The sequence below is a fragment of the Calliopsis andreniformis genome, chromosome 9 (assembly GCF_051401765.1).
Source record: "Calliopsis andreniformis isolate RMS-2024a chromosome 9, iyCalAndr_principal, whole genome shotgun sequence".
Taxonomy (NCBI): Eukaryota; Metazoa; Arthropoda; class Insecta; order Hymenoptera; family Andrenidae; genus Calliopsis; species Calliopsis andreniformis.
The window spans coordinates 13,081,314-13,137,473 of NC_135070.1; the positions used below are offsets into that span (position 1 = coordinate 13,081,314).

Genomic DNA, 56,160 nt, shown 5'->3' on the forward strand with positions numbered 1-56,160 from the left:
CCCTTCCGCATTGGTTTACATCGATTTACTTACGTACTTCTTCTACGAACAATTAGCAGTAAGTGTACAAACCCTAGTAGTACTTTCATGAGTCATTTTAACTGCTTACAAGGAGAAGGGAGAAAAAAGTGGGTGGCAGTCTTACAGGGGTAGTTCGTAGCATATTTCGAGGATGAAGAGCGCAACTTCTACCTCTCAAATGAATAAAACTGCAATGATGTGGAACAATCAGAGTGATTTATTCTATTCGTATAAGCTATTGAAATATAATTCATCGAGAAATATCGCAAAATCCTATAAAACGTCTCATACCCCCGAGGTTATTAAAGAAATATTCAATCAATTTTAAATATTGGCTGGATAGAAGATTACTGTAAAACACCATTATAAGCTGCAAAAGGAAGAGAATGTAATTATCAAAATCAAATTCATTAGCATTTTAAAATGTACATTTAAATCTGTAAATTCTTGTTCTATAGACCTACACATAGTCAAAATATAACGAAATATAAAGAAATTTGCAATCTCATAATTCTGTGCTTTATATTTCTTAGTAATTAGTTTCTTTATATTTTATTATTTAACAATTATAAATGTTAGTGATTTGCACGAGTCACTGCGTGCGATTGTTAATAACAATACATGTAGCAGTAATTGTCGCTGCGATGATTATTTTATGGAAAATATCAATTTTTCGCAAATTATTCTTCGTTCGATCAATTTTGAAATTTTCTACCACCCGAAGAACTTTTCTGATTGGTTCCCCATCTTCTCTGAGAGAGTATAAATACCCTTGCAGGAGCATGAATGTTTCATTCGTCGCGACTCCTTCAGGTGATGTGGATCTTCCTCGGGGTCTACTGAAGGAACTCCTACCTCTTTTTAAATTTTTGTTAATACTATCAAGCAGGATATGAAAATTTCTACGTTTTTATATTTGAAATATTTGCGGTAATATTTAGTTTGAATTCTTAGCACTCGAGGCGCTGTAATCTTCTTTTAGACTGGGTTGATAACCTAGGGCATGACAAGGATGGTAAGGTAGCTCGCGAGCCTCCGAATGTGACAGAAAAATACGTTAGGTGGTAGGTCTATATTCATCATCGATGATTTTAATTGTGGGATCTAATTCTTGAAAGTGGAAGTATGGGAATAAAATTAAACTTAATTTTTAATGCATTTAAACCTTTATATTATATAAAGATATTCTAAATTATACGAGGTTCAAATGTACGTATGATGCATGTTGTGTGCGTGTCGTGTGTATCCAGTGACATCTATGAAACTTCCTATGTAGATAAGAGCTAAGCAGCGTGACAAAAATGTATCGATAATGACGTAATCTTCCATGCTTTGAGCTGACTACTATACGGCAATGAGTGTTAGAATATTAAACAAATTCCCGCGATGTCTATGCTCTAGCATTTCTCAAAGTCGATCCGTAAGTTAAAAGTATTTGAAACGCAGCACATTTAATGTGTCAGACACAAAATAATATTACAACTTTCATTTTTTAAGTGATTACTGTAACATTGCCTTAACCTAGCATCTGCTGTAGTGTTAATAACATGAAATATTTTTAAAATAAATGGATTAAACTGAGAGCTTTTAACGTAATGATTATAATTTTCGAGTTAATTATTTTCGTTAGCAGTATTTAATATTTTTTTATATTTAATGTATTCCAGGTCAGATACTATAGCAAAGAGAAAGAAGATGAAGATGAAATACCTGTGAATCTACTACGAGATATTTATAGCGCAAATAATCAGCCTGATAATGGTGTTATATATGATAATAAACCTTTCAAATTCACATGCGAAGCAGATAAAACATATTCTTGGTGCTTGTGTGGTCACAGTAAAAGGCAACCATTCTGCGATGGCACTCACAAAAACATCTTTTTAAAGATTAAAATAAGACCTATACTATTTAAGGTGAAGGAAACTAAATCTTATTGGCTGTGCAATTGCAAACAAACATCTAACAGACCTTTTTGCGATGGAACGCATTTAAGGGAAGATATACAAGAGAAAAAGTATTGATAGTACATGTAAATAGCCTTGTATTTTTATTGTTTACAAAGAAAAGATGCAAATGGATAGTACATAAAAAACTTATGTTGTTTAAATACTGCCTTATAAAACTTGTCCAAAAAATTTATTATTAAAGTTTCTTAATTAATTTGCATAACCATAATGCTATGCTGTTATTACATTTAAATTTCTTTTTTAAACTCCTTATTTTTCCTTTCCAATAGAGGCACTAATTACATTTAACTTAAACAGTATAATTACCTCGTAACATTATGAATCAAAAAACCGTTTATAACCATTTATCAATTGTGATACATGCAATACGTTTGGGAGTTAAACTGCATTAGGGCATTAACAAAATAATGGCTTATTTATCTGTGTTACAACGGTTCAAAACTGTAATATAACCTCCTCAATATTGACAAATGAAATTTTTTATATAGATATTAGCTGCAATCTTTTTAAAAATTTGATCATTTTACGAACACCAAACTGGAATAGCCATCTACTGGTGACATCTTTGAACTAATGCTCCGATTTAAAATAAACAAAAACAAAAAAAATTTGTTAATTATACTTGAAGAATACATAACATTGCTTAATTGCTTTGACACATGTACTTCGAAAAAAATGCAATTTGAACAATTATGATCAAATTTTTCGAATGTGAAATTCTCAGGATTCTCTTTTTCTGCATAAAGGGTTCATAAATAATGCATACAATTTTTTTGTATTAGGACTTAAATGTTTAATAATGTTTATTAATATTATAAATATTTTATTACAATAAAAGTAACATTATTGATATTTTATTATTAATGTTATATTATTATCAAACTCCTAATACATTTAGTATTTTAAATTAGTAATGATGAGCAACAAAAGATTTTTTATTATTCGGAAGAAATTGTTCCAGTCCAATAAATTTATAATAATTGGATCGTTCTTGTTAATCAAATTTACAAAAACGCATCGACATTCGTTCATGTTAACGTGAGAATAAACCTCAAGTAATCTATTATACATAGGTGGCGACTTCACACGACAAACGTTTAAATTTTAAACGTGGTAAATGATAAATTGCATACATACAATAGTTATCGCAATAAACAGAATGTTAAAATACTTATAAGAACTAGTTGAATAATCCTGTAAAATAGTGGTTAGTTTATTCTAGCTAGTGATCGTTTTCATCATGAAGCCCACGTAAGTTTTTATTATTATATTTTCGACGAGAAGAGCACGTTTTCATTTCCATTTTTCAATTATACTATGTAAATGGATTTATATTAATGATCAGTCATTTTTAATATATGATTTATAACAAGTACGTACGTCATTGAGTAATCCTTACATTATGTTTTTTAGAAATATAAAACCACCTGTTGCAACGCGAAAGTACATAAACCGTGCAAAATATGATACAGAGTCATCTAAGGAACCTGTTAAAGTTTTTTGCCGTTTAAGACCAATGAACCATCCTAATGATGTATCTTGTATAAAGATTATTTCTAACACAAGCTTAATTATTACACCCCCAGAGTCAGTACTGAATATTCGTAATGCAAACAGAGCTATACAAACATCTTTTAGTCATATTTTTGGGCCAAACGCTTCTCAGAAAGAAGTGTTTGATATTGTTGCTCTACCATTGGTTGAAAATCTAATTAATGGTAAAAATAGTTTACTCTTTACATACGGAGTAAGCGGAAGTGGTAAAACTTATACCATGTCTGGTAATCTGCATGATGCAGGCATCATGCCACGCAGTTTGGATGTTATTTTTAATAGTATAGCAAATTGTCAAGCAAAGAAATTTATCTTTAAACCAGATAAACTAAATGGATTTGATATACAAAATGAAGCTGACGCAATGGTAGATAGACAAAATGATTTTCAAAGACTATTCATTTCTCAACATGGAAAAACCCCTAGACTGTATGTTTCTTCTTTTCACATATTATTATACTAATATCTTCTACAAAACTAACATCTTTTTTATTTTTAAAAGATGTAAATTAAACGATGAGGGTGATAGCAGTGAGAATACTTTACCACGAAGTGAATCACAGACTTTAATTATTGATGAGGATAATGCATATGCAGTATTTGTAACATATGTTGAAATCTACAATAATAGTATATATGATTTATTAGAAGATACTGACGGAAAAATAAAGTGAGTTTGTTTACTCAAACTATAATTAATATTTAAAACAATTCATAAAAAATTTGTGAAATTCAGGACTTTACAGAGTAAGATTATTCGTGAAGATGGAAATAGAAATATGTATATACATGGGTGTACTGAAGTAGAGGTGAAAAGTTCTGCAGAAGCATTTGAAGTATTTCAAAGAGGCCAACGTAAAAGGCATATTGCATACACTGCTCTTAATGCTGAATCTAGTAGATCTCACAGTGTTTTTACCATAAGGCTTGTACAGGTAACACACATTACTGATATTTTTGTAAGCTATAATTATTAAATTAATTTCCTTTCAGGCACCACTGGATAAAGATGGTGAACAAGTGATTCAAGATAAACGAGTTATATGTGTTAGTCAATTGTCTTTAGTAGATTTAGCTGGAAGTGAACGTACAAATCGCTCTAAAAACACTGGTCAAAGACTCAGAGAAGCAGGTAAATAATATAAATATTACACATTTCACTAGATACACAGCTTATATTTTTTTGAAACAGGAAATATAAATAACTCGTTAATGACATTACGAACGTGCCTGGAAATATTACGTGAAAATCAAACTCAGGATTCAAATAAGATAGTCCCTTATAGAGATTCAAAATTGACACTCCTTTTCAAAAATTATTTTGATGGTGAAGGAACTGTAAGAATGATTGTTTGTGTTAATCCTAGTGTTGACGATTACGATGAAACTATTGTAAGTATTTCTTTTTTACTTAAAACCATATTAATTGTATAGTAATATATCCTGTGTCATGCAGCAAGTGATGAAATTTGCCGAAGTCAGTCAAGAAGTACAAATTACAAATTCCGCAACTCCAAAACTAGATTTGGGATATACACCTGGTAGAAGACAAGCAAATAAAGTATGAAATAAATCTCTCAATGCAGCTATCAGATATGCTTATAGTTTATTCTTATTTTTTTCTTTTTCTATAGATATTTAAAGAAGCGAAAAACAGATTAGAAAGCGCCGGTAATCCAGCTGCGGCTGATTTAGAAGTCGACTTAGGTTTGGTTTACAGGTATAATTGTACTTTATACTGTTATAAAAATAACTAACAATTTTGTTTTATTATAAGCTAATTTTTCTTTTAGTCTCGGCGGTCCATTTCCAGAAATGGAAATAAGTAATCCACATAATGACGAAATAATTACTACATTGATGCGTTTCCTGGAAATGCGTATACAAAAGCGAAATGTGTTACAAGAGGATTTGAAGCTAAAACGTAATTTTCATTTAATTATGGATAAAATAATTTTCGGAAAATTAATCATTTTATCATTTTAGAAACCAACTTCAGGAATATGCTAGTAAAATTAGAAAGGGAAAACGTATCGTTAAAAATTGAAAATTCAGCGTTAAAGTCGTCTGCTGATCAACAAAAGAAAAAAGTATGTTCTTAAATCTTTAACTATATCGTAAGCATATCAACTGTTACTATAAAATTGTTACAGCTTTCTACTTTGGAGGCTCACATTTGTAAAACGGAAGCACAAATTGATACTTTACTATACAGATTAAACAGCGCAAATGAAATAATCAGACACATGAAACAAGAAGTAATTTTTTTTTATGTTATGAATTACATCCACCTCTTTTATTTATTAAAAATTAATTACTTTTTCTAGTTAAAAAACAAAGATATGTTATTAAATCAACGAGAAATAGACAAGCAAAGGGTTAAAGAAAAATATACTACTAAAATTCAAGCAGAGACTGACAAAATAAGCAAAGAATTAGAAAGTAAATTACGTCGACAGCGTGAAATTCTCCAGGTATGTATCTCCATTCACGTATGTTTTATACAATAATTAACTTCAGTAAATATTTAATTATAGAGCCAAATGAAAGAAAAGGAAGACAAACTGAAGTTAATGAAACAAATATTAAATCAAGAGGGTGATGTTAAAGAGAAACAAGTCTCTGAAGAAAGAATTCCAATAATAGATAATACTGAAATTCCTACAACACCTAAAGCTACTACTGCTACTGCTGGTTCTACTACTAGTTCTACTACTATTACATCCATGATTCCAGAAACTGTATCCTCTCCTCTATCTACTCCAAAACCTACTGCAGTCAAGTTTACTGATACTGATGACGTTCGATTGAGCAGAAGAGTAAATATTTCTAATATTATTTTATGAAATTAACTTATAATCTGAAATAACGAGTTTTCTTATTCTTAAAAATGTTTAGGAAAAAATTCCAGTAGTAAATTTGCGATATAGACGATCGCAGAGTGCAGACAGGTGGATCGACCACCGACCTCCTGGCTTGGTTCCAGTTGGAACTATTCTCCAACCATTAATACGAAAGAAACGAAGTGTTACACAACTAGTAGATCCAAAGGATATAATCGATAAGGCATCAAAATATTGCCTCGTTTCTCAGGAACAAGATACTGATGGTGAACTTGAAACTAAATTATATAAAGTTAGTATTAGTGACATTGGTAAATATAATTCATGTGTTAAAAAATGTAAGTTGCAAACAATTCTCGTGTTTTAGGGCGATATATTACCAACCAGTGGAGGAGGTGCACAAGTTGTATTTAATGACATGGAACATTTAAAGCAAGTGTCGCCTGTTTCAAGAAGGAAACGTAGTGGTTACGTAAGTCCTGAAAATAAAGATTTCACAACTGAGAAAGACTGTGGTACAGAAGAAAATAATTCAAAAAAACCTCGTGTCTAATACTATTAAACAAATCGTTTTCGTAAACATTGAGTACGAAACTCCACAAAGACTTTTCATGAATAGATTTAAATACATATTATATGTAATGACCAAAGTTACGAAGAGATGACTCTCTTCGTTTTTTTATATGCAATAACAAAAGTACAAATTTCTTATAAGCATATAATTAATATGTAGCATATATTTTTATTTAATTTGATAAAGATATATATATTTCTCTCTGTTATCGAGTTATTTTAGTGATAAGAAATAACTATTTTTGATTTGAATTATATTGTCACATTGTTAAAACTTACTAATAAATAAATTTCCTTATACGTTATTGTAAAATAAAGTCAAACATATTTCTTTTCCTAATATCTTTTTTTTATTTATAATTTCATATTGTGTTAAGTGTCCATTTATATCCCGTGGCTTATACAACACAGACTCCGTGAATAATACAAACATTAGGACAACAGAAGCCTGAATATGTACTGCCAACAGCAAAGTAGTAGTCAATATGTACATCGTTTCTACACAGTGCGAATTATGAAAATCTAAATGGAAAAATTATCGTAATCTCTTTTCTATATTCGAATTGCAAAACTATATCGCAAATTTATAAATTCTACATTTGACAATTATGTAAAGGCATTTCATATAAATTTTGAACATTTTCAGTACTTAAAAGTCTGTTGATACAATAATAAAAAAAATATATACATATATATTCAAAAGATTCGCTACTGCATAGCGGTCAATCGTAGTCGACAAAACAAGTTATATTTTTATCTTATAGAAACTACAACATTACAGAAATTGAGCGTAATCTCGCAACTGATAAAGATATTGTATGTAGTACAGTATCGTCTGCAATATTTAATTACATTTCCTCTTCTTATCCTCCCCAAGTGTTGGCAACGTATAAAATCATACAAAGTATTGAGACTAGATGAATACCTTAATTAGTAAAGTAATTAGTCGTTATATTATGATCAGTTTTTAACAAATTATAAAAAATTGATTATTAGATTATTTAAAGATAGAGTGTTATGCAACGATGCATTCTCCCCTTTTCTTTTCATACAGTACAAACAATACACACGATCTTAGAATATTATTCATTAGAAACTATTTGTTGCAAGATAAGTTATCGTTGAATAAAAAAGTGAAGTTATATTATAAATTTTCCTGCATCGAAATTGTTAAGCAAATTCTTGTGCAGTTGAAGTTGCGCCAAAATTTTGACGTATTAAGAATCAAACGCTATTAACGATTGATTTTTATTATGTTTATACTTTGTTAGAAAAACTAACGCACCATTAGCTATTGTTGCTTCATAAAATCCTGATATTTCAGAAGAAATCAAGTTAGCATTCCATTCTTAACGCGTCAAACAAGTTTTTCTTTTCTTAAATTCTATAATCCAAACATGAGTTAACTTTGAGCATTTTCATAAAAGAAAGGAGACATGAATCGTGCATAATACATACGACTCGCTTTGTTCCCTATAAATATATTTGACGAACTAAGCAAATCGATGGTCTAAACACCGACTTGCGGTAACTGAAAACGACCAAGATGACATTTACAGACTTTAACATTTAATCATACTTCTTAAAGTTTGAAGCTCTTATTATTATTATTATTATTATTATTATTATTATTAATATTAGTAATATATATATATATATATATGTGTGTGTATATATATATTTATTTTATATATTAATATATACACACATATATATAGTACTTTTAGCTTGTATAATATATTACTTCTCTCCTTTCTTTAGACCTACTAAAACGAAAGTTCTTATCATAAAAGCGATTTATGTTCTAACTCGAATATTTTAAACATTCCAGATAATTTCACAGACGCTAGACCAGACCCATTGATTCTTTTTTATGAATCCGGAGAAACTCTTTATGATAAGTGTAGGCTGCCTTTACGAAACACTTAAATCGCCCATTTTTCGAGATTATTATATGTAACATCAACATTTAATTTTAATATTTCCCAGTAAACTAACATTACGTATAATTTACTGTCATACGACAGTAATCACTGTAGCTTTTATAGCACATTATGTGTACCAACAACAACATACAATACAGTGCAATATATCAATTACATCGTTGTCCATTGATATTACGTATATTTTTGACAACGAAGTAACAAACATACCGACATAATTTATATATTCAGATACACGAAGTATTTTCTTAAATATGATATTGAATATCATTTTGCGAAACGAATATGACACAAGATAAATTTTTATATTTTATAGGGCTCATATATCTCTGTGTGTACACATAATGTACGCAAAATAAAATCTCGCGTTTTGAAAAATCAATGAAAAATAAAGAACACAACAAAATCACGATGTTCTGTGATCGTGATTATAAGAGAATTGTAAGTAAATACTGAGAAAATATGTCACTGGTTATAAAAATGAATAAACATTCCCTTGAAAAAATGATTAAAAGTTCTCTGTAATAAGATGTTGATTTATGATTTTCAAGCATTTGTTACACTTCTAACTCCACTGTAAATGTCACAAGGAATACTGAAATAAGTAACTGATGTCACTGACGTACAGAGATTAAACTCTTTGTGGTCAAACATTAAAGCGCAATGAACGAACATTCAATGCACCAAATCATTTTTTCCCACGAATTCGGAAAATGGTAAAAGCGACAGTATCATCATGACTCTCGAACGAGCGGTTCAAATTTACAAGCTTAGCAACAACGAACAACAAACCTATTCTATAGCTTTGCTCATAAACTCTATAAATCGCTTGCCGTATTGTTCTGGATCACAGGTTGATATACCATCGACATTAGCACCGTACTTCACAGTTTTAGCTGCCTTAGCCGCTTGCTTGCGCACGCCGTAATGAGTTAGCACATCGATTATAGCTAAAAAATAAATTTCCTTCGTAGGTGCACCTAAAATAGAATATTTCGATATTAATTTGAACAACGAAATAATTAGATATGCAAGAAATTACCTTCTTTACTAGGAATTGCATAAATATCTAATTCAGGAATTATTGCATCTTCATATTGTAGACTTGTATCCCGCATCAAAGCGGCATGTGGAGACTCAGGAGGCGTTGCTATACCGGCCGTATGACTCCATACATTATTCCAACGATTACGGCTAAAAACAAGAATGAATATTATGTACTTTGAACATAAAATTGTACAGAATTTTGAGATACATACTAGTGGTTTGCATCTAGTCCACTTCCAGATTCGCTATCCTCCTCTTCTTCATGACATTCCTCTTCTTCTTCCCTCTCAGCACGTTCCCTATTCTCTTGTTCAGCCCTTGCACAGTCGTGAATACCAAGTAGTAAGGAATAATCCATTAGATGTAATCGCGTTAAAAACTGTAAAAAGATTTTCTTGATAAATGAAGTACAACGATACATTAAAGCAAGAATAGAACTCACATCAACATCAGCAGTTAACGTTTCTATAAGTTTGGTTTTTGCCTCTTCACCAATGTAAATTTTCATTCCTTCTTTAACAAAGTCATTGTCCTTATAAGTTGGCAGATCTTTCTCTTTTTCTTTGTCGGATGCTTCACGATCTACAGTTGAACCTTTTAAATCAAATTTCTTATGGGTTGTTAAGTGATTCGAAAATACATTTCTTATGGCAACAACGTAATGTTCGACTCCGTCTACCGTTAATCGGTACATGCCAAGGTACTGAGGCAACAACGTTTTTCCATGCCTTTCTACAATATACTATAAAGAGTAACATTAGTCTTATAGACAATTAGGGAAATGTATTATCATAATGACTATTCCATACCGGATGGTAGTGTTTTAGAAATGAATGCATCCTCTCCACCTCTTCACTTGTAAGAGTTTTAATGATAAATAATTTATCATAAGACTGATAAAATTTTGCGCCACTTTTTCCGGAAGAATCATCCAATATCGGCTGTGACCTGGAACAATTAATACTTTCAGTTACTTATTTTTATTAATAATTTTAAAAGTATAAAGCATTTATATTTCCATAATAAAACACACAAGATTATTCACTTCTTGCAATTAACAAGTTTTCATTTTCATAAATAGGTATAATACTAATAACTATTAGTCTGTATTTATTATGCTCTAGCGTGCATGAAAAAAAGAAACTAATTTTTCAGTTAACTATTAAGCACTATAATAAAATGATTATAACAAAAATTCACAAGTTATATCATAATGAAATAAAAAAAAAATGGACACAAAAATATGAAAATATGAAACCACATCTAATAGTTAATCAAATTAAATTCAAAATTTCAATCTAATAACATACTATATTATATATCATAAGAACTAAACGCATATCAAACTACAAAAATAAGTGCATGCTTTAATTATATGTGGTTCTAAAAACTAATTTATGATATTATAGAGAAATATGTGTGTAAATACATGTTTTATATATAGTAATATATTATTATGATGTAACATATGTATTTTGTTTCTTTTGATTGATTTTGTTTCCTTAATGAAGATTTTATGGAAACGTGTTAGCCACAAGCAACACGCAGAAAGTGGAAAATCAAGTCTGGCTAACCTCAGACGCTTTGGCTTAAAACTGTAGGAACGTAGTGGCTTATTAAGGACTGGAATTTGTGAAATAACAGGAGAGGGAGAAGAAAGAGTTATTGAAGGAGCAGTGGCAGAACGTTGAACCAATTCACGAGTTTTTCCATATCCAGCCAAATCCAAATGCCTCTCTTTTTTGGAAGGATTAAATGCCCGACATCTAGTATCAAAATCTTCACATTATAATTTACCATTAGGAATTTTTACTCACTATTTGTATGTGAAAGATAGATCTGGTTTATATGACAATATAAAAATTCATTTATTATTTTGTGACATATGTATATAGTAATAAAATTTGCACACTATTCGCTATATTGTGTGTGAATTTCATTTTAAATAAAAAATTTTGTTAGTCACAATATCCACTTGTATTACACGATATATACACTTTTGTTTTCATGCCTTGTAGAAAGAACATTACATTATTATAAAGCCTCAGTTTTTCATTGAATTTTAAGATATTTAATCAATTTAATTTTAAAGTTTCATACTACAGTACTGTAGTACAATAATGTAGTAAATTAAAAAAAAAATTCAGACATATTAGAAAAGGTATACAAACACAAAAAAATATGCATTTGCATTAATGCAAATTGTTACTGATATTATGACAAATTATCCTTCTCATAACATTGCAATTTCAATTAATATCAAATACAAAAAAATATAAAACTTTTATTTACAATGATTTGCCTATGAGTCATTGGGCGGATTATCTTCCTTCAATGATGTATCAAGCAAAGCCCTTAAATCTGCAATGTTCTATAAATAAATAAATATGCTAAGAAACGTTAAACAAATAATCCTAATACATACATGGATACTTTAATTATGTGCAATAACTATCATAATTTGTACAGAAAGCTTTTACATAGCATAATATAGAGATGTTTAACGTGCAGTGCAATGTGTAATAATAGAGTATGAGTAAGAAAGAAATTTGAAAGATGCTCTTATTTGCATAGCAGGTACATTACAAATGAATATTGAGTTTTGTAATCACTGTAATGAAACTTTTAAACCAATTTCTTAAGTTATTCTTATGTGAGTATTTGAGAACTATATAACATTAAACAAACTATGTTTTACCTGGTCATTGATTCCTTATAATCCAAATCATCTATACCAAATCTCTCCCGTAGATTTCTGAATACTAATGGACAATATTCTTTAAACTTAAAATGAGAGGGCATATTCTCCCTAAAACAAAAAATGCATAGCATAAAAATTCTATATTTCTTAATCATAAATCTTTAAATTATCATATAGATCATAGTTTTTATATTTCTAAGCTTCTAATGAAGCACAAAACAATCCTAATTTTCAGATTACAAAGAAAATTATTCATATGTCTATCGTTAGCCACAATCTCAGATCATGAAGACCTTCATTGATTCTATTATTAAAAGCAGTGACCAACCTACTAATTCAGTATTTGGTGATATATTTAGAATAGGCCACCTCAACAGCTAGCTTTAAATTTACATTAATGATTTCTTTCCTATATTAGATAGAACATCTGATTTATGCTTCGTATTGCTACTAAATGCATTTAAGTCTTATTATTTTCCTTCTACCATTTCATTGGATTAAATAAATATAAACTGACAAATACATTAGTACATAATGTAATATGACTCACTTGTTAAAAAGATAATTATTCACTTTCAACTTGCTGTAAGCTCTGAAATCGCCTGGTAGGAGCATTACCGGTATATTAATATGACTAAGTTCATTTATCTGCAATATGAAAAAATATTTATATAAAGCTAAAGATAATTTCATTAGTAAATTCTTATTTATAATGTTATTGCATAATGAAGTCTTAAAATTAATGATAAGATGTTATTATATTTACAAATTTATTTAACTTTTTCCTATAATTTAAAATTATTATATGAAAATATATTTCAGTACTACATATATTACATATACATGTTTGTCATACAATATCTTTATCATATAATCTACATGTAACAAGATTATACATTAGTGTACACAAATATCTTTATTCTTATATGGTAAATAGAAATGATTATACACATATCTGTCATATTAATTTTTAGCATATCTTATTTTGCCCTGTCTTTAGTAGCTGTTTATTACTAGTCTCTAATAAATAATGAATTTTACACTAATTTTTTAATGTAAAAACAAGTCCCTCTAAAATTTCCAAGAGAAAAAAGGAAAAGGCATTCCTTTACTTTTGAGCAGCATTAAACAAATAAAAATCTTTACATAACATCCTTATCATAAAATAAGTCAAATACTTCCATTTGCAATAAAATTGATCGCATTGTTTAATCAGGTGATTCATTCAACCATGACTGTGACAATAGATAAGATTACTCAATCGGAGCAATTTTTATTACATTTTCCAAATCAAATATACCCAAAACAAGTACATCAAAATCATAACACGACCGTGAACATAAATGTTTAATACCCAATATTTATTTAATATATATATAAAAAAAAACAAAAAAACAAATCAGTAAAGTAAACCAAATCCTTCATTGATCAATCCCACCGATAATTAAAAAAAATGATTTGCGTCATTCCCAGCTTGTAAATACGCAAATGCAAAGTAACGCGTTAAGACGTTAATACATGTTACGCCAACTACGAAGATCGAAGACAGCTCTCTGCACTCGAAACATGTCGAACCGCGGGGAACGATTCGAAGAAGAAAAACTGATAGAAAGGCAAACGTGAGAAAACATAACAATGTTCAGCCAAATTCCCAGGTTCTAATACAGATTCGAACGGTCGAACGAGGAAAGTTACATGTCGATGACGTTACGCTGTCATTAGTCAGATGTGTAAGATACGCTCGTTACAGAACGTTCGTTACTCACCGTGTGATTGACACCCCACATGAAAACACTGAGAAGAGGTTCGTTCGCACGGAACAGCTTAACCTTTTGGTGCTTCACTCGGAAGTGTTTCTTTTTGAGCTTGCTCAGCCCGCTAGACACTTGCGGCGCGTTGGACATGTTTCTTACGCTGGTGCCTGCGACGAACACCTCTCTCGAATAACACCACTGCGTTGCACGCTTACACGAAGAATCACGGGATGCCCTTTTACACCGCCGTCATCGCGGAATCGCTCCGTTCGGCGAGACTTTACGCGGAAGAAATTGAACGGTTAGAAGCTCCAGGTGACGATCGCCGCGAGACACCAAGCGTATCCCACCGCGGTTGATTAGCGACCATTAGCAACTGAGCTCCTTTTAAAAATGGCGAGGACAACCATGTCCTACCTGCAACCGCAGCAGCTATAGAAACTCTGCGGATACGTGAGTTGCGCCTTGGCACCGTTTCCAATCGCGCTCTACAGATTTCACTTACATATTCGCCAAGTTACAGCCACCTTTGATTACCCTATCGAACCGTTAATCATATTTTGTAGTGCCTGATACACTTTTTCAAATTTATTTCATCGCTTGCCCGCGATTACGATAATTCACTAAGCTTTATTGGTTACTTTAAATTACATATTTATCAGCGATCGTAAAGATTTAGAGCGAGATTATCGTGATAAATGTAACGTTTTAAAATAATTTGTGATTCATTGCGTTCATTTTTTAAAAAGAATCATATTTTATGCTACTACTGTAGTATGCTCAATGTTTATGTAAGGAATTTTATATAGAAACATCATTTTAAAGGAAACGTTTCATTATATATTTCACGAATGATACGCAATGATTTGAATGAAGTTTTTCCATCTTTTTGAGTGAAGATTAAAGTTGGTTCATTTCGTCCTATAACAATATTCAAGGTTAAATAAAAAATCACGAATTAAATTGAGCTTATCTTAGAAACAATTGCTCTCTTAAATTGACACATGCATGTCGTACCATAATTGTTGCCTGCATCATAAAATGTAATTTAAATTACCGTAGTCGATTCATAAGTCCGTAACTCACAATTAGCGGAGTGATGGGCAGTCAGAGAAACTGGATGAGGGAAAATTGTACGTACATTACGTGTTGCCCGATAAAATAATTTCATTGTCCTCGAAGATATCAAAGGGATAACTTCGATTATTTGAACACACTAGAAAATTCGTTTATCTTAATGCATTTGACGATAAGCAAAATCTGCAGACGGTTCAGCCTTAAAGGGAGATTTATCGTGATAATGCGAACGCGTCGTAACGCGTGCACCAAGAAAGCCGCCACCGAACGTCGTGCTAAAAAACTCATTAAAATACAGATACTCCAAGTTCGAATATAAAAATGGAAACAATGTCGAATCCTTATCCAAAAAAGATGCACGACACGTACGAGGACGAGGAGGAACGGAAACACTTTCAACGAATCGTTTCTGCCTTCAAATATTACAAGTAAGTAGTCCGCAAAAAATCGTTCTCGTTCTGTTCGCTTTAATCCTCGAGTCATCAATTTACCTTATCTCTGTTACCTTTATTTTCTTATATTGTTCTCCCTCGTGCGTAGTGCATTCGATAGCTTGGCATAGCATTATTAGCGATTTTCTGGTTGACGTTAAATACTATAATTAGTATTACTTAACCTTCGATTATGCGGCATTGCACTGTGACATTTTATTTGTAATGTCTCATTAATATGATATTATAGAAATTGTCTTTTAAAGATGCAGTAACTTGTATTTGGTAGAAATTATGCATATGTTTATTTAATATAATATTGTTGTTTTATTCATCAATAGTCTCTTAAAATCACTGTCAGAGCTGAATTAATAGTTAGGATATAATATAGGAGTAATGAGTGTGATTTACAATTTATTTAATGATATTTTTTTTTGCAGAAATCATTCAATGTTGAGGGTAAAAAAGACAGAATCCTATTTACTATCACTTCCAGCTCATCATCAAAAACTTCTGTCAAAGTATAAGGAACACTTACAAGAAGTCAAGAGGTGTATTGAGAACAATGATGAAATAATCAAGTTAATCATAAAGGATGTAGCACATATTTTTGAAAATGTGAGCCCAGCTAGTGCACAGACTGACAGTGTAAGAAAAGTTTACCTGGTGTGTGGCATGTATATCCTGTTGTACAATATTCATGTTCTTAACACTATGAGCAATTGATTCTGTTAACATTCCTAGATGTAAGAGAAGCATTTTCATAAACATCATCAAATAATCATTAATATCATTCTATTTAAGGCTAAAGTTATAGCCTAATGCAAATGTAATCATGTTCCTGTTAGTCTGTATGATATAATAACCACTAATTTTATATCAAAGAATTAACTCCTTGTATTTTTACACATGGCTACCTATATCTACAGTTAGATATATCAATTAGAAATTTCTTATCCATTTCTTACTCGAGCTTGGATTTTTTTTGTCATCTTAACAAGCCTCTTTTTTTTACAAAAATATATTCTATTGTACAAAATATAGGTAGGTCTGATTGCAGACACTAAATCCTCGTCCAGTAATGGCTGATCAGGAAAAGGTGCAGGCTACAATTAAGCAACTGGTCCGTGATTGGAGTGTAGAAGGCACTGAAGAACGCACAGCATGTTACCAACCTATTATAGATGAAATCTTGAATCAATTTCCTTTGGAGTATTGGTATGAAACATACAATTTTATAGATGCATGAATACAAACAAAATATTTTCCATTAAAGTAGCTGTAGGTTCTTAGAATAGATACTGTGTTACATTAAAACAGAGTTCAGAAAAGTATGAAATGATAGGTAAATTTCCAGTACACCATCAGAAGTGCAAATTCTAGTACCTGGAGCAGGTTTGGGAAGACTTGCATATGAAATTGCGAGACGTGGATATACTTGCCAAGGAAATGAATTTTCTCTCTTTATGCTTTTTGCATCACATTTTGTATTAAATAAGTAAGTACGGATGGAACAGTTGAAACAGTATTTGTAATACATGAAAATACAGTAATGCTTATTAATATCTTTTAATGCTTTCAAAGATGTAGAGGTGTAAATTCGTATCAAGTCCATCCATGGGTACATCAGTACATGAATAATTTAAAACCAGAACATCAGACTCAAGCTGTTTTTTTTCCTGATGTAAATCCTAGTGATCTTCCAGAAAACGCCCAATTCTCTATGGCAGCTGGAGATTTTCTAGAGGTAGGTTCTATATCTTAAAAAATAAGGGAAATATTAAATTGTTTCTTGCTACATTACAGGTTTACACAGAGGACAATCATTGGGACTGTGTTGCAACATGTTTTTTTATAGACTGCGCAAATAATGTTGTACAATTTATCGAAACAATCTACAAAATTCTAAAACCTGGTGGTATCTGGATAAATCTTGGACCACTGCTCTACCATTTTAGTGATATGCCAATGGAAGATTCAGTAGAACCAAGTTATGACGTTGTTCGTGATGTAATTCAGGGTTTTGGATTTCAATTAGAGGTACTTAATAGTTTACTAATGAATATAGTATTGTTTAATATAATGTTGCTATGTATTGCATTTTTAGAAGGAAGAAACGCGTGTGAGAACACGTTATGCGCAAAATGTTAACAGTATGTTACAATGTGAATATAATAGTGTATATTTTGTATGTCGGAAACCTAAAAGACGTATAGATAACGATGTGAATCATAGAAATGGTTCTGAAAGCAATGGAATGCAAGAGCAGGAGAACTAATTATATTGACGACCTAATGTGTTTCATTCGTAAGGAAAACTGATATAACTTGTAAATGCATTACGTGATAGTTTCATTACTACAAAGGCAAAGCTGTTATACTGTATAAATACAAGTCAATATTAGATAATTTGAATTTAAAAATGAAACAAAAATCTTTAAAGACAGTTAAAAATTAAACTGATATTTTTTTATCAATAATTTTATTTCATTATAAATAACTACTAAATATATTCGCTCTATTGTTAACAAATTAAATAACAATAAAGTGATCAAATTATTTTTTTAAATGTAGACAAATTGATTCAAGTTCTAAGTAGTATCCATTCTTTAGTGATAATAACAGTTTTGCAGTTTCCCTTTTGAGTTTAGTACTTGTGATTTAGCATAATCATGAACGTTTATTGTTTGAATTATTTACCAAATATCGTAATAATATGAAATAAAAAAAAGATTAGATTTGGTTGCATGTATATACTATGCAATATCCTTTATTCGCGATGCTCTCTTTCATTCGTTTTATTGGACTGTCATCCAGATCACTATCAATGACATAAAAAATATATGTTAATTCTAAATATTTTCAGAAACCACTGTTGCCTTATCCAGTTTTGTTTTAAATTGACAAGTGTTAGTACCAAAAAGGTAGTGCAATTTCAGAATTTTTGTGGTTTTCATGTTGATATTTAAATATTTTTTTCTGCCTTTTTTTGTTGTATAATATATCTTTACAAGGCAAAAAATGTCGCACAAATTTCAATATTAATATTTCGTGTTATGTTACTGTAGAAAATGTTTATGGATGCTATGAAGTAAAAATTTACTTTACAATATAAAATACATGCAGGCCAAAATTATGTATAAAATAAGCTAGGCCTAAAAATGTTGTCAATGCATTTTTTATTAAAGAACACAGTGGACAATTTTGTTAATATATTTATTACCTCATTTAGAAAGTTATATTATTTTCAAGCATTTATGGTACAAAAATAGATAATGGAAAACGTGATACCAACATATTTTTCTGTTACAAACTTTTATTAAGATATTGTACAAATAATGCTGCAATTTGATTAACTTCAATTTGTTGCATTTTACTGTAGGTTAAAAATTGTCTTCGTAATCTCATAAGTTGTGCTGTGGTACATGAGTTCTGTACTGTTAAGTCATGCCCTGGTATCTTGAATTCACTTTCAATACCCAATTGTTTGGCTGACAGTATTGCCTTTATAAAAAAATAATGTAAATTGACTTCATTCTTAACATCTTGTGGTGTCATTATAAATTTCATTAAAATTAATTAGCAAATAAATATTTTCAAACAACTTACGTTAACAACTTCTTGAGTTACTGAATCCAGTTCATACAAATAATTTGTAGACGACAATGGTGGCTAGAATATAATGTATGTTTTAAAAAGTTAAAAGAAATATATATTTTTAGAACTAACTTGTTAATTTACAGAAATACTAACACACTGAGTGCTTAAATTTGGTTTTGGTGCTTTCACTTCATATAGTGATCTATAAATTTCATCGAACTTTAATTCATCCTCTGCTGAAACCGCAAACAGTGGTGCATCCCAACGATTTTTACTATCTGGTCTTTCATACCTGTATGTTATATTATATACTTGTTATTATATGATAATAAAAGAACTATACTGTTCAGCTTTCAATATTCTTATTTACCTCATTACAAGCGCATCAAAAATCTCTCTACTGTATCGCTCGCATTCTGGTCGGTTTTCATTCCATAACCATGCATGTTCAATCGGTAGATCACAATGTATCGTGCATTGTGGAGTTTTATATAACTTTGTCATACAATAAATTTCGTAACGATATCCCTTAATGTAATTACTACCATCAATTATTAATACATCATTTGCATTTAACATCCGTTGTGCGGCAGACTTTATATCGCTTCTCACACTTTTTTCTTTTTTAGAATCTGCGGCAAATAGTCACGCCATTGAACACAAGTTGGTAACCATAAACCGTACAAATCGTATCAACAATAATGTAAAAGAAAATCTAACCAGCGTAAAATGTATTTTTATCATAGCCTGCTTTAATCACAACGTCAATCTCAGTGATAACCTCTACCTTTTTCCCCGCTTTATTCTCAAAATAATCCTTTAATTCAGAACTTCGCGTTGTTTTACCACTACATGGTATTCCAGTTATAATAATTAGCGGCATTGTGCGAAAATTATTTCCAAACTAACGATTCCACGTAAATATCTTAATCCGTAATGCACAAACCACGGGCGCCGCCATCTTAAACTATTGTTACCCAATTTTGCATTTACATAAGCAGGTATCATAAGTTTGAATAAAAATGTATGTATATATTAAAATAGTAAGAAACAAATACGAAAAGTGATCGAATAATAAAATAAATTGCGAGAAAAATATGAGGAGTACAATGACAATACAAATTTATCAAATAAAACAGAAAGAAAAATGTGTAATTGAATTTCGCCCCTCACGACCCTTTAAAGCAGATTACCCGATATACGCAACTGCATTTAGGATTGCAGAAAATTCGGTGCACGAGTATCCAGCTAGACCAACAAAATTTAATAAATATTATCTTATACAGTATCATGATACAGAAACTTTCAAACATCTATATATCTCAGAGATCTTAAACACTTTTAAATAAAATGTATTTTCTGAAATAAAAAATTTTAATGAAATATATCATGAATTCGATTTGGCTAAATTTTGAAAATACAATATATTAAAATAGAGTACAACTGATAAATAACTATCTTAAAAGAAATAAATTCGATTATTACTGATAAAATTATTATTGCTCTTGAGATATCTTTCAATGTTCGTATGTATATAATACGTGCATATGTATCTAACACACAAATACTCTTGATCGCGTAGTATGTAGTTGTCAGCAACAGGTTTTAGTCCCATCCTTTTTCGGAACGTTACCGGTGTTAGTTTTCTTTGTCTCGCGGATTAAGTACCGTACCACAGTCTTATCGTAAGTCGAGTGAAAGCTACCTACTAGGCCAATAACCCGGCATTCGCATTAGTTTTCTCAACAATGAAGGTGTTCGGTTTACTATCAGTGATAACTATTTTATTTCTCGTTATTGACGATGCTGAAGGTGAGTACACATTCTTCGTCTGATACACCCTATCGCCTGATCTGACCGTGAAATAATGTTCACGATCGAGTTAGGTATTCCTCGTGCGAAAGGAAACCAAAAGATCCCAGAAGTGTCGCCCGCTCCAAACAATGAATCACGATGCATCTATATTTAATTTACAGCTTTCGTGTACATATTCGAAGTGTATCAAAGTAATTTTTAGTGTCGACATTCGGGGGAGAGTAAAACCGACGGGAAAGAAAGCCTGGAATGTGACATTTTCTCCGGCGCGGCATCTTGTGCAATGCAAATATCTGACATTTCGATGTGACCTTCGTTTAACTTCGCTTGTTAAAAAAAAGTAACGGGCCAAAGTGCTTGACTTTCACTTTCTTTGCTTAAACAATCATTCTGGAGTGATTTATTAAGGCGTCAACTAGTTATCAGTTTCTCTATTCTTAAAATATATTATGTGAATCACCTTTTCCGTCTTAAATAGCTACAGTAGGAAATTGTGGTTGAATATTTGGCTGATGAATCAGTTCTTACTTTTTGAGCAAAAATGATTGAATCTTAAGTACACATTGGAAGAAAACTGAATTCGCGGTTGAGGATTAATCATGAAACGATCGAAATATCTTTATAGACCACTATTAATTATATATTGATTTTTATGTAAGCTCTCCTGAGGCCAAAGCACAATAAAGTGGTAGCATGCTATGTCGCATCGTGGGCCACGTACAGAAAAAAACATGGCAAATTTGACGTAGAAAATCTTCGCCCAGATCTCTGCACCCACCTCATATACGCATTCGCCGGCTTAGATCCCACCTCGTGGACCATCAAGAGCATCGATCCTTACAATGATATCGAGAAAGGTAGATCTACATAATTCTTAACATCAAAGAAATATTAATTTCACTCTGAAATAAATCGATAGTATATGACTGATTCTTCATAATAAAATAAAAATTTGAGTAAAAGATTTAAAATAATTAGGGCGGCGATAACAACGAATATCATATTTTACTTTTTTCAGGAGGAACAGGAAACTACAGGAAAATGACTCAACTTCGTAAAGAATACCCTCACTTGAGAGTATCTCTCGCGATCGGCGGATGGAACGAAGGCAGTAAAAACTATTCGGAGCTTGCTTTATCGCCAGAACGAAGACAAAAATTTATAGGCAGTGTGGTCGAATATCTTGGGTAAAAAATCGAATCTCTATATCAGATTGATACTTTGGACGACAATTTTTTTTTACGATCAACTCTGTTTCAGGCAATACGGTTTCAACGGATTTGATTTAGACTGGGAATTCCCTGGAGATCGCGGTGGTTCTCCAATAGACAAACAGAACTTTGTTTTGCTAGTAAAGGTATAATTTTACAAAATAATAATGTATGATATTTTTTGTATATTTGTATATTGAATTTTAAGACTGCAACCCTTATCGTAATTAATAAAAAGATGAAACTTTCTGCTAGGAACTTAAAGAAGCGTTCAAAAAATCAGACTACTTGTTAACAGCAGCCATAGGCGCCAGTAAGAGAATTATTGACCTGGGATATGATGTTCCCGAAATTTCTAAATACCTTGATCACATCCACGTGATGGCCTATGATTATCATGGCACATGGGATTCAAAGATACTTCCAAATTCACCGATGAGAAGCAAAGACGGCCTCAGCGTGGTAAGAACATGTCTGGAACCAGTGCAACAAACAACAAATATTGTCTTCGCAATTTAAAAAATGCAAGGTTTTTTATAGGAAGATACCATTAGCTATTTGCTAAGCAAAGGTGCGCCTCCTAGTAAATTAGTACTTGGTCTACCTATGTATGGAAGGACTTTTATATTGGCAAGTAAATTGAATTCTTCTCAAGAGAGTCCGATCAATCAGCGCTGTTTGCCGGAAGGATTCAGTGGCCCTTATACTAATCAGAATGGTTTTATGGGATATAATGAGGTACGCCTGAATTTTGAAACGTTTCCTTACCTTAACGGTGGAAAAAATTTCGAAGTTCCATTCTATGCTACTTCAAGTAGGTACCGTGGTTTTTAGAAAAATATATCTAATGTATGCTTTGCAGATATGCGAGGAAATAGTTGCTAATTCAGAAAATTGGAGCACAGGGTGGGATATTGACAGCAGCACACCTTATGCTATCAAAGAGGACCACGTTATTGTATACGATAATCCAATTAGTATAAAGACAAAGGTTAGTATTTCGCAAAGGAAGTTGTACCTTGAATTACGTGATAATGTGTACTACATTTTTTAGATCGAATATGCAATGAAAATGAATCTTTCTGGTGTGATGATTTGGAGCATCGATACTGATGATTTTCGTGGTAGATGCGCGGAGTTAGCAAATTCCTTGGATCCAACGGACAAGACCTTCCCCTTAATGAGATCAATCAATATGGTTCTAGCAAATTCGACTAATAAGATTGAGCCAAACAACCCGAAAAGTCACGCGTCTTTCCCACAAACTTGTTTTTACTGTTTTATGATAGTACTTGTAGTAGCTCTGGCACGCTACGTTTGAAGAGAGTTTACGATGAATGACTAAATTACCAAAAATGCCTCGATAATAATTCGACAAGCTGCAAGGACTGATTTATGATCTCTATTAATTCCAAAATGCAGTTCCAAAATAATCTTTTTTTACAGTCCATATAAAAATATAAGTGCAACGTATAAGAAATGTCAGAATTACTGATAGAGACTATGTATCGCTAGAATGATTACCATAAGTGTACATAGAAATAAAATAACTATATAAAAAGAAGAATTTGTAAGATACTATTCTTTTAATGAGACATATACGATCGACAAAAACACGACCAGTAAAAAAAATTCATTGAATCTATATTAAAACCGATAAAATTGTCATTCAATGTCTCTTTCATTGTTTTCCTGTTCTCTCCTTCAAGCATTGAATTTTTTGTTAAAAAAAAACTTTCCTTAAAACGTTTTCAGACCACATTTACTCAAATCATCTTTCAGTAGATACCTAGTAATTTATGATACCTAAAAAATTCCTAAAGAATAAATGTATCGTTAATCGCTGTAAAAAGTACTTGTTCAAGACGATCATCGACTTTTGAAGTAAATACTTTTGCAGTTATAATAAAAAGGGGGGACAAGAAATATGTCGATATGTGGGAGGCTGGCGCCAAACTGCATATTGGGCAAGATCAATAAAAATACAGAGAAATTTGCCTAAGGATATTTGATTCTTCTCCATGAATTATTGGAGCTGACTTGCATATTACATTAATAAAGACGTATAACACGACAGTGGATTTCATGATAACCATGATAAAATTTACAAAGTTCTATAAATAACAAATTTTTATAATAAATTACGAAAAAGACTACAATCGTTAGTATACTCGATCACCTCTAATCAACGCTTTTCAAATATTAGAAAATTATACTGCTCAAAGAGGATAAAAGATTATTTGTTTCCGATAATTATCTTTAACAAAAACACTCGTATGAAAAAGAAGGCGGTGCCGAAGAGATATCACGTTGCTCCAGTTTGAAAGTGAATGTTTTTTATGAAAAAAATGTAGGTCAATAATTTCGGGGTCCAATACACGTACAAGGATCGATCATTGAGATCGAGTTACATTCGAGGGTTACGTAAAGCCTACTTTTGCTCTCAAAATTGGACTGCTTTTTGTCAACTAAGAGGTAAACGCCCAAATTTATGTAGCATACTGTAATCATTTAACTACATAAAAAGTCATAGTGTTAATCTTTGCAACTAGTTCTTAATACGATATTCATTAACAAAATAATATTAAATAATTGTTTCTCCCTATTCATCCAAATAAAATGTTTCATTTCTTTCCCTTCTCAATCAATTTTTTATAACATCTATGAATGCTGTACATCTTCTTGTTGAGTTATATGACCAAAGAGAAAATGAATTACGAATAAGTTGAATAAACTTATGAACCATTTAACAATACAGAAACTCAATCCGATTTCTTCGTCTTTCAATGCCGATCATCGAGGAGAATCTTAACTTACTTATTGGACACCCGATTCCATCGAAATCAGTCTTTGACCAACGTTCGAATCGAAAGGAACTACCGAAATCCTCGATTGAATCTTCGACTCTCACCTATATTTAAATTTATTGCGAGAGAATAATTTTATATTGTGTAACCTAATATTTACAAAAAAAAGAGAACATAACTATCGGTCTATAACAATCAATAATTTAAATCAGTTATGCGGTAAATTTTAATTAAAAGCATTTTTATTAATACTCTATCGACATCTGTCTTAAAAAATGTTTCGTCAATTCATCCTAATTGCAAGTAAGTATTATTGAATTTATTGTCTGTTAGAGTTTCTCAAAAATCTTCATTTTTTAGTTCTATTAGGAACGGCTTTCGCTGGCCACTATTTTAACGCAGACGGAACACCATACGATCTTTATCACAATTTGCACTTACCTCATGATCCACCACTTTACCCAACGTATCAAAGAGTACCTCGTAGTAGTTTTTCTTGCGATGGTCTAGAAAATCAATTATGGGCGGACGTTAGCACACAGTGTCAAGTAAGAATAATCTAAAATACAGATTGTTTAATAATTCGAGAGATAATTCAAGGAATAGATAACATCTTTCTTGGTATAAACTGCAGATATAAGAAAAAGTAAAAAATGTATTGATGTGTCGCAATTTTTGACAATTGAAACAATCTGCGCAATGGTTTTCAAGTTTTACTCTTAATATAAAAAATATATATTTGATAATTATATAATAAACAGTGTATATAATATGTAAGACGTATAAAATTATGAATCATTTAGGCTTATCACCTGTGTCAGAATGGACGTTTAATCTCAAGCCACCTTTGCGTGAATGGGACTCTTTTTAATCAACAGTTCCAAGTTTGCGATCAGTTTTACAACGTACGATGCGGCAGTCCTTACGGAGACTTATAATGACAATAACTGTAGTTATATGTTTATTTAAAATGTTTTTTTAAATGTATTAACACAATGTACAATACCACAGTGTAATATTTTCTAATAAAAAATGTGTTGGAATGATTAAGTTTCTGTAACTTTAGAAATTACGTGCCTTCTTACCTTTGATTCGTTCTTCAAACTTCGAGTGCTTTAAAATCGATCTATCGATTGCCATAGGGAGAATGTTAAATATATCTAAACATAATGAAAATGTATAGGATGTTTTGTAATATTTAGAATTGTACAAATTTTAATTGAATGCATAAATTGTAATTTATTTGTATAAAAAAATGTAAAGCTTAAGAGCAGTTACGCTATTTTCAACGAGATTATAAATTGCTGAACACCCTATGGATAAACTTACGTTAGGAATATTTTTGACAGCGCAAACTTGTCAGACGCTCCAGTTTCAAGTAGATGACATTTCAAACAGTTTCAAACTTGTAAAAAACATGGCGTTTCTCGACAAAAGTGATTGTTATAGTGCTGCACCATTTTGGCAAAATGGGCCAACACCTGGGGCATTTCATAATTTTCCTGGAGGCTCAACTCAATCCGGTGTTGGAGGATTTCAAAGATCACAGTAAAGTATTTTACTCTATATTCATTATCCATTAAAGTTATTCTCAAAAAGTTGCATGTCATGTTGATTTTTATGAATATAAACTAAAGATATTTGTTAAATAATTAAAAATATTACAGTTGCATATTTTTCTGAAGTAACAATTTACTCCAAATTTAAATCTTCCAAATTATATTCATATTTCGAATCATTCAATAGAATTCTAACCTTAATTTAATACTGCTGTTCGCATAAGCTTGTCTGATTTTCCAATTCATGTTTAACATTATTTCTTTGCAGAGCTCCAATGACAACTGGTACTTCTGTAATTGGAATTCAATTTAAAGATGGAGTTCTCCTAGCAGCAGACATTCTTGGATCATATGGATCATTGGCTCGATTTAGAAATCTTGAACGTGTAATGAAAGTCAATGATAACATTATCCTTGGTGCAGGAGGTGATTACGCTGATTACCAATGCATTAAAAGTGCTATCGAAAGTAAAATGTATGCATTCCTCATTGTTTTATAAGTATTCTATAATCTTCAGTTAATTTTATAAACTATATTTTATAGTCTTCAAGAACAGTGTCTAGATGATGGCTTATCTTTAAAACCGAAGGCTCTACACTGTTGGTTAACTCGAGTAATGTACAATAGAAGGTCACGTTTTGACCCATTTTGGAATAACTTTGTTATTGGTGGTATAGAAGGTGATAAGCTGTAAGTATATTATTTCATTCCTAGTTTTTCAAATATAAATATAATATTTACATAAATGGTTTTTACAGGTTTTTAGGTACAGTGGATAAACTTGGTACAGCTTATAGTGATGGAGTAATTGCAACAGGATATGGTGCATATATGGCAACACCTATTCTGAGAAAAGCCTATGAAGAAAACAAGGAAATGAGTAAAGAGCAAGCAATGGAGTTAATGTACAAAGTAATGCAAGTCCTGTTTTATAGAGATGCACGCTCTTTTCCAAAAGTAAGTTACACTATTAATTAAAAAAATATACTACAGAATAGAAGAAATATCGGTTTTTGTTTTTAGTATCAACTTGGTATAATCACAAAGGAAGGAGGTGTTGAAATACAAGGACCATTAACCCTAGACAGTTACTGGGGACCTGCTATCATGTAAAGATGCACATAAATAAACTCTTTCTTAATAAAAATGTCTATGACAGAAATCTATTTAAACAAATGTTGTTTAACCTTTCATGGATATAATTTATTGTGGATGAAAAATGATAAATTTTGTACAAAGATTACAAGAAATAGATAGTGAAATAACTCTACAAAATTAACGAGTCAATATATCACAGCCAGTATCGGTAACTAAAATAGTATGTTCAGCCTGAGCAGTACGCGAATTATCAACTGTAACAGCTGTCCATCCATCTTCTAAAATTTCAATTTCTTTACTACCTTGACTTAAAATTGGTTCAATGGTAAATGTCATTCCTGGTAACATCTTTCCAGTAGTATTATTTGCTAATAATAATAAAACAATGTTATGTTGCCTTAATACATCTAAATATAATAGTAATAATAGTATAACTTACCAAAATGTAGAATATCTGGTGGTCCATGAAAATAAGTACCTATACCATGTCCTGCAAATGCTGGAACTATAGAGTATCCATGTTTAGTTGCTGTTTCTTCAATAATATTTCCTATAATAAAAAAAGAGTATATAAGTATACTTCTTTATATCTTAATGATTACAGTGATTACCTATACTGCAGAAATTTTCATTTGGTTTACAAATTTCAATAGCTGTTTTTAAACATAACTCTGTTACACTTATTAATCGTTTAGCTTCTTTATCACATTCCCCTACTTCAAACATTTTTGAACAGTCTCCATGATAACCATTTAAAAATACCTAAATAAAAAAGAAAAGCTGCAGATTCACATATAAAAATAATTAGGAAATTGTAAAAACATATTTCTACCCACTGTCACATCAATATTGAGTATGTCTCCTTTTTGCAGTGGTCGAGTGTCTGGAATACCATGACAAGCAACATTATTAATGCTAGTACATATTGATTTTGGAAATCCTCGATAATTCAGTGGACTTGGATAGGCTCCATTATTTATAATCAATTCATGTGCTATTGCATCTAATTCATCTGTAGTTATACCAGGCTTAAAGAAAATCTGTTAGTACACTGAAATCATACATTGAATTTTGTTCCATGGAGATGTAGTATTTACCTTTACATATTTTTGTAGATGACTCAGTACTTGTTTAGCAAAATTACAGCTATCTCTCATACATGCTATTTGATTTTTATCTTTAACTTCAGGTTTCTTTGGTCCTTCCCTGGGCATAGCTGATTGACTATACGATGGTTTGGGAATACATGATGGTACTTTCCTAATTTCAGAAACGGTCCATGGTTCAACAATTTCATAATTTCCAAAAGATTTATTTAGAGGTTTCCGCCCTGTTATCTAACAAATTTACGTATGGGTTAGAAAGGCGATTGTACGCTAAAAACTATATTTACAGAGACACACATACATTTACCCCTTTTTTAAAAAAATTTTTAATAAACATTTTTAAAAGATATATGTAATTTGTATTTTCGTTCAGTATTAGTTTATATTAAGTACAATAATTTATTCAAACGTAGATGATACTGCATTTAAAACTTTGTACCTATCACGATTTTATGAATGAAATTTTTATTCTCATTTCGCTAAAATTTAGCATGACAGTTTTTATATAAAAAAAATCAAGCAAAAAATATAATGTACTCCAAAACGAGTTTTTAAAATTACAAATATTACGAATCAACTAACGTCATACTAGTGGTATACTATTAACATTACTATGCAAGAATCAGCTGATATGCACGCTGTTCAGTGGAAAACATCGTACGTTCGTCATTTGAAGTATGAATATTATGAAGTCGTTTCGAGAAGTGTTATCCAATGCGAAAAACGTGTTAATACTGACCGGTAGTGGAATATCTGCAGAATCTGGTATTCCTACGTTCCGAGGAGCTGGTGGTTTTTGGAGGAAATACCAGGCACAAAATCTTGCAACTCCAGAAGCATTTGCTGCAAATCCGTCTTTAGTATGGGAATTTTATGAATATCGCAGAAGAGTAGCAAATGAAGCCAAACCTAATAAAGTAATCCAACACCTCAGTAATACAAATGACAATACTCCTAACAGGTTCCCGTAATCATATTATTATAGTAATCAGTCTTTTTAGGCTCATGAAGCAATTGCAACCTTCCAAGAACATGCTTCTAAAGCAGGTAAAACTGTTACAATTATAACACAAAATATTGATGAACTCCATCAAAGGGCTGGAGCAAAAGATGTAGTGGAGCTTCATGGTTCTCTTTATAAGACCCGTTGCACTGTGTGTCATGAGGTTGCTATTAATAAAAATATTCCAATATGTCCTGCGTTGGAAGGAAAAGGGTAAGGTACAGTAAGAAATATTATTACATAAATTATATGTTTATTGTACATACACACATTGTGTATAAGTATATATATGTATGGTTAGATCTCCAGATCCAAACATTATGATTTCTAATATTCCCAAAGAAGATTTACCCTCATGTCAGAAAGAAAACTGTAATGGTTTATTAAGGCCTCACATTGTATGGTTTGGTGAAAGTTTGGATGAACATGTACTTAAACAGGCCTGTAAGTACTTTCATGAGTAGATACTGCTTAAATATAATGGAGTGCAGTAAATAACTTTGCAATAGCATTAGCTCAAATGTTATGTTTCAACAATATATTATCAAATTATAAAATCACATACATATACTTTTGATATTTTGATTGTAAAGATAATATAAATACATAATATGTTATTTTATTTTAAAATACTAGTTGATGCTGTTCAAAATTGTGATGCCTGTTTGGTGATTGGTACATCTTCAATTGTGTATCCTGCAGCTATGTTTGCGCCACAAGTGGCAGAACGTGGTATTCCTGTTGCTGAATTTAACTTAGAAACTACACCCGCTACGAGGCACTTTACGTAAGTTAAATTCAGAACTATTTCATATACTTTACATGTACTTTATCTATATTTACGTACTTTATAAATAAAATAATAATACTCTTTAAATATAAAAATATAATATATAACACATGTCATAACGTAATATAGTAATTTCACATTTAAAAAATTAAATGTGATTACATGCAAAACACTCATTCCTAGTTGTAAGATTCTTCTATTCCTTCCCTTAATCGTTTTGCATTATTTTTATCTGAAACGACATAATTTTGTATACATTATATTAAAGGTATCACTTTCAAGGCTCCTGCACTACTACAGTAACAGAAGCTTTGGAACCTTAGGTTTGTATAAAATCAGATAAATATTAACAGAATATTTACCTTGTACTAGACATACTTCAGTACTAAGTCCAAGCTTATTTAAATATTCTAGCCATAATCGTTGTTTTGTTGAAAGAGTATCTTTAGGACCTTTTACTTCAACAATCTTATGCTGTAAAAAAACGATACATGAACGATGTATATTTAATAGCTATTAAAAACATGTTTTGTATGACATACATAAATTTGGAATGAAATAACATTCTTTTCAGTATCATTAAACATAAAACCTACATGCTTAGTATCAATGTTCCACACAATTAAATCAGGAAATCCAGCCCTCCATAGCTTAAAATTACTGATAAGTCTTTCACAAATTCCTATGATACTTTGAATTCCTAAACAATAACATATTTCCTGCAAATAAAAATTATACAATGTTTTATACGTTTCTACATTCCTATGATAAGCAATAAAAAATAGTTGTACATTTCAAATGATAAATACATACTTTCAACTGTTTACTATTTTTTAGCAAATTTAATGGCATTATAGATTGATACTGGCTGTATTTATTATATCTTATTTCCATCATAGTACAAAACGATTCTAAATCGAGCTGAGTAATTTTCTGACGCTCCTCGTCTATTTGCTTTCTTCTATTTTCATAGAAGTATTCAGTAAATAAATCTTCTGGTGCTTCTTGATAAGGTGTTATGAACGTTCCAGGAACGTGTATTTCATAAATTTGTTCCCAAAATAATACAGAAAATAAAAGAATGGGTAATGCACCCTCACAGTGCAATCCATCTGAAAATTCTCGCTCACAATAATGATGTAATGCAAGATTTTCTACAGATCCATAATACTGACTGTCAGTATTAGATTTTATACACCAAACAGTTTTGTTCCCTCCACCATTTCTAAAACTATATGAAATTGTTTTAGTTGCTTATATAATTATAATTGATTTATTCTTAAAAAAAGGTGTTACAAATAAACTTACTTGGGCATTAATGAAGCATCTATAATGTTAGTTGCAGGCTCATATTTTGGTATTAGATTAATATGATTATCCAATACTTGTTCAAGTTGAACTTTAGTAATTGGTTGTACTCCTGTCTTCTTTTTAAGGATTTTATTTCCTCTTTCTATAAGTTCTATTTTATCTACTTGAATTAAATTTTCATTTAAGGCTTGCATTATGATCCCTGCACTACTTTCTACGTTTTTATGATGAAACATCTCAATAAGAGCTAATTCATTATACCATGCACCTTTTCTTGTTTGCATATGACAGTCTTGATTTATTAAAAACCATAAGATTTCTATGACTTGTTTCTTGTCTTTATTTTTTTTAAATGCATCTACAGATATCGAAAGTATTTTTAACCATATATATCCAGGCATAAAACGTCTGACATGCATAGGAAGTACAGAAGTTTTTAATCTGTAAAAGTTAAATTATAATTATAATTAATAGTGAAATTTGATTTAATAAATTAGCATATTTTATAGTACCTTGATGATTCAGTACTTAATATTGTTCGCAGTGTATCCAAAGCTACATTTCCAAACTCTCGTACTTTTTCCCAATTTTTTTTTTCAATGAATTGCAATATACTAGACAGTGTAGATTTAGCATTAACATAACTGTAAATATAAATTAAATATCTGTATTATTCTACTGTTATTATTAAACTTTAAGTATTTAAAATGTATAAGAAACTTACAGTAATAGATGTAGTACATTGGGAAATATTGGAAAACAATGTGAATTAATTTTTGGAAAGACTCTTTTCTGTTGATAAATTTCAGATAATGTAAAAAATGTATCTCCAGTACTTTTTTTTGGATCTTCATTTGGTATGAGTAGGGTCAGTATTTTATCAATAATGTCCCATGTTGTTTCAGTTATACGAACACAGTAATCTAATAAATTCAAAATATGTTCGTTTAAAATAGTTCCTGGACTCTTAATTCCTAAATATAAGGGTTTTCTCTTGGAAAATTTTATTAGTTCCCTTATACTATCTTCTTTTTTTCCACTAAAAACAATTTTCATATTTCGACAAAGTCGTCGAAGCTCTTCTACTTGAAGTAACTCAAGTATACTAGACAAGTTTTCATTTTCAATATTAAATGTGCAAATAGACCGTGAATCAAGAATTTGAAAGGTGTTCTTTAAATCAAAATTCATTTCATTCTCATATTTTATGTTACTTTTTCTATGCCATGTTCTTTTTCTGCTTATCATACGTGACAAAAGCATTTGAGCTTGTTCAGGAAGAGTAAGAATAGAGTAAATAAAATCTAATTCCTTTTCATCAAAGTAACCACAATTAACAGGATTTGACAGAACATTACTGATTATAAAAATTAAGGTTTTTGATTTGAAGTCTCTTGGATAAGTTACTTCCGTTAATTCATACTTCACGGAAGTTTTAGTATTTATATCACTGTAGGTATAATCAAATGTATTTTCAGAATATACAGCTTCTAAATCAAATTTATTTTGTTGAATAGCACCTTGCTTTGCTAGATTCATATTTTCAATTGTTTGTACTACCATATCATTATGATCAGCATGATTAGAAAAAAGCTTCTTTGGTGTGATATTTCTAGGTGATTTAGTGGATGGTACTTTTGGAGAATAATTTGATTTTTTAGATGTTGGAGTAGAATCTCTAGAACGTGAAGAACTATTTTCATTCAGTTCCCTTTCTACTATGTTTGTTTCCTTTAATTGCACATTATTGTCTGATATCTTTCCATTAGCAATTGAAGTGCTTTTTAATTTTTTTGGTGCCATTAGTGGCCTTGATGTATCAATAATTGGCGACAATGGATGATCAATATCATTTATCTCTTCAGATGGCTCTATTGAATCTTCATTTTTATGGAATGATAAATTGTTACTTGGTAACTCTTCATCATCTTGGAAGAATACTTTTATTTGTTTAATATCCATATCATTTGTATTATTAATCTCCTCATATAATGCTATACAATCCAATTGTGCAGTAGATTGTATATTGGACTGTGATAATGAAGTGTCTTGTCTTTTATCATTATTCTTCTTTCTCTGCAAGCATAAGGTAAAAGTTACAAGTATATTTTCACATATTTAAAAAAAAAGTTCTTCCTGCATGAATTATGTTTATAAAACATAACAATTGACAGAATTTGAAAAAATTCAAATTGAAAAACAATTTGACAGAAACTTTATTTCTAATTTAGTTGACAACATTAGTATAACAGACACATTTACTCAAAAGAATATTAGGAATTATTAGAACAATTTTTTCAGACACAACATATCAAATAAAATAAAAAACTATTTCGTTTACGAAAGATTATTTCAAAGAAAAATCATTTATTATCTAAATAATAAAATATTATCTAAATAATGCTCCAATCTGACTAGGATAAATAATTAATACAAGTAACTTACATTTTTCGAATAAGGCGTATTTTTCGTGTCAGAACATTTTTTTGCGATGATATTTGATTTTCGTCTGCTACTAGGTTTTGATAGAAAATAATCATCTATCCGCTTTTGTTGTGCCATGTTTAACGTTTTACACTTCATCTGTGAATTAGTTTATTTGTCATACTTTCTTATTTCTTTTTTTATTTTTAATACTTTTTCATCAACTCTCAATTCTATTACCACTCATGTTTTGCGATGTTCTCATCAGTTCTCATGAATTCACTGTGAATACTATGCATCAAAATGTGTGAATCACAGATTCACGCAATGTGATAAGAACGATCGAATGTGATTCGCTGATTATCCACGTTCACTAAAATGATTTAAAAGAACCGTAATTTAAAAAATATAAAACTCTAACTGAAGATTTTAATGAAATTTGAATTAATTGTAGATTCAAAATGCATAGGATATGTATTTGTAGAAATTAGTACAAGAAAATTGAAAGAATTGCAACAGGTGTTCTTTTTTGGTTTGATAGTTGCCACCACTGAAGATTAAATAAACATAACCTACAAATAAAGAGGAATGTATATCCACGCCTATATTAATATACATAAATGGTAGAATTTAAATTGAAAATGAGTAAAATAGAAATTTTTTACCAGACTGTAGCATATGGTATAATATTTATATATAAAATGAAACAAATATGACTGATACTTACTAAGTAGAATCCATGTATAAAAATGTGTACGAAATAAATTAATTTACCTGAAGTTTTCATTTATATATTCCTCACCTACATAGTGTCATTGTAATGATGCATAAAAATACTGACGTAAAAATTACTTTCCCATTTTATAGGTAGGATATCTTAAAAAGAAAATTATTTTTACGCGATGTAATCGAAATTTATTTCCAGCAGAAATATTGTTTTCTTAAATTTTTGTTCATCCAGTCTATATTCATGGAATATTTTCTTTTTTAACAGCATGTTCTAAATATAATTACGAACCATATTTTTGAAACAGATGTGTCATATTGTAAAAAATAAGAAACCTGCGTACTTCGTTAATATATATAGCACAATAAATGTACAATATAGTATGTACATAAATAAAGTAGATAAATAATATGAATAAAAGGTCAATCTTGACCCATTAAGATAATTTGCGCAAAAATGTAAATCACAAATTTTGTTCCAATAAACTACCTTTTGCCACATATATGTACAGATACAATAATCAAACTGTTTATAATTCTGCCAATTTTTTAGAATGACATAATTCGAATACATTTAATAGTCAAATTGCAACCCGTAGATTGACATATATACACTGAATTGGTTACATTATCTAGTAGATTCAAATGTTAATCACATTAATTATGTATATTAATACTAAACAATAGTCGAATTCAGGTTTCTATATGTAATTTATAGGAAATATATAACTCATCTGCCTGATAACATCTCTACCGTTTTAGTAGTTTTTAGCAACACGAAAATATAAATAAATCTAAGCACTTTCCATGACATTCAAAACGTATTGCAGTTAAGGAAACAATTTTAAGCTTCTTACTGTTATATACTATACAAAAGCATGAGACTAGAAAACTACAAGTATGGATTACAAAAGTGAAAAAATTTAAAATTTTAACGGTTCGTAAACAATAAATGTAATCTACGTCTTAATTCATATCTGATATTTTATTTAGACCAAATTAAATTTGATACATGCATTTAGCGAAAGGTGTTATCAGGGGACGAGAGAATAAATGATGGTTGTATCGAAGAACAAATGAAAGGGTGTCTAGATCAAACATTCTAGATATATAGAACTTGATATCTTCCCCTTGCTATAGTTCTCCGACTATACAATCTTGAGAAAAATTCTCTATACTCTCGCCAAACTTTCGTTCGAATCAGAGCTTTGGTTGGAGCGTTTTTTTTCCAATTAAATCTTCCTGTCGCACAGCGACATAGAAGTCCTACTGTATTCACAGAATAAAATACACGTATAATAGATACACCGCACTTCGACGTTCGTCGACATTATCGTAAAAGTTTTGTAACACTCAGAACTTTTTTAAGAGCTTCACGTTAAACATTATATCTGTAAGCTCATTCTTTCTTTGAATAATTTTTTTTCCCCTTCACACGAAACGATATAATAGATCTCGTTCAATCGCTCTAAATAGTTGCATTGATCCGGCTTACTCCTACTTACATGATACAGTATTGTTTTCCGCGAATGCAACAAATTAGGTAAACACGAAGTCTCACGATTTAATTTGACCGAATTATATGTATATGTACATATTTTACTTCTTAATCTCACCGATCAACTACTATAAATTATTAAAATTTGTATAAATAATAAAACATTCTGTTAATATTGCTAACTAATACTTTGACTATCATTTTAGTACTCGCAGTTGAATTGATTAAAATAATGATATCGGCCTTTCTGTCAGTGGAATTTCGTGTTTGCCAAATCAGAAAATGTAAAGCGAACTCAGTCTTTGGTTGGAGCGATCAAACATTGAAGATTTTCGACGTTTTATTTGTAAAGTAGCTATTGGGTCAATATTTTTAACATTAATAAATTTTATATAAAAATCCATGTACCACTATATTTCGTTTAAAGCGTTCCAACTAAAATAAACAAATGGTTTTTACAAGTACATTCTTGGGAATTTTCTTTTCCGCACGATATCACTCGTCTTTCTCAAAATCATATGGCGGAAGATTTTCTTCTTGACTCAATAATTGAAATTCAAAGACAAAATGAACGTAATGTGAACGCAACTAGATGGTGTAAAGCAAATCGATGCAATTATATGTATGTAAATCTGATGAAAAAGTGACAAAAAATACTTCACGCTCAACAATGAATTTGAGAAAAACGAGAGAAATAATCAGATATCTAAAGTATGTACAAATGTGGCAGAAATTAGATTTCACAAAATGTTATATAATATACAGGCGAGTGAAGTTCTTAACAAAATAATAAGTCCTATCCAGGATAAAATTTCTTTATTACTCCTCCTCTAAAATCGTCCTGAATTCATAAATTTTCATACACATCGCTGTGCGCCTACCACAACAACATTAATTACAGTTATCTTTTAGTTAATTACCTAAAAGTAAGAGATACAATAAGCGTAATTATTTTTATATTTACAATATATCTTTTTTTTTGTTTCTTTCTTATTATGATTTCATGAAGTCTCCCTAGAATTTGCAACATTTGCACCATTACATGTTTACTTCTCCCTTCGTCTCGCGTTACGGCTTGCGAAAGAAATTTCTTATTGCATGCTAAAAAAAGAATTTCTGTGCTTTAAGCCCGGAAAACCAACGACTATTTATAAAACTCTTCACCATGGCCATTTACAATAGAGTTAACATAAAAACTTTCAGTTCAAATGGCTAGGAGTATTGATCTCGATCAGTGCCTACAGATTTTACATTACAAATGAGACCCCTCCTAAATAATAAAAATTATACAACAGATACTCTTGACATTCGTCATTCCAAATTCATATTTGCGACAGTCTATTTTGAATACCTATTACTATTTATTTTTACACGCATTTCTTCTATCAGCCACACAGAAATATGAAATGTGTGATTATGAGTAAAAGAAAAATTCTTTTATATAATGGTCTAATACCTTTTTCTTTTTGTTATTTTTCAATGAAAGTATATCATCCTCAATATTGTCAATTTTTTTACAAACTTATATTTTCTTTGTCTTTTATGTATTAAATGTTGTATCTCAGTAGATAAATGAAAAGGGAGACAATAATAACAATAGAATTATTAAGAGGAAGAGAATAGCGCGCACATAAATGTACGTAGTAGAAATTATTCATGAGTTGATTTCCTTTACAAAGAATTAAATTTCGTTAACAAAATCATATAGCGAAGCATATGAATTATGTATGAACAACATGCCAAAACATCTTAATCTCAGTTTTCACGTAGCTATACCAGTAGACTTTAAAATCTATTTGATTACAATAAATCATAGATGCATAAATAACAAAAAAAGACCTTACTTTTGTGGCAATAGTATTCTCTGATATGATAATATGTATTTGTTCTATGCAGGGATTTAATAATCCTTTATTTGAAGCTTAAACATAGGCTTAGCTATTGTTCTAAGATTTATATAATTTATCCACTTCGTTTTGTAATAAATTCTACTGGTATGAATAAAATTATGTAAAATAAGTCCTTTCCCCAAAGTACTATTATTGAAACTCTGTTGCAAAATATTTAAATATTGTTTTTCAGTACATTCGTTTCCTGTACAAAATTGGGAGTTATAACCAGATTTATTTCAAAGACAAGCCAAACATATAATAATATGTTACGAGAAGAAGATTGATTCTTTTATATTTTGCATGGCAAATAAACTCATTAAAGAAAAATAAAAGACATGAGAATTTTTACACATTTTTTTTGTAAATATTATAAATCCTAACGTGGTGTCATGAATTCGTCACTTTGTAATATATGTTTGTATAATACAAGCTTCCCAAACGCAACATTAGAATCTAAATTTACACGTTATAATTGCATATGAAGGATGATTCATTATATATTAAGAGTACAGAAATGCATGGTTTAATGATCAATGAAATAATTAAAAACTTTCTTTATCATTTCAGTAACTTTAATGCTAATTCAAAGATAATTATTGTTAACAATAGTTTTCTTATTTCACAGCCTGGAAGCCTTTAACATATTACTACTTTGTTAAGAAATAAATTGAATAATACCTTATTATATTTAAACCAAATCTATATACAGTAATGAAATAATTATACAAGCCCACAGTAACTGAAATCATTTTACTTTGAGTTTACTAAAATGGAAAAATATGAAGTAACTGTTAAGGCTATTTATAAAAGATTTACTATACAGTTTTCACAGGAATCAACTATCTTATTACTCTAACATACTTCTGTTTCTTTAAATAAAATTTACAGTCACGAACGTGTACTTAGAAGTATTATACTTGGAAATATACTATGTATTGCAAAAAAGGATTTAATTTAAGATTAATTTCTCTTTACAAAACCTTATGGTATATATTTGTCATTGTTTGTTTCTAAATTTTTGTTATTCTGTATGTGATTATCAAGTTAAGTCATATAAAGTTTTCAAGAATTTATAAAACAGAGGAAAAAGTAAGCATAAAATCCCTGTGTAGTACTTTTACAATCAAATAATGCTGTGTCTGAGAAAGCTTGTGGCATAATTGCAACTGCATCATATATGTTTCACTAGTATTACTTTCATACAAATAAAAAACGATAAAGAAAGTCTGTCAAATTTTTAGTATCTCAAAATTGGACTATAATTTTATTAAGTATGAAAGTTCCCTTGCATTAAATGAAATCATTCTTTTATACAGATAGAAGACATACGAAGAAACTATTTCAATATTTATCTATCATATTTTATGAAAGAATAATTTGTATTATGAAAGGGAGGAAAGTAATGTCAACTAAAGGCTACTACTAATACATTGCATGTAAGAAAAATAAGTTGTTTTCCTCTTCCCGTAAAAATTCAATGAAAAACTGAGATTGTGTCAAGCAATTACACTTATAATATTTAATGAGCAAGGAAACAAACTTCTCGTGACAAAACAAGTTACAATGTAATCCTTTTATGGGGGATAAAAAAATGACTTGCTATTTGTAATGGAATCGGTATTCTATCATCATCGCCATCACAGGCAACTGATCAGAGCATTTCTGTAATTGAATCTAGCCGTACCGCATTTCATATTTAACGAGCACGTAGTATATGTCCAGTCCCCAAAGTCAGGCAGACATAGGCAAGGTAAAGTTAGCGAAGCCCCCAGTGACGTATTGGCGGCAACAGGGGTGCCGATAGCAGGCATCATGTCACTTCCATTGCTAATGAATTTGTTTTGTTTGCCCGTACAAGCTGCTGTTGCTGCGGCTTACCATCGCAAGCCGAATTTTCCACTGCATCCACCTCCATATCCAAACTTTCACTAAAATCAAATATGTAATTTTTGCTAACAAATATTTCCAAAGAAATTATTAATAAAATCACGTTCTTCTAAGGAGTGCTAAATACCAATGAACAATTTTCTTTTACGCTTTTATACAGATCAAAGCGCATGAAATTATAATTTTAGTAACATAGACAAAACATGTGTAAGTGAATTGAAGACTAAGGAAAAAGCATTCCATTAAAGAACTAAGTACTCTATCTAATATCTTTTTCAAAAGCGTGCACTCTTCATAAATATCAACATAAATTCAGGTTATTCTTTCAAATAGCTTACTCTGTATATTTTAACAATATACATATAATTGGATATTTTAATTGATTCATATAATACTTTACTTACCTATTACTATTAAGCGTAATTTCCCCGGACGTTGGGATTTGTTGCGCCTGACTTTGCGTTTGTTGTTGTTGCCTAGCGAGACTCGCCAATTTGCTCTGCGCAATCAAGCCAGGTAGCAGATTGGACGGCGGATGTTTTTGCGGCAGAACTATCGTTGACTGATTATTCACCACATGAGTGCTATTCGAAATATTGTTAGAATTGTTTATATGGGGTAAAGGACCATTTTGGTGGCCATTACCAAAGTTTGTTATTGTTCCACTACTTGTGGTACTTGCACTGAACACTTTGACTCCAGCACTACCACTGCCGCAGCTGCCGCCATTCCTATTATTTGTTGGACTAGTCAAGGACTTAGATAAAATGGAGGCAGTACTGCTGTTGTTTGGCAATTGTCTATGCTGTTGTTGTTGTTTAGATTGATGGTTCAACTGTGCCTCGGTAGCAGCACTTGCGCATTGCGTAGACACTGTATTCGATGTTGTCGCCTGATTGGTCGTACACGAAAAAGACGACGATACCGTAGAACTTGTCGAAGTATTTACACTAGAACCACTAGCACTGTACTGAGGCCGACCCTGCTGCGTCGCAGGCTGTGCAAAAAGACTGCTAGGTAGCGGTGTCACAACGAAATGTGAACTACCCATCTCGTCTGTCCGCGAGTCGCTAGAGTTATTATCCGATAGTCCACTAACGCACGCACTACCGGTGATACTCGCCACGGCAAGGTCGAAATCCGACAGAGTGTCCACCGTGAAGTAATCTGCGATATTAAATTCTGACGTAAAAGGTGGTTCGTCTCCCGCACGTTCAGGCTCTACTTCTACACAGATAGATGTTGCCTCGGGTGGGAACGGGTACGGAAGCGGTTTTGTTTGGGATAACGTTGGCTCTTCATCCGAGTCCGTATCACTACTTTCTTCACTTGGACTATGCACTGACACAGGTGGAGTCTTTGGTCGGAAGTGTAACCTACATTATACGTAAATATATTAGATAAATTGATTCTACGTTAAAGAAAGATTTTCTGCAAAGTTGTAACAAGTACATGTTACAATACTTTAAAGGGTTGTAGAGTACCCCAATTTTATCACAAAATGTCTTATGACATAGTGTCTGATCTGCCTTCATTTTACAGTAATAATGTTATAAAGTTAACATGTATATACAATAAACTAATAGTATATATATATAGGGAAAAAAATGTACGTGATAAACACAAATGAATTGTAGACTAAAAGACTACCGACAGTCAGCTGTTCAAGATGACCCAGTGACTGAGAAAGCAGGGACTGTTTACAGTAGGAGTCCCATTGAAGAACTTATGTCTATGAAAGTCTTAACATGTATTAAGAGCCTTCCAAAGGAAACACAACCTAATGCTCAGGTCAACGAACTCTTTCAATGTCTTCGTTTTAAAACATGGCGCTAGCCTTTAGACATTATTGTTGCAAAAAGAAAGCAGATCAGACACTATGCTACATGTCATTTTGTGATCTAATACCCAACCACTCTAAACAATTTCAACATATACTTGTTATAGCCCGTATATATAGTCTTTTAACGTACCACTCTTTTTTAACTGGTGTTGTTGACATGACAGTCGCATCAGAATCCACGGCTTCTCGTTTTGGTTGGTGTATCGTGAAGTCTAAAGAAGACCACATGTCATCCATATCGGTTGAACAACGATCCAATATCACTCTAAAAGTATACGACAATCGAACAAGATTATTACAAAATTGAATTTTTATTCGTATATATTCATTTTTATTTGTGTTTCCCTGTACATATGTATCATACCTGCCACCCCGACCAATTCGTCGTCGTGCGAAACCAATACACCTCGGCACTGGTTTGCTGATGCTGGTCAGTGCAAACCTATACTTCTTATCAGCCAAGCCCCCTTCGCTTTTATCACACCAAGGCCAATTTCCAAACCCACCTGATACAGGCTGCAAAGAGAAAAGCTCTATATCTACAATCCTGAAAAAAAGAACTTTAAGACTATTTCCACACTTTTACAGTAATTCATGACGATTTTCATTGACACCCATATAATAGAAAAACATCCTGCTTCATATAGATTTCGCGTAAGAATTTAGTCTACGAATTTGTTAGAAAAATGCACACAACAAACAACAAAATTCGCACAAATTTAACAGCACTCACTGGTAAATAAGTGCTATTTCGATTCCGTCTGAAAGCGAATTGACCCTCATCGGCGGTATCTTCATCATCACGATCAGAGGGAACCGAGGGCTGAGAATGTGAGTGAGATGGAAGTGGACTATCTTCATCTGAGCTCATCAGCGGGTCCAGCCCGCCTCCAAGAACACCAGGCCGAGATCCTCGACCACCTCCGCTACCTGTTCCACCACGTACACCAGTATCGTCCAAACTTCCTCCCCTGCTGTCAGTTTTATGTTTCCGTTTCTTATACTGTCTTTTTTCTTTCCTAGGTACTACTTCGTCCTAATTGAAACATATAACATTTAATACCAATGATATAAACACAATTATAATATACTTGTACGAAAATACTCACTTTACTACAAACTTTATTTGCCCAGTTTTGATGAACACCAAATTGGTTTGTAAATAATGGAGCAAATGCTGGTCTTGGTGTCTTCAGTGCCGATACTTCTGCCAGTATTTGTCCATTAAAGTCTTGTGCCTGATATCTACACAAACATTAAAATTCCATAAGATGCAAAATCGGTGTTTTAGAAGACCAAACAAAATATAAAAAATCAAAGAAACTTGTATCAAACCTTTTCTCATAAACTTCAATTGTAAGGTGTAAATGTTCCCGCTTCGTTTTTTCTCTTCGTTTAACCATTTCAAGAAGGGTAACTGCTCTACTAAGATCCCTACGGAGCTTTAACATTTTTTCGTAACTAGTTTCATCGTTTTTGCGGTTTTTACGTGTTTGCATTTTTTCTGTTCTACGTCTAAACGCTAAATAAGGATTATTGGCAGCTGAACCAAACCGATGCTCTGTTTTTACTGTTAATAAAAGTGGATGTTGCTGTAATAAAAAAAAATATATTTAATTATTATACATATAATTTAAGAATATACATAATCATTTTTTACATAAAAATAACTACATCTACCTTTATGATACAACTTACTGTTTTAAGACGTTTATTTAACCAGTAATCAAAAACAGCAATGATTAAATCATCATCTTCTTTTAGAAGCGCTTTAGCTTCATTAAGGGTGACTACAGTTTGCCCTGAACTTTTCTCCAAGCGATCCATCATTTCTTCAAACTGAAGTGGAGTCAAGTCCATTTTACGACTTTGTACGGCAACCCACTTTTCATCTTCCGAATCCATATCATAATCCGGAATATCTTGTTCCATAGCAAACGCTTCAGAAAAATATACATACAATTAATATATCTTCTATTTACAGAAAAACGTATATAAATGTATATAAATTTATTATAGTTGCTTACGTTGCATATGTATAAGTTGACGTGGTAGCTTATAGTCAGCTGGATATATCTTGTCATAAGCTTCCACATCTGCCAAGTCAGTTACTTCAGGAGTAGGAATGATTAGACCCGTACATATTGCTCTTTGCAAGTGATGTTCCTATGCAAAGAATGAATTTAACATGAATTTAAGTATTAATCAACAATAATTAATATCTTTTATGAAACTTATAGAGTAAACTTAATTGTATTAGATGTACCTCAAAAAATAACTATGTAAACATCAACACATTGATACACACATTTTTTTTACAATAACTCATTTACATATTAAATTGTAATAAAAATATACTAAAACTTACATACACATAATAGTGTAACATCATAATTGGTACATATGTCTTATAAAATGACACAATCGTTACTACAGTATCATACTAACATTGTTCACAATGGAGTATAACAACGCAACATTAAATAACCATTGTTTACAAAGAAAACAATATTCTCAGGAAGTAATTCTCAGCTAAACATAAATTTAAAAATCTGAAAACGCTTCAGTGTAAACAAGAAAAACTATAGGAAGCACAAAAGTTCAAAACTTCTATACGTCGAACAGTAACATTGAGGCAACATTTTTAACTCCCTCATTGCTTCGAAACAAGAGGCTGACAGCTACCAACAACTCTTTAACAAGGTGCACAAAAACTCAAAGAATAACTATAACAGGTAAATGAAAGTTAGCAATTGCGTTAAACAACAGAAAATAAAGAATATTTGCAGATAATAATGTTAAATGGGCTGCCATCTGCCGGTTGTTTACGAAGATGCGCCTGAGGGTAAGATGGCGGACGGGGAAAACATGCTGGAAAAAGGCTGAACAGTTCGACTTACACATTCCTCCTCCTTTTCCATGCCGCTGGGCATTTGGGGCACAGCACGGTTAATGGCCGAGTAATCTGGCAGATCCGGCAATTCCTCGGCCATGTAAATCGGCATGGGCTTGGAAGCGTCCAGGGCGCGGGCCCTGAACGACAGCTTGCTCATCCTGAGGCGGCTGGCTCGCGTGTTGACAACCGAGTTGGCTGGTGTCGAACCGTGAGGCCAGTCGGGTCGGCTCGGGCCTCGGGCTTGCGGAACGTGAACCTGACTGGGCCTGGCTGGGGGCCCTGCGCCCGTAATACCCGGCACAGAGAGCGGTCAGGGCCTCATCGTTCTCCGGCCATCGCGCTGGAACACGGTCACTCAGTCACCAAACGAGATATATCACTTTGAAAACATGTTTGCGTGACACGGTCCCTGCTCAAAGCCATCATGGCCGACGCACAGCCATTTAACACGTTCAGCTCGAGCAGTTCCACGATGCGACGTGCGCCGCGCGGGAATCGGCCCGCTGCCGCCACTGGCCAACTCGCGACCGCCGATTGGACGATACGCGGCCCTAGCCGACGCAAGCCTCGTTCACATCACCTTTCCATTTACGCTGTGAATTTCAAACATTTTCGAAAAAGATTTTTCTAATGTGATTTCAATATTTATTTACAACAGGGATCAATGTTTCGAAAATAAGTTGTCATTGGGCGCATGATCGTATTACTGAAAATGAGAAGCACGGAGTTTTTTTATTGGGGAATATACGTGTTGAGGACTGGAACCATATTTTATTTTCTGGTTATTACTTTCTTGAAATACAGTTATTGTTAGTCTATTTTACGTAAATTTAAGAATTATACTTTATAATCGCTTGCAATCGAGTTATCAAAATATTAAGCGATTGAAATATTCCTAATTTTAAATATAAATAGAATTTACTGATTTCTTTTACATGCGATACTATTAAAATGGAATTTCAGTATTTACAAGAATGAAATAGTTTGGAATGAATTATGTTCGTTGACATTCGGAGACGTGTAAAATTTTTGCTAACCTATCCCTACGTGTTCGTTAAAATACATGAATTTAAAGAATATTGACTATTCAAAATTAATAAGTGCTCGGTCTTAGTTTTATAATGTGGAAAATTTTAATTATCACCTCTCCAATCTTTTATTTGGCACTTGACCAGTGAGTTGTGAAAAATATAAGCTTCAAAAAAATGTAATAGTTACAATCAAATTTTGTTGCTTACTATATTATTTATTTTCCAAAACTGTTACGATGAAAAATAAAGTTACTGGCGATAGAATTAAATAACAAATTACTATGTCGTCGTAGCATGTGTATGTACCTTATTCGTGTTTGTATTTAGGCGACTTCTATTTTGCGCACGCGTCGTGCTTATACGGATACTTCAAATTTTCAATTTGCATGCACGAAATGAAAATCTTGACCGAAATAATTTCGTTAAATGATATTACATTTATTTTTATACTTTACAATCTGAATATTAAGATTGAGCAAATATATTTCCATTCCATGAAAAAATTTGTTATCTTTTGTTAAAAATTAAATATAATAAAACATAATGAAACGTAAGTTTACCAAATGTTATCTTTATACATTAAAATGAAAAAAATGTGGACAAAAGCAATTAAGCGTAACTAAATTAATACAATTGATCTGAAAACAATAAAATATACAAATAGTAGAGCGTAAGCAATGATTTCTAGGAACATAAATTCCCCTTACATTCAACCGGAAACAGGTTAGACACAGTGGTGAAACACGTTTTAGCCAACACGATGCAACATATCGGCTCGTGACTTACGAAATTTTTGAAATAACTCAAAACGAGAATCGATTATTCAACGTTATATTTGTTTAAGATAACCTTTTTTTGGGACCAGATCATATTCCCGCGTGTCGACATGGTGCATAGTATTGCAATTCTATCCGTGATACCTAGGTTATCTTACCACCTTCGAATGCAACTTCCGAGTTTAACGATATTTGACGTTTCGCCAGGTATTATTTTTGACATGCACTTTCTTTTCATACCCGTGAAGCTCGAATTTCTTCGGCTCACGAGACTCTCGCAGCGAGCACGTGTTAAAACGCACTACCACTACGATTCTGTTGTGCACTGAATTTGCGCATTTCATGTGTACAGCTTGGCGGAAAACCCACCCCGTTTAAATATTTGGCGCATATTTCAAATGCCCGAATGACTCATGAACTAATTTCGAGGGTTTTCTGTCGCATAAAATTCGAGCGACACAATTTCCTACTTTCGTTCTTGTTTATTATTGGTTCATTATATTACAGTATTTCGTTTTAATAGTATACTTTTTATTTTAGATAAAAATGATTCATTATTAGAATTAAAAAAAGCGGATATAATAGTAAGCGACTGTGATTTATTTTTACCATATATAGATAAATTGCCATCCTTAAAATGGTTACAAACAACGTGGGCTGGTGTTAATGCATTGGTTCCTGGATTGCAAAATAAAAAAGTTGATTATGTTATTACTCGTTTTTCTGACAAAGCTTTTGGTTTAGCCATGTCTGAATATGTGGTGGCACATATTTTTAATTTTGAACGTGATCAAAGGCAACAATATGAAAATCAGAAAAACTGTGAATGGAAAACTGATGGGAAAATTCTTAATCACAGACTAATTTGTGATTTGTCTGTGGTTATTTTGGGCCTAGGAAATATCGGAAAATTCAGTAATCATATACTATATACTATGTATATTTATTATTCTTAATAGAAAAATGAATTTTGATTTTGCAAAGAATTCAATTTTTGTAGTTGCACAAAAACTGAAGACATTTGGGGCTACAGTTTGTGGTGTCACACGAACACCACTTAAAGAAAAATTAGATTATCTTGATGAGCATGCAACAATTGAATGTCTACCTCAAATGTTGGAAAAATGTGATTATGTTGTAAATGCTTTACCATCTACACCAAATACTGTGGGTTTGTTAAATGGGAATGTATTACAAAATTGTAAAAACCGTGGTAGTATTTTTATCAATATAGGTAGAGGGACAATCATTAAAGAAGCAGATCTAATTAATGCTCTTAAGCAACAGTGGATTGCGGGAGCAATTTTAGATGTTTTTGAAGAAGAACCACTGCCAAAACAAAGTAAACTGTGGACATTACCACAGGTAATTACCATTAGTTGTTGAATGTATAATAAAAGTATTAATATTAATTGGAATTATTTAACTATGACATTAAAAATATTTTTATGTAGGTCACTATTTCACCTCACATGTCAGGTGTTACTCGTCCCCAGGATGTTGCAAGATTCTTTGCTGAGAATTATAAAAAATTTGTTAAAGGTGAAAATATGTTAAATGTAGTAAATTTACAAGAAGGTTATTAATCAGTTAGATAATTTAACTGTTTATAGAATTCTGTATTAAGCTATTCAAATTCCACTGATTTAACACAAAGTAGATAATTAATATGAACATAGTTTTTTAAATAATTTATTATATATAACAATATATGTTATTGGTAGTATAACATTTTTATTATGCCTCCTGAATAGCTGGATTTGGAGATGGTTTCAATCCTCTCATATTGAGGTCAGAAACTACTTTTTCCATTTTTTCAATGGCATATTTTAAGCCATCAACATGTTTCTTTAAGGAATCATTTTTAAGATTTAAAAGTTTAAAGCCTGCATTTAGGTCATTTAGGAATTGTGCAATTTCTATAGGTCTGTCATTATTACCATTAGTAAAACTACTTATAGCAAATTGACTCTGAAATATAATATATGAATAGAGACTAATTATAACTAAATAATCAAATATACATACCAATTCTGCAGCTAACTGTAACAAACCAATTAAAAAGTCTTCCAGGTCCAAGTGAAAGCCATAATTTCTTTCATTTGTAACTGCATATACAATGTAAAGTTAATATAAATATATACAACAAATTTTTGTTAAAAACCATATACCTCCTAACATTTCTGCCACAGCCTCATGGGTAGCCAAAATATTTATTTCTAAATAGATTATTAAAGAAGCTAGAAAACATAATTTTTGTGTCACAGAACGCCACTGTTCATGGAATCTATAATATTGACCTTTCGGTAGGACTTCTGTGAGTCTTGCATAATTTTTACGCACATCCTCAAATAATATTCTTGCATTTGTGCAATATTCAGATACAACTGTGAATAAAAAAAATAACTATAATTCAATAATTTTGAAACATTAGAAACACATACTTATATTTTCTTCACCCTTATTTTCATTATGAATGTTCTGTAATATCATTAGAATGTCTCCAGCATCTTTTTCAAGATCATTCACAATGGCACGAATTTCCTTTGAGAAAAAAAATATGCTTTATGTCATTCGCAATTATCAGGCAAATCGAAGAGAGCCACATAATATTAAAATTCTTTCTTTTAAAGCAAAATTACGTTAAAATGTTTAAAACGAAGTCCATATTTTGACACGTAATTCGGCAAATTTGATCAATAAGCCATTTAAACAAACCTCACGTAATCCTTCTTCATTATTTAAATAGTCTTGAAATGATTTAAAGATTTCTGATATTCTCTCTGCCATTGTGTTTGTTATCTTTTATGAAAACTGACTGAGTGATTAGAAAAATTTTTATGTCAACATGATTAAAAGCTTGTCACAATAACGCCCCATCAAATGGAACTCACGTGCTAGAGATAGTGCTCCACTATCGTATGCTACTACTGACTAGTGCTGACACTGCTGACGGAATCTGAACAAGCTAGTAAACCATTCACTCAATAGATGGTACTGCACTATAATATCAAATTTTAAACAACCAAATATTTTTGCATTATGAAAAGAAAGAATACATCGATTTTTCATATTTTTTTGCTATCCCATACATGTACTCTACTATCATGTATATAAGGAACAAAAAATCGTCGTAACGATTTATATTCAACACTTAGTCTATAGACGTATTTCCATATTCTACTTCAATTGCTTCATGATGATTTTAATTTAAGACATACTGAATATAATATTTTCTTCCGTTTCAAGTACTTCACTAAACATATCAATAATAAACTGGCAGAAACAGAAAAATATACATCTTAAAATGAATAAAAAACTGTGCAATTTTCAAAGTAAAATGCACAAAATATGTACAATATAAAATAAACTAACATAAACAGTACAATAAATTCATTACAGAATTCTTACAGCATACAATTGCAGTACATTTTTAACGTTTATGTATATCCTCATAAAAATTATTTCCTCAATATACCTTCATTTGCTATAGATTAAAATTATTTAGACTGAAAGAGTCTTATTCATGATTCCTATCACTCAGAATTTTTTATAAAACCAAAATGGGATATAATGAGCATCAGTTGACCTCGAAAACGTGTCCAATAGTACAAATTTGCCACTGGAGCAGAGGGTCTATACCGAGGAAACACTACTAATGATGATGAGCTCCACGAGGATCCTCGCGTCGCGACAGCGCTTTGAGCCGATCCGGGACAGAGTCCGTAAGCGCGCGAGCCGTAAGCTGCAAGGTCTCGCGTGGTGTATAAATAGAAACCAGTAGGTCCTGCTGTGAAGTCGAGGAAGGCGGTTGGAATTCTACAGGATGCCTCTACGTACCTCGTAGAGGATACCTCTGGGGAATCTGCGGGCGTGTCATTGATCCCGATACACGCGTTCAACCGAGCATCCGCGAGAGGAGACCGGCTTTATTGAAAAGTTCACGCCCACGTTTAACCCGAGTTGCTCGCGAGAACTGCGATCGGGTTCATCAGGATTCGTCTGGCAAATCAACGATATAAATAGCGGAAGTCCTGGGAGACTGGCGATCCTTCCGTTACACGTGGACGCACCTTGGAACCGGATATCGGAGAAGGTGCTCGAATTTTTCTCCAAGTCGGTCCTCGAATTTAGCACAACGTTTCTTTATAGTTCCTTAATTATTGTGTAAGTTCTTTGAGATTTTTAGAGACTGAAGATCGAAATTTATTTTTCATATTCTGTTCGAATCTCGTGTTTGCAGCTCTAGTTGTTGAAGATGCGGAGGAACACGCGACCTTGCTAGTAACCTTCGACGGTGCAGTTTATTGTACATACTTCTCCTGGGTTCATCTACGACCGACGGTCTTCGCGTTGCTATGCAACGTATTGACAGGGGATCCTGCGAGTAACGACGCCTTCGATTGATTCGAGCGATTAAGGGTGCGAACACGCTATTATCACGTCATGTTACATATTATATCAAATTTGTTTCATACTATAGCAAAGTAGGTCTAAAATAAGGGAAAAACTTTGGTTCACATTATGGAATTGCTATAATATACAACGTGATTTCACAGTAAGGTGGAGGTGACAGTAACGTGTTTGCACCCTTATTAGTGTCACTGAGGCAGTGACACGGTTTTAAAAAACTAGCTTGTTTATCTATTACTCTGTTTCGTCTAGATGGAGGGAGGATGAGTCACCTCTGCAGTTATTATCTTACAAGGAGCTCATCAGAATGCACAGTTTAGCCAGATTCGGTCGATCCACTTTACCGTTGCCTCCTATTTTCTTGTCCCGTTTCTCGTGACTGGCCCCGTGAATAAATTGCACGGCAATAGCGGCGAAAATTGGCCAAGGTGTCCGACCACTTTACAACTCGCCGAGGCGCGTTTCGTTCGTCGAAAGTTCGGAGAGATGCGAAACGATCGGCATCGGCAGTGTGTGGGTACGCGCAAGTGCGAGCAGACAGATCGAGATACTGCCACCGAGCGAAGAGGAAGAAGGCTGGGCCAGGGCGACCCGTTAAGCTTGCATTCCTCCAGGCGCCAATCTTAATAAAATCCTGGTACCGTAGGCTGTCGTAAATTTTTGGTACGCCTTAGTGCGCGTGCACTCTACTCGATACGACGCGTACGAACCGTTTATTTTTAGCCTTTCGCGATCGTATCTGCGAAGGAAGATTGCACCAGCCCTCGCCCTTGCCCGTGCCTTGGCCTTTTCAAACATATTTTACGGCGGCATCGGGTTGTACGAACTATTTGCATTTAATTTCGACCAAGTAATCGGCCAAGATTTCTCCATGAAACGTAGCACGGTTCCAGTTTTGAGAAGTGATCCACTTAATATCTTCTGACCAACATTTGCAAACGTTTAATCTCGCCTGTGAACAAAATTTGTCATGATTTTAACGATTAAGCTCGCCTGTAATAATTGAAGACTAGGTTTACCTATGTCGGACGTTCTAACTACTGGTTAATTAATATTCACAGCATTTCGCGTTATTATGTGGTTGTCATCGCTGTTACGAGGCGCGAGGGGAATCTAGTAGCGACTCAATATTTGTACGTTAAACAGGTTTTCGCTTGAGAATGTCAATACGTCCGTGTAATACGGATCTGCAAACAGGTACAGTTCTCTTTCGCAGCGGCTTCAGAAGACACAACCTGAAACGCAGTGGCTCCTGAATTACACCGTTCGCTGATTAGCCTCGTTCCTCTTCGTACCGAGATTATTTATCGCGGGCGTAACGGCGTGTCGACAAGAGGAAATAAAAGTGCTACGCTCGTGGTAGGTACATGTCGAAAATTAGGGGCTCGATACCGTGCACAGGCAGACTTATTTGGGGCTCGAACCGCCGACGAGACGTGTCGATGTGAACAACACTTAATGCCCTGCGTATTCGCAACACACGTGAAATGCATCGGCGTAAATGTCAGGGTCACCGGCATACATAGCAGCCTTTCAGACAAATACTGATTAAATACCGATACTCATTACTAGATATTCCCTTTTGAAAGTTCGATTATGAATATTCTCACAATTTGTTTGGAAAAATATAATGTACATCATTTTCAAAATTGTTGACAATCGTGTACTTACATTCAGTGATATGCAGGGTGTTTGACAAGGGGTATCAGAAATTTTAAGGGGTGATTCTACAGATTAAAATGAGACAAAAATCAAGCTTGAAATACGCGTGAAGGTCTGACTTGGGACTTATACTACTGACTTCGCTGTGGCAGACCTGGCCAGTGAACGTCGGCAGTAGAACGAGTCCCAAGTCAGACACATTTTACGTGTATTTTAGGCGGTTTCTTTTCTTTCTTTTCATTCTTCATTTTCGTCCTATTTAGCTATGTAGGATCACCCCTTAAAATCTCTAACACTTGTTAGCGAGTACTGTATGTTTCCTCCTCTTTAGTGTGTACGATAGAAATGACAAATGAAGTGAGAAGTATACTCCTTACATCCTATAAAAGGAGTCAGTAAAAAAGGATGTACAAACTTTATGGCTTCATTGTTTCTAAGTATTGGTATTAAACAAATTTGGAATGGGATTACTTACTGCTTCGTGTGGAAAGTTTTCTGATTAAAAGCATTCAAGACACGTTCATCTTTGATCTATGAAATCTATCGATCCAGTTCATAAATCCGTGCATATTTCCCTGTCGCAAAACCTGTAACACACCTTGAGACTAATGTATGCCTTGTCGGTTTACATCCAGGACTCATAATTTAAACGTGACACTAATAAGAAGACGATCGGGAAGTTCAGGAACAGGGAACGAGTTTTGCTCCATTGCGACGATTCGATGTAACCAGTGTGTTATTAAAATGATGTTGGCAAAAATCGAAGAACGTATACTTGGAAAAGTGCATTTCTTCTTGCAAGTGTTTATGACTATATTCGACAATTATAAAATTGTTAAGATAAGAAGAAAAACTTGAATGCAAAACGTGAAGGAGATTTATTACATAGATACTGGTTATTCGTGTTTTTTGTGATTTTCAACATTTGTAATAATCGAAGAGTAGGATTTTGCTGCGCAATGCTCGTAATGTTATGCAAAGTTTTATATAAAACGACAGAAACGTCGCAAGAATTGAAAAGTACAGTATTTTTGTAATTTAGGATTGCACATATTGCATGTCATAACAGTAAGAGTTCAGTAAAAGATCGATGAAAATCTAAACTGTGAAATAATAGTTGCTTGCTGAAGAAAATAAAGCTAAAGGATGCTTCAGGTTTCAATCTCGTGATACATACTTCGAATAATCGAGGCCCTACTGTACCTCGAGAGCTTGCTAAATAAGATGGTCTGTTTTGATTCGTAAAAATATAAAAGAGGGGCTCCACGTTTGTATGAGTGGCGCCGTGTTAAAGAAATGCCCCCGGGGCGCTACCTTTTTACGTCACTGTTGGAGAATTTCCTACCCGCTGGCCAGTCGCCATCGCGAATCACAGTACTGGCATAATATCGAACCGTTAAGAGCCGAGAGCACAACGGAAGAATCCCCGGAATCCCAGTGAACGTCTGGAAATTATATCTCACGCTTGCTTTGCTACATTAGGGGACATGCATCGTGGACGTGACTCGAAAACAGACGAGCCTGTCGAGAGGCTCCGTTCGACAGGATACATTTTGCAACCTGTTTTCAACCTTTATTACAGTACACCGTACACTCAATGATTCCATTGTTGGAGACGTGTCCATCGATACCCTCTTTATCGCAAGCTCTTTGATCAACTCGCAGAACAAGGTGTGGCGAGACTATGATATGAAAACAAGCAGTGAAGATCGCTATTAAAAAATTAGAATTGTGTCCCTTAACCAATGTGGTGTTAATATTATAATCGCAGATAGAGTAAGAGACAATTTTTTAGAACTCTTGATCTAAGTACCTATGTACTTAAAAATATTGAGATTAGTTGATTTCCAGATCAGTAAACCAGTTGAATTTGGTTAAATATTTATAAATCGCGATTTACATAATTTCATGTTTGCGAACAAGGAAAAATATATGTTCGTCAAAACAGGATCATGTTTTCCAACAAATTTGAAAGATTCAAATTGTTTCCCATAGGAATTTATGAAGTGGAGGGAATTCGAAGGCGAGGGGCCACCGAGGCAGGAAGAATTAAGAGACAATTTTCTGCAGAAAGATATCAAAGGACACCAGTTCTTCAGGCACGAAGAGCAAAACACGTCAGCAGGGAACCAACAGGTTTGACTTGCCGGACTAGTTAATAAATTATCGTAGTCCGCCGCCATCTTCATCTTCGACGTTGCAAATGGGAATTCGGAATACCTACTCACCACCGATTGCGAAATAAAGCTTCGCACTGTTCGCAGGCCAATCCGAACAAGAGAATAAAACGAAGAATAACTTGTCTGCCCTTGCATTCTGAAAGACGAATCGTTCAATCATTCCTGCGCGTTTGTCGATAGTATTTCTTGCATTATTATTAAATGTTACGTTAATCTGCAATCTGCATCTCCTTATGGGACAAATGAAACCTGCATTGCCAAGGTCAAGAGTTCTTAGGATTCGTCTAGGCACAGCGAATCTCTCTATGGTTACCATAGTCTCCAAAAACCTTATAGACCACCCACAGTCATCGAGATAGGATCGCAGTTATAGTGACCTTGGCTCCATGTCTTGCCTATCCCTCGGTCTATCTCTATCGCCATATAGAAATTCAGACAAGCTGCAAATGGACTTCCACTAAAAAAGGCTGTGAACGCTTTACAATTTATACTACGACAATCTGATCGCGATTAAAAAATTTTTTGGAGCACCAGTTCTCGCATTCGATTACATAAATCTCGAGCTAATAAACTCGGGCTTTCCGCAAAGGAATAACACTGAACAGACAGCACACGTTGCATTTTTCGTCCAACCTTAACAGCATAAACACGTGCAACGGCGTTGCAGCTGGGTAAGTGGGTAGGCTCGTACGTAGTTCGTGCGACCTTCATAAAAACT

General features: G+C 32.4%; 14 protein-coding genes across 20 annotated transcripts; 8 read left to right on the forward strand and 6 right to left on the reverse strand.

Moving 5' to 3' along the window:
• The first annotated feature begins 1,343 nt into the window (after positions 1-1,343).
• On the forward strand, positions 1,344-2,199 carry LOC143184031 (uncharacterized). Its single transcript, XM_076385961.1, has 2 exons — positions 1,344-1,441; positions 1,689-2,199. The coding sequence occupies exons 1-2, from the start codon at positions 1,376-1,378 to the stop codon at positions 2,043-2,045; spliced, it is 423 nt and encodes a 140-aa protein (XP_076242076.1). The 5' UTR covers positions 1,344-1,375; the 3' UTR covers positions 2,046-2,199.
• A 1,194-nt stretch (positions 2,200-3,393) lies between these two features.
• On the forward strand, positions 3,394-7,105 carry LOC143184027 (kinesin-like protein KIF23). The gene is made up of 14 exons (XM_076385952.1): positions 3,394-3,974; positions 4,048-4,215; positions 4,282-4,480; positions 4,539-4,677; positions 4,738-4,937; positions 5,002-5,106; positions 5,180-5,265; positions 5,339-5,469; positions 5,532-5,635; positions 5,699-5,803; positions 5,873-6,019; positions 6,083-6,364; positions 6,444-6,680; positions 6,756-7,105. The coding sequence occupies exons 1-14, from the start codon at positions 3,394-3,396 to the stop codon at positions 6,939-6,941; spliced, it is 2,670 nt and encodes an 889-aa protein (XP_076242067.1). The 3' UTR covers positions 6,942-7,105.
• Positions 7,106-9,637: 2,532 nt separating this feature from the next.
• Pip4k (phosphatidylinositol 5-phosphate 4-kinase) lies at positions 9,638-14,849 on the reverse strand. 4 transcript variants are annotated; one of them, XM_076385953.1, is made up of 9 exons: positions 14,419-14,849; positions 13,203-13,300; positions 12,650-12,760; positions 11,526-11,717; positions 10,761-10,899; positions 10,394-10,693; positions 10,164-10,330; positions 9,947-10,098; positions 9,638-9,884 (listed from the first exon to the last, which is right to left on the reverse strand). In XM_076385953.1, exons 1-9 carry the CDS (start codon positions 14,554-14,556, stop codon positions 9,697-9,699), a joined length of 1,485 nt encoding a protein of 494 aa, XP_076242068.1. In that variant the 5' UTR covers positions 14,557-14,849; the 3' UTR covers positions 9,638-9,696. The 4 variants fall into 4 exon arrangements, with proteins under 4 accessions (XP_076242068.1, XP_076242070.1, XP_076242071.1 ...); XM_076385955.1 differs by lacking the exon at positions 11,526-11,717 and having other exon boundaries at positions 14,419-14,848; XM_076385956.1 differs by lacking the exon at positions 13,203-13,300 and having other exon boundaries at positions 14,419-14,557.
• Positions 14,850-15,449: 600 nt separating this feature from the next.
• Positions 15,450-19,521, forward strand: LOC143184029 (carnosine N-methyltransferase). Of its 2 annotated transcripts, none has more exons than XM_076385958.1 (7): positions 15,450-15,911; positions 16,355-16,580; positions 16,975-17,132; positions 17,272-17,412; positions 17,499-17,661; positions 17,721-17,954; positions 18,022-19,521. In XM_076385958.1, exons 1-7 carry the CDS (start codon positions 15,805-15,807, stop codon positions 18,190-18,192), a joined length of 1,200 nt encoding a protein of 399 aa, XP_076242073.1. In that variant the 5' UTR covers positions 15,450-15,804; the 3' UTR covers positions 18,193-19,521. The 2 variants fall into 2 exon arrangements, with proteins under 2 accessions (XP_076242073.1, XP_076242074.1); XM_076385959.1 differs by having other exon boundaries at positions 15,454-15,911; positions 16,355-16,562.
• Positions 19,111-20,439, reverse strand: LOC143184030 (protein KTI12 homolog). Its single transcript, XM_076385960.1, has 5 exons — positions 20,301-20,439; positions 19,884-20,145; positions 19,667-19,805; positions 19,523-19,585; positions 19,111-19,417 (listed from the first exon to the last, which is right to left on the reverse strand). The coding sequence occupies exons 2-5, from the start codon at positions 20,090-20,092 to the stop codon at positions 19,220-19,222; spliced, it is 609 nt and encodes a 202-aa protein (XP_076242075.1). The 5' UTR covers positions 20,093-20,145; positions 20,301-20,439; the 3' UTR covers positions 19,111-19,219.
• On the forward strand, positions 20,143-23,860 carry LOC143183395 (putative chitinase 2; the record flags this gene model as incomplete). The annotated part of the gene is made up of 8 exons (XM_076384920.1): positions 20,143-20,176; positions 21,988-22,185; positions 22,347-22,515; positions 22,589-22,685; positions 22,795-23,001; positions 23,080-23,277; positions 23,402-23,530; positions 23,594-23,860. Coding segments are annotated over 8 exons (1,299 nt in total), but the record flags the coding sequence as incomplete, so codon positions are not given.
• A 1,761-nt stretch (positions 23,861-25,621) lies between these two features.
• LOC143183396 (U-scoloptoxin(01)-Cw1a-like) lies at positions 25,622-26,284 on the forward strand. The gene is made up of 3 exons (XM_076384921.1): positions 25,622-25,649; positions 25,707-25,894; positions 26,150-26,284. The coding sequence occupies exons 1-3, from the start codon at positions 25,622-25,624 to the stop codon at positions 26,282-26,284; spliced, it is 351 nt and encodes a 116-aa protein (XP_076241036.1).
• Positions 26,285-26,734: 450 nt separating this feature from the next.
• Positions 26,735-28,082, forward strand: Prosbeta7 (proteasome subunit beta type-4). The gene is made up of 5 exons (XM_076384620.1): positions 26,735-26,894; positions 27,174-27,380; positions 27,450-27,596; positions 27,665-27,863; positions 27,930-28,082. Exons 1-5 carry the CDS (start codon positions 26,764-26,766, stop codon positions 28,017-28,019), a joined length of 774 nt encoding a protein of 257 aa, XP_076240735.1. The 5' UTR covers positions 26,735-26,763; the 3' UTR covers positions 28,020-28,082.
• Positions 28,083-29,561, reverse strand: LOC143183160 (methionine aminopeptidase 1D, mitochondrial). Of its 2 annotated transcripts, none has more exons than XM_076384616.1 (6): positions 29,412-29,561; positions 29,102-29,341; positions 28,841-29,032; positions 28,616-28,766; positions 28,444-28,554; positions 28,083-28,372 (listed from the first exon to the last, which is right to left on the reverse strand). In XM_076384616.1, the coding sequence occupies exons 1-6, from the start codon at positions 29,445-29,447 to the stop codon at positions 28,182-28,184; spliced, it is 921 nt and encodes a 306-aa protein (XP_076240731.1). In that variant the 5' UTR covers positions 29,448-29,561; the 3' UTR covers positions 28,083-28,181. The 2 variants fall into 2 exon arrangements, with proteins under 2 accessions (XP_076240731.1, XP_076240732.1); XM_076384617.1 differs by having other exon boundaries at positions 29,418-29,543.
• Positions 29,562-29,733: 172 nt separating this feature from the next.
• Positions 29,734-31,310, forward strand: LOC143183161 (NAD-dependent protein deacylase sirtuin-5, mitochondrial). Its single transcript, XM_076384618.1, has 5 exons — positions 29,734-30,027; positions 30,112-30,326; positions 30,415-30,557; positions 30,750-30,900; positions 31,172-31,310. The coding sequence occupies exons 1-5, from the start codon at positions 29,788-29,790 to the stop codon at positions 31,224-31,226; spliced, it is 804 nt and encodes a 267-aa protein (XP_076240733.1). The 5' UTR covers positions 29,734-29,787; the 3' UTR covers positions 31,227-31,310.
• Positions 30,899-34,906, reverse strand: LOC143183158 (fanconi-associated nuclease 1). 2 transcript variants are annotated; one of them, XM_076384615.1, is made up of 8 exons: positions 34,660-34,906; positions 32,939-34,290; positions 32,727-32,858; positions 32,212-32,655; positions 31,717-32,134; positions 31,500-31,622; positions 31,266-31,377; positions 30,899-31,135 (listed from the first exon to the last, which is right to left on the reverse strand). In XM_076384615.1, the coding sequence occupies exons 1-8, from the start codon at positions 34,795-34,797 to the stop codon at positions 31,083-31,085; spliced, it is 2,772 nt and encodes a 923-aa protein (XP_076240730.1). In that variant the 5' UTR covers positions 34,798-34,906; the 3' UTR covers positions 30,899-31,082. The 2 variants fall into 2 exon arrangements, with proteins under 2 accessions (XP_076240730.1, XP_076240729.1); XM_076384614.1 differs by lacking the exon at positions 30,899-31,135 and having other exon boundaries at positions 31,198-31,377.
• A 4,791-nt stretch (positions 34,907-39,697) lies between these two features.
• On the reverse strand, positions 39,698-47,430 carry E(pc) (Enhancer of Polycomb). Its single transcript, XM_076385320.1, has 11 exons — positions 47,349-47,430; positions 45,385-45,973; positions 44,512-44,650; positions 44,183-44,424; positions 43,820-44,076; positions 43,594-43,729; positions 43,218-43,520; positions 42,849-43,000; positions 42,615-42,749; positions 41,046-42,017; positions 39,698-40,682 (listed from the first exon to the last, which is right to left on the reverse strand). The coding sequence occupies exons 2-11, from the start codon at positions 45,535-45,537 to the stop codon at positions 40,565-40,567; spliced, it is 2,607 nt and encodes an 868-aa protein (XP_076241435.1). The 5' UTR covers positions 45,538-45,973; positions 47,349-47,430; the 3' UTR covers positions 39,698-40,564.
• Positions 47,134-48,796, forward strand: LOC143183662 (glyoxylate/hydroxypyruvate reductase A). Its single transcript, XM_076385321.1, has 4 exons — positions 47,134-47,394; positions 47,728-48,102; positions 48,188-48,552; positions 48,642-48,796. The coding sequence occupies exons 1-4, from the start codon at positions 47,298-47,300 to the stop codon at positions 48,771-48,773; spliced, it is 969 nt and encodes a 322-aa protein (XP_076241436.1). The 5' UTR covers positions 47,134-47,297; the 3' UTR covers positions 48,774-48,796.
• A 67-nt stretch (positions 48,797-48,863) lies between these two features.
• Trsn (translin) lies at positions 48,864-50,083 on the reverse strand. Its single transcript, XM_076385322.1, has 5 exons — positions 49,906-50,083; positions 49,632-49,731; positions 49,359-49,574; positions 49,216-49,295; positions 48,864-49,158 (listed from the first exon to the last, which is right to left on the reverse strand). Exons 1-5 carry the CDS (start codon positions 49,975-49,977, stop codon positions 48,925-48,927), a joined length of 702 nt encoding a protein of 233 aa, XP_076241437.1. The 5' UTR covers positions 49,978-50,083; the 3' UTR covers positions 48,864-48,924.
• Between the last annotated feature and the right edge of the window lie 6,077 nt (positions 50,084-56,160).

Bases quoted from the DNA above. Each gene is read 5' to 3' on its own strand.
- LOC143184031 (XM_076385961.1), top strand. From the start codon at position 1,376: ATGAGTGTTAGAATATTAAACAAATTCCCGCGATGTCTATGCTCTAGC. The intron at 1,442-1,688 runs GTAAGTTAAAAG...AATGTATTCCAG, and splicing joins GCATTTCTCAAAGTCGATCC to GTCAGATACTATAGCAAAGA.
- LOC143184027 (XM_076385952.1), top strand. From the start codon at position 3,394: ATGTTTTTTAGAAATATAAAACCACCTGTTGCAACGCGAAAGTACATA. The intron at 4,678-4,737 runs GTAAATAATATA...TTTTTGAAACAG, and splicing joins TCAAAGACTCAGAGAAGCAG to GAAATATAAATAACTCGTTA. The intron at 5,804-5,872 runs GTAATTTTTTTT...TACTTTTTCTAG, and splicing joins TCAGACACATGAAACAAGAA to TTAAAAAACAAAGATATGTT.
- Pip4k (XM_076385953.1), bottom strand. From the start codon at position 14,556: ATGTCCAACGCGCCGCAAGTGTCTAGCGGGCTGAGCAAGCTCAAAAAG. The intron at 13,301-14,418 runs GTGAGTAACGAA...TTCATATTGCAG, and splicing joins TGTGGGGTGTCAATCACACG to ATAAATGAACTTAGTCATAT. The intron at 12,761-13,202 runs GTGAGTCATATT...TTTTTGTTTTAG, and splicing joins AATAATTATCTTTTTAACAA to GGAGAATATGCCCTCTCATT.
- LOC143184029 (XM_076385958.1), top strand. From the start codon at position 15,805: ATGGAAACAATGTCGAATCCTTATCCAAAAAAGATGCACGACACGTAC. The intron at 15,912-16,354 runs GTAAGTAGTCCG...TTTTTTTTGCAG, and splicing joins TCTGCCTTCAAATATTACAA to AAATCATTCAATGTTGAGGG. The intron at 17,662-17,720 runs GTAGGTTCTATA...GCTACATTACAG, and splicing joins CAGCTGGAGATTTTCTAGAG to GTTTACACAGAGGACAATCA.
- LOC143184030 (XM_076385960.1), bottom strand. From the start codon at position 20,092: ATGTTAAATGCAAATGATGTATTAATAATTGATGGTAGTAATTACATT. The intron at 19,806-19,883 runs GTAAATAAGAAT...TATAACATACAG, and splicing joins TTTGATGCGCTTGTAATGAG to GTATGAAAGACCAGATAGTA. The intron at 19,418-19,522 runs GTAAGTTGTTTG...TTTTTTATAAAG, and splicing joins TAACTCAAGAAGTTGTTAAC to GCAATACTGTCAGCCAAACA.
- LOC143183396 (XM_076384921.1), top strand. From the start codon at position 25,622: ATGTTTCGTCAATTCATCCTAATTGCAA. The intron at 25,650-25,706 runs GTAAGTATTATT...TTCATTTTTTAG, and splicing joins TCAATTCATCCTAATTGCAA to TTCTATTAGGAACGGCTTTC. The intron at 25,895-26,149 runs GTAAGAATAATC...TGAATCATTTAG, and splicing joins ACGTTAGCACACAGTGTCAA to GCTTATCACCTGTGTCAGAA.
- Prosbeta7 (XM_076384620.1), top strand. From the start codon at position 26,764: ATGGCGTTTCTCGACAAAAGTGATTGTTATAGTGCTGCACCATTTTGG. The intron at 26,895-27,173 runs GTAAAGTATTTT...ATTTCTTTGCAG, and splicing joins GGAGGATTTCAAAGATCACA to AGCTCCAATGACAACTGGTA. The intron at 27,597-27,664 runs GTAAGTATATTA...TGGTTTTTACAG, and splicing joins GGTATAGAAGGTGATAAGCT to GTTTTTAGGTACAGTGGATA.
- LOC143183160 (XM_076384616.1), bottom strand. From the start codon at position 29,447: ATGTTTATTAAAAATTTTTTTAAAAAAGGGGTAAAT. The intron at 29,342-29,411 runs GTATGTGTGTCT...TAAATTTGTTAG, and splicing joins TTTTTAAAAAAGGGGTAAAT to ATAACAGGGCGGAAACCTCT. The intron at 28,555-28,615 runs GTAATCACTGTA...TTTTTATTATAG, and splicing joins TGAAAATTTCTGCAGTATAG to GAAATATTATTGAAGAAACA.
- LOC143183161 (XM_076384618.1), top strand. From the start codon at position 29,788: ATGAATATTATGAAGTCGTTTCGAGAAGTGTTATCCAATGCGAAAAAC. The intron at 30,028-30,111 runs GTAATCCAACAC...CAGTCTTTTTAG, and splicing joins ATGAAGCCAAACCTAATAAA to GCTCATGAAGCAATTGCAAC. The intron at 30,558-30,749 runs GTAAGTACTTTC...TTAAAATACTAG, and splicing joins ACATGTACTTAAACAGGCCT to TTGATGCTGTTCAAAATTGT.
- LOC143183158 (XM_076384614.1), bottom strand. From the start codon at position 34,797: ATGAAGTGTAAAACGTTAAACATGGCACAACAAAAGCGGATAGATGAT. The intron at 34,291-34,659 runs GTAAGTTACTTG...TTATGCTTGCAG, and splicing joins ATACGCCTTATTCGAAAAAT to AGAAAGAAGAATAATGATAA. The intron at 32,656-32,726 runs GTACTATAAAAT...TAACTTTTACAG, and splicing joins TTAAGTACTGAATCATCAAG to ATTAAAAACTTCTGTACTTC.
- LOC143183662 (XM_076385321.1), top strand. From the start codon at position 47,298: ATGGTGCATAGTATTGCAATTCTATCCGTGATACCTAGGTTATCTTAC. The intron at 47,395-47,727 runs GTATTATTTTTG...TTTTTATTTTAG, and splicing joins GATATTTGACGTTTCGCCAG to ATAAAAATGATTCATTATTA. The intron at 48,553-48,641 runs GTAATTACCATT...ATTTTTATGTAG, and splicing joins AACTGTGGACATTACCACAG to GTCACTATTTCACCTCACAT.
- Trsn (XM_076385322.1), bottom strand. From the start codon at position 49,977: ATGGCAGAGAGAATATCAGAAATCTTTAAATCATTTCAAGACTATTTA. The intron at 49,732-49,905 runs GTTTGTTTAAAT...TTTTTCTCAAAG, and splicing joins ATGAAGAAGGATTACGTGAG to GAAATTCGTGCCATTGTGAA. The intron at 49,296-49,358 runs GTATATGGTTTT...TTGTATATGCAG, and splicing joins TGTGGCAGAAATGTTAGGAG to TTACAAATGAAAGAAATTAT.